Below are 71,714 nucleotides of genomic sequence, written 5' to 3' on the forward strand. Positions count from 1 at the left end.
GTGCCCGCATTTTAATAATGACGTAATATTGTAACGTGTAACTGATGCCCAAGGCAATTCACACTTTATTTACTGGGAAGATAGTGCAGGCCAAAATGGCGATGCTATAGCAAGCGGGAACTCGTCGTCTTCCTTCTCCTCAATGCAGCCACACTGTGGCTGCTATTCCGTATCATCACCCGCGGCAGTAGAAGCACCGTCCCGGTGCTACGCGTCCGCGCTGAAAGGTGTGTGGTATGGCTTTTGTATCGCCACGCGAACGATGTCACTTGCAGCTCACGATGACGCCTAGAGGTCGGCGGGTGTGATTTCATACGTGACATCGGTCACTTGTCGCACCACATGGTATGGCCCAGTGTAGCGCGACAGCAGCTTTGCGGAAAGGCCCACACGGCGGATGGGTGACCAGAGAAGTACCAGAGAAACCAGAGAAAAGTGCACGTCACGTGGTGGTAATCATAGCGGCGTCTCTGGTGCTCCTGTGAGGCCTTGAGGCGGGTGCGGGCGAACTGGTGCGCGTGGTCGGCGTGTGCGATCGCGTCGCGGGCGTATTCAGTGGCTGAACGTGCCGGCGAGGGCAGCAAAGTGTCCAAGGGCAACGCGGGTTCTCGGCCATATCGGAGATAAAATGGTCAATAGCCGGCGGTGTCGTGAGGCGATCAATTATACGCGAACGTCACATATGGTAAATGAAGATCCCAGTCGTGCTGGTCGACCGCAACGTGCTTCAAGAGCATGTCGGTGATGGTCCGGTCGAGGCGCTCCGTGAGGCCGTTGGTATGTGGGTGGTGGGTGTGCTGAACTTGTGCTTTGTCGAGCAGCAACTGAGGTTGTCCTCGACGACGGCCGAGAGGAAGCTACGGCCACGGTCAGTGAGTCGGTGGCGCGGAGCACCGTGCACTAAAATGAAGTCGTAGAGAAGAAAGTCAGTGATGTCAGTAACACAACTTGTCGGGAGGGCCCTGGTGATTGCGTAACGCTTTGCGCAATCAGTAGCGACGGCGACCCATTTATTTCTGGAGCCCAAGAGAGGAAATGGTCTGATAAGGTCTAGACCAAGACGGGAGAAACGGTTCGGGTGGGATGTCGATTGGCTGGAGATATCCAGCTGGAAGTGTGGAGGACTTCTTCCTGCGCTGACAGGGCTCACAAGTGGCAACGTAGCGCCGCACGGAGCGGGAGAGACTTGCGAAAAAAAGCGACGGCGTAGAAGGTCGTATGTGCGCGAGATGCCCAGGTGCCCAGCCAAGGGAGCGTCCTGAAGTTGGCGGAGGACAGTTGAACGCAGGTGTAATGGAATGACGAGTAGAAGGTCAGGGCCATGAGGATTGAAATTGCGGCGATATAATGTTCCCTCCTTGAGGAGAAACATCCGGAGAGAGGCGTCACCAGGCGTTGACTCCAGACGGTCGATCAGGACTCGTAACGAAGGATCGCGGCGATGCTCGTTGCTAATTTGAAGCAACTGAGACACAGAGAAAACGGAAGCGATGTCGTCCGCATCAGCCGGTTCGTCCACGGGGTAGCGGGACAAACAATCTGCTTCCTTGTGCAAGCGTCCCGTTTGACATTCCACGGAGAAGGTATAATCTTGCCGGCGTAAAGCTCAGCGAGCAACTCGTCCCGTAGGGTCTTTGAGCGAGGATAGCCAGCGTGCAGCGAGCGTAGTGATCAGTGATGACACAGAATGGGCGTCCGTACAAGTATGGATGAAACTTCGCAACAGCCCACACAAGAGCGAGGCACTCGCGCTCTATGATTGAATAATTGCGCTCGGCGGGTGAAAGAAGTCGGCTGGCATAGGCTATAACGCGATCATGTCCACGCTGGCGTTGTACTAACATTGCTCCTATGCCGTGACCACTGGCATCGGTTCGACCTTCCGTTGAGGCAGACGGGTCAAAGTGGGCCAGGATTGGAGGCGCGGTAAGGAGAGTAGTGAGCTGCGAAAGAGATGTGGTATGGTCAGGACCCCAAGAAAACAGGGCGTCTTTCTTCAAGAGGTCGGTAAGGGGGCGTGCAATGGTCGCAAAATCCTTTACGAAGCGTCGGAAATAAGAGCAGAGCCCTATGAAACTAGAAACGTCCTTAGTAGACTTCGGCACAGGAAATTTCGTAACGGCGCTAATTTTGGCCGGATCAGGTCGAACGCCTCTGGCATCCACGAGGTGTCTAAGGACGGATATTTGGCGGCGAGCGAAGTGACATTTTGACGAGTTGAACAATAGACCGGCCCAGCGGAACACGTCAAGAATCGTTGAAAGACGGTCTAGATGCGTGTCGAATGTGGGCGAATAAACGATGACGTCGTCCAGATACCACAAACAGGCGGACGACTTGAACCCCTGAAGCAAAGAGTCCATCATTTGTCCGAAGGTGGCGGGCGCGTTACAGAGACCGAAAGGCATCATCTTGAACTGATAAAGACCGTCAGGGGTAACAAATGCAGTCTTCTCTCGGTCCGTGTCGTCGACGAATATCTGCCAGTAGCCGGACCGTAAGTGAATAGAAGAAAAATAGGTGGCACTGTGCAGGCAGTGTAGAGCGTCATCAATGCGTGGCAAAGGGTAAACGTCCTTTTTTGTGATTTTGTTCAGGTGGCGATAATCGACACAAAAGCGCCACGCTCCATCCTTCTTTTTGACAAGTACGACGGTAGAATCCAAGGGACTACACGAAGGCTCGATAATGTGCTTTTCAAGCTTCTTTTGTAGCGTTAGCTACACTGGCCTAGCCAAGCCTGTTTCGCGCGGCACATCAAGAGCCGTGCTGCGCATGCGCAAGGATCAGTGATGTCACACGGCTTGCGCACCGTAGCCACCGGGGCCGGCACCTCTCGCGCACTCCGCCGCCGCCACGCGCGACTTACCGCCGCCGGTCTGCGCATTCCAGAGGAGTGACGTCGAAGCCGTGGTAGACGCACTGGCGCCGGCGCGCGCTCGCTGTGCAGTCGCCGTCTGACACTGCGCTGGAGCCACTGCGCTTCTGACTGGCGTTTGTGTGTGTCATTGCAGCAGCAGTAAGCATGACAATCAAGCTAATCCTTGACAATCTAGACAACCAGGAGAGCTAAGAATAATCATCTGAACCTTTGCTAACGCTACGTAAATCCTGGCATAGCCGAGCTAAGCCACTGCAACATTTTTTTTAACTTTCTGTTGGATAACAGCTCTTTTCGACGCAGAGACACGGTATGGACGTCGGTGTATAGGGTTCGCATCGCCAATATTTATGCGATGGGACACGATGGACGTTTGACTTAAGGGTCGATTGTCAAAGTCAAAGATGCCTCGATAGACTTCAAGAACGCGGCAGAGGGCTTCAGCTTGAGGAGGTGTAAGGTCACAGGAAACCATATTTTCAATGTCGACGTCACTGCCGTGAAATGACGTCATGGTATGGGCTGAGCTGTAGCTATCTTCAACTGTGAATGGCTCCACCTCATCATCCTGCAGAGCGCTAATTATAGCCAATGAGATCCCTTGAGACAGGACTTGCGCAGTTAGCGCGAAATTGACAAGGCGAAGGCAGGTGAGGTTGACAATAATTGTCAGCACAGTGTGCGGTACGGTAACACCATGTGCAAGTATAACGGCCGGAATTTGTGCGACCACTTAAGTGCCGTCAGGTACAGCTGGTGAGGAAAACAAGTCGACGTGTGTCAGAGGGAGGTGGTAGGCGAATAACAACCATGCAGCTCAAATGGCTGGGAGGCGGGTCCACAGGGTCAGCAAGAAGAGGGAAGTCAAGGCGAAGTGAGTTGGCCGAACAGTCAATGAGGGCAGAATGACTGTCGAGGAAATCCAGACCGAGAATGAGTTCATGAGGGCAATGCTCGATGACGGTGAAGAGAACGACAGTGTGTCTCTCAGCAATGCTGGGGCGCTATAACGTAAAATGATTCCAACCTGTTTTGATTCCAAATCCACGAGCGCCGCTCGCTGATTGGCTCATATTTCCGAGGCCGCGCCCACCTCGCCGGTGCGTCAAGCGACGTCACGAAACCGCAAAAACTGACACGTCATAGTGACGTTTACGCACTACTTATGCTAAATTATGCCGATCAAAACAGGAAACATCGCGGAATCACCGGCGAGTGACCCGTTCCGTTTGGAATCAAAAATGGCGGCGTTATTGCTGGTGCTGGCGGCGGCGGCTCGTCAGCTCGGGCGGAGGCGCGGAAGGAGGGAGGCCGAGGACGCGTTTGACATGCCAGACGACGTGTTTCGGCAGCACTTTCGTCTGAGGAAGGAAACTGTGCGGTGGCTGTGCAACGAAGTGGCGGAGGAGCTCGGAGGCGTGCGATCAACAGCGCTGTCGGTGGAGCGACAAGTGTTGTGCGCGTTGCGTTTCTTCGCGACGGGCAGCTTTCAGGGGTCCGTTGGGAGCGAGGAGACGATTGGCGTGACGCAGCCTGCGGTCAGCAAGTGCGTGCGACGCGTGGCGGAGGCAATCGTCCACGCCGGGACTCGGAACAAGTGGGTCCACTACCCGAGGACGTCGGAGGAAAAGGCGGCCGTGAAAGAAGGGTTCCTTCGACGCGGCGGCATTCCCGGCGTCATCGGCTGCGTGGACGGCAGCCTTATTGCCATCATCGCACCGAAGGGCGACAACAAGGCGGCATACATGTGCCGCAAAGGCTTCTATGCCCTTAACAGCATGTTCGTAAGTATCGTCATGTTTGTCTAATTTGCCGTTCATAGCAACGCGTGGCTGATGCTGTGCACGCTTTCGTCAGATTTGCGACGCAGGCATGCGGATTCTGGCCGTCGACGCTCTGCGACCGGGGTCGGATCACGACGCACACGTCTGGAGAACGACGTGGTTGCGCCGTCGTTTCCAGGAGGGACACATTGCCAAGGCCGGCGAGCACCTCTTCGGTGAGCAGAGGGGAAAATTCATACAGTTGCCTAGCAGCACACAGTAAAGTGTACTCCCGCCGTAAGAGTATATGTTGGAAGCCCTAACCGTTTATATTATAGTAGCGTGTTAAGTATAGGTTACATAGGCGGGCTGGTAAATTTTTTTAATGAGTATCTGCTTGCAGCAAAATGACATTTAACTGCTGTATTGCAAGCTAATGTAAATTAGTGTACATTACGAAACAATTAACGTTTGTCTTGCCCCATTATTTTTTACACTGACATTAATTCGAGAATACAGACAACTCGGCCAAACGGCCACCTTGCTGGATGCTAATAATATGAAGTTTACTATTTACCACCAGCTATTGTTATCTGTGCTGATCACAGCAGCATCAAGTGCTCAGCCTGTACATTATTTTATTACAGCCTCTGTGTAGTAGGTGTATGTAACCTGACTCATGCTTCACTAGCTCAACCATGCGCGTTTGATTTGATACCATTTTTATGCTCGTGCAGGTGACAGCGGCTACCCCCTGGAACCATGGCTCCTGACTCCGGTCCCAGGCCATCCTCCCGCTCACACTGCAGAAGGCAGGTACAACACTGCACACGCTTCCATGCGGTCCGTAGTGGAACGCTGCATTGGACTTCTGAAGAGCCGCTTCCGCTGCCTTCAGAGGTACCGTGCCCTCCACTATGAACCAGACCGCGCAGCAAACATCGTTGCAGCGTGTGCAGTGTTGCACAATTTGTGTCTTGATGAAGGTGACAGTGCGTTTGATGAGGTTGATGATGATGACAGCAGCAAAAGCAGCAGTGACGATGCAAACGGTGGCCCCCTCCCACTTGTAGTTCCCCGAGTGAGGGCAGCACGCATAATGTACCTGAAAGGATGTGCTGCCCGTGACAATGTAATTACATTATTCGGAACCACACGACAGCAGCACCAGCACTACCTGCGAAGGGTGCGAAGGCGGCTGCGTCGGCAGCAGCACCGACAGCAGCAGTAAACGTGCCTGCAGTGTCAGGCACATATGCCTAATAAAGAGAAGGAACCAACGTGAAGGCGTATTGGCATGAGTGGATAGCGTGGTGTTTTTTTATAGAATCTGCTAAATTACCACCATTCATTTCACATAGCGTGTACCAATGAGCTGTCGCAACTGGAGATTATTGCATCATTCCACTGTGACACTACTTAGTAGCTGTGGATAGACAACGTTGTGGTCATTAGCAGAATGTCATAGCCACTTCTCTGGGCAGCAGGAGTTTGCTAGTTGAATTGCTGCTGCTGCTATTGCTACTGTCGTCTTGATGCATTTATCTACTGGCATCACCGCCACTGTCACCGCCGTCTGCACTGTGCATGGGAGGATATTGGACTTCGTCTCCTCGCTTCCTGCTTGGGCCGCAGCAAAGCACACTTTTCGCTCCATCATATGTACTGTTCTTGCACACCTTGCAGGCCCCACACAGCTTTGCCACACAGCCTCCGCACAGTTCCTTTTCAACAGGCCAAGTCATGCTGACACAGATCGCCTGGCATGTCAAGCACATGATGCTCCCTTGGATGTACATTCATTTGTACATAGTTGTATAACTGTACATATATGAAACTCGTTCCTTCATGTCCCTACAGTAAACGAACAATTTCAACACATCTTCAGTGTCATGTTTTATTCGAAGTGAATAACAGTCATCATGATACAAATCAATGTACACAGGGTACGATTTCACGGTGCCAAAGTGACAGTACGGTTTCCACTAAATGGGATCTAATACATTGTGAAAGGCTGCTGGCACACATTAAATCACATAAATGTCTGTCATTGACACTGTTTTTCTTTGGGCTCATCCACGATCATTTGCGTTCACCCAGCAACTTCACAGCACAAAAAGGTGTTGCAAGACTTGCGTGTTATGCATCCGTGTTTGTAGCACAAAATAGATGCTATTTGTAATAAATACTGCCACAATAGGGCCACCCGTGTGAAAGTGCAGTCCGGCGCCTTTAAGGAATGACAGACGTGAAAAAGTACCGTGCACTTTGATAATCTGACATATAACAAGGCCAACAAGAACAGCCTGGCAGTGAATGTAGTAAAATAATGACTACATTGGGTGAATAAAAAATTCTCAACATCAATGGGGACTAGATTGCATTGCTATCACCGGTATGGAAACCTGATATATCACAATAACTATTGCAAGTAACACGCACGTGTTGCTAAAATAAATAATATGGCCACTTGTGGGTTCCATAGGGCAAATAAGATTGGAAACAACATAAATATAGTGTGAAAATCATAACAGTGGATTTCAATACCTGTTATCACAGCATTTGTGTGTGAAACACTGTTGTGGCTAAAATAAAAGTGACTACTTAGTCAACATGTTCCTTGAAAAGCAATGAATACATAAATAGCTCATAAACAACAAAACGAAAGCACACACCTAACCAAAAAGATGAAACATTAGACACAGTTCACTCACTGAGACAAACTTGCTCAGCAAGTGGAACATAAGAAAAAACTTGCAATAAATTATGCATCATGAAACATTAAATAATAAACAAATGACATAATGAACAACATATATATAACTACGGCTGAGGCGGCTCGCGGAGGCCACGGGCGAGGGCAGCCACGAGCTGGCGTAAGGTGGCTGCGACGAGGGCAGTCGCCTCCCGCAAACCCCTCGTCTCCACCACCAACTGCTGCTGCACCACGCGAGAGGCCCTCTGCTCCTCCACCAGTTGTTGATGATGCTGCGAAAAAAATGCACTTACTGCAGCTAGAGGAAACGAAATTAAATTGTTCGTTTCATCAGTGTTTGCAAGGGTTACACTTTCAGCACGATTACTCTAGAGGGCAGTGAGAACGTATGCATATGACGTGAGAAGTTGAAGTGCAAACTGTATATGATCTGTTATGTTATAAGCATGTTCAAAGACAGAAAATGCTACCAAGCCACCTTTGTCACTAAGAAAGCAATGTCGGTGATAAGCTGAATTTACCTGCAAAAGATGAGCATGCTGTGCCGGTACATGCAACCACGGAAATGCTTTGTAATTTGCGAAGTAACAGAATGAGAAAGCATCTCACAGAGGATACATAAGTAAACAAACCAATGAACACTTCAGCCCAGTGAATACAGATGCCCTCTTAAAAAATTGCAACCTGGGCAAGTTGTACGTACCTGTCTGTGTTGCTCAAGAAGCATCTGGTGGAAGGCGACAGCCTCCACGTTTGCAGCCTCCGCCAGCTGCCTCTGCCTCGCGCATTCCTCTGCTGCCCTGCAGGCCGCATCCTCTAGCAGCTGCTGCTGCCGAGGTGGTCTTAGGGGCTGCAGCCGAGGTGGTCTTTGGGGCTGCTGCCGAGGTGGTGGTCCTTAAAAATTAAATGGGCAAAGAGGATAACAAATTTGTTGTGCCCTTCTATGTTGAACATTCACTGGTTCATAGGTAGAAACATAGGAAACTATTACCGGCAACAAGCTGTAGGCAATATAAACCTTACAGTTGGATAAATAAATAAAGCGACACCACAGCACTACAATATGCTGCACCAATATTAATTTCTACACGACAACTTGAACGCTACAGAAGCTGCATTACAAGTGGTATGATTAGTCAAACAGAATATAGTTTCGTCTTGCACAGTCAGATTATGGCATGGACTAGCTGTGTTTCTTTGTAGGTGACTATGTGAAATAAATTTTTTTCTGTTTAAAAGTTCACAACAGGCAGTGCTTTCTTCTGAAGGCTTCGCATTTCAATTGCTGTTAAAGTGCCTTACGTGCAGTGCCGCTCGTCCCCGGCTCTGTGCCCACGGATACTTGGGGTGGGGCCGTCGGGAGAGGCACATGGGCGGCAGCGGCCTCTTCCTCGCTGGAGCTTGCCTGCTGCAATAACAAAGCATAGTAGACACACTATGTGAGCATTGCACCTGATGAATATGATTTTAATACTGTTATTGTTGCTTCAGTTCCATGAACTGTTTGCCGAGTCTATTCAAATTTATTCACTCTGTACAGAATATGCTTGATACATCAACTGAATTACTCGTGACTACACATGCTTCACGGAGTAACGAACCATATAATCAATCACAGGACATTTCTGAACAGCATTGGTTTCTTATGTTATTCTAGGGGGGGCCAGATTTTCATTTCTGCAAAGTATGGATATCATGTGCTGGCATGTGTTCTTAATTGCAAGAAAACAGACATAAACACAAAGCAGTAAAACATTCATCAGCTCTGAACAGTGCAACTTCCCCAAACCGGTCCACATAGCAACACAAAACACTACGCACCTCGGCGTCATCAGGAAAAAAATCGACCGGCGCGTAGCCTGCGCCGGTGCGGCTCAAGACGTCCAACACACGGCCCTCCAGCCCGCCCAACCTGCCTCCTCCTGTTTTCCTGCAAAAACATGAACACAGTGAGCTTACGTTCCAAAGTATGTTGAAAGCTGCAGGCTCACCTCCTCTCCGACCCAACTTGCGCGGCAAGTTTTTTTAAGTCGTGCACAATTCGCGCCCAATACTGGCGCCAGCGCCGGGCTGTTTTTACAGCCGGCCCTAGCGCGTTGAGCACCCGCCGCGGTAGCTCAGTCAGCTAAGGCGTTGCGCTGCTGAGCTCGAGATCGCGGGATCGGATCCCGGCCGCGGCGGCCGCATTTCGATGGAGGCGAAATGCAAAAACGCCCGTGTGCTTGCGTTGTAGTGCACGTTAAAGAACCCCAGGTGGTCAAAATTAATCCGGAGCCCTCCACTACGGCGTGCCTCATAATCAGAACTGGTTTTGGCACGTAAAACCCCAGAAAGAAGAAGAAGCGCGTTGAGCGCGGCCGTCAGCTCATTCCACAACGCTTTTTTATGCGCAGCACTCATACTTGGCGAGAGGCTTGTGGCGCCTCTCGCCAAGTACGGGTGCTGCTCCATAAACTCAACAAGCAGAGTGGTTTGAGCTGCCGATACGCGGGGTCCTGGAGGTGCAGCCATTTTTTCGTACTTTCAATTTTCGCCGGACCGCGGCAAATTAATACAAGCAACAAGTCGTATCGTTTCACATATCATTTCACCATGCCGTTAAAAAATAGTGGTTACACTTACTCAATGTTTTGTAACATTATCACAACATAATCACTGTTTTTCTGAAACGTAATAAACTTCACAAACAAACAAAATAACAGATCGTTTTCCCCGGTTAAGTCCACTTACAACATGTAGGGGGGCTTTATCACTGCGCACTTCACCCACACCCGGAGACAGACAGTTCAGATCGTTGTGAAATGAAAAAGTTTGCTTACCAGTATCTGCTGCAGTACATCGTGCTGCTTTCCAACCTTCATAGATTCTTGGCTATCCTGTGCGAATAAAAGCAAATGTGAGCATCCCGCGACCACCGCAGATGTTCAGATGCGACTGTCTAGGCATTAGGCACAAGAGGTCGATGTTGTTTACTCACCTTGCGCTTCGCTTTCACGGTTTCCATGATGTTCACAGCTTCCGAAATTCTTCTCGGGCGAAAGCACACCACGGAGGCCGAGACTCATCTAATCGTGCAGTGTTACGTGCAAAGGTACACTAAATGCGGGACACGCACTGATCAGCTGCTTCTACGTAGCCGCCATCTTACCTGTGCGCAGCAAAATGGCTCGGACTGGCTCGGATGCGGAATCGACGCGTGTGTGACTACGGCTCGAAAAATGCGAATACTTGCTAATAATTGGCAACACGCGTCTACCACTTGCGCGTCAAAACATTACAAAACAGTTTTAATGTCAGCGAAAAACAATGATCTATTTATTAGGCGTTTACATCTAACATGAACTTGCTATACGGCCCCTTTAGGAGTAAAAAACAAGCAAAGCGTGCTTCCGGCAAAGATGGAGGCTGCTGATTGGCCTGTTTGAAAAACGTCGTCGTGTCCCGCCCCCATACGCATGTTCTGCGGCGTCATTTTGACGTCAGGAGTTTGGAATCAAAATAACTTGGAATCATTTTACGTTATAGCGCCCCTGAGTCGGCAAGAGCACATGTCAACAATAACGACATTCCCTCCATCGGCGGCTCGTACAGCTCGGTTCGGGGCAGGCGTCAGAACTTTCTTGAGCCGACGGCGAAGAGCAGCACTCATAATGGACACATTCGCCCCGATGTCAATCAACGTACACACAGGAACATTGTCGACGAGAACATCCAAAAGACTCTTGTTCGTTGGTAAGCTGAAGCAAGGATTTCGTGCTAATGTCCTCATTGCACGTTCACTTCCAGAAGCTTCACTGTCTAGTTCTCCGTCGGGTCGGGGGTGCGGCGAAGTGGTCGGAGGAGCATGGCGTGACGGGGGCGAGCGAGATTGACGGCGGGAGGGCGAAGGCGAGTGGGAGTAACGGAGTCGTGTCAGATGTGTCGCAGGGTCAGATGATGGGTCGGGCATAGAAGGAGCAAAGGAAAAGAACACGCTTAGAGGGACTTGGGTTGTAATCAGAAGAAAAGCGCGTCAGAGAAGTCTAGCGGCTGTGGCAGTGGCGAGCGATATTTCCAATGCGGCGGCAGTTAAAACAGATCGGCTTGTCGTCCACGGTTCGCCAATCGGACGGGTTGCGCTGCCCATTAGAGGAGTAAGAAGAGCGGGGTGGATACGCGTGGTGAGAAAGAGGTTCCGAGCGCACGGAACGGATGGAGTGCAGGCCGACGTTGGACAACTCTTGACGGACGATGGCCTGGATCGAGGAGATCGTCGCCGGAGAATGATCAGGTGACGGGAATGAAGGGGCCGCCGGTTGTGCTGCTTCGACCTCACGACGAATGATGCGGGTTCAGTTGTCACACCGCGAAGGCTGGTGGAAGAGGTCGTCACAACATGAGGTAGCAGCTGTGTTCGGAAATCGCGTGATGTGCTGAGATACCGGGCGGCTTTTAGCATGCTCGAGACGGCGGCACTCCTGGAGGATCGTATCGATGCTGGTGACGTTCGTAAACACCAGTAAATTGAAGGCATCGTCAGCAATGTCTTTGAGGACGTGATTAACCTTATCCTCCTCCGATATGCTCGAGTCAGCCTTGGCACAAAGGGCCAAGACGTCGAGAATGTAGGACAGGTAGGACTTGATCGACGTCTAAACACGTGTGGCAAGGGTCTTCTTGGCATTGAGTTGGCGACCGAATGGATTGTCGGAGCTTCTCTTTGAAGAGATCCCAGCTCGAGATCTCCTCTTGGTGAGTCTGGAACCATGCCCGTGGAGCTCCGTCGAGGTAGAAAAGAACGTTGGCTAGCATAACAGTCGGATCCCACCTGTGACTTGTGCTGACACGTTTGTATCAGCGGAGCCAGTCGTCGACATCAGGACTACCGACTCCGGTGAAAACACCAGGGTCCCGAGGAGGGGAAACGCTGACGTAGGTCGTAGCTGCAGGCGGAGACGCTTGCATAGATGAAGTGCCGGCAGCACGAGCCAATGTTTCAGTGGCGCCGTTGCGACCGCTGCGAAGCTCCATGATTGGTAGGGGGAGCGACCGAACTTCCACCAAATAATGTTACGTGTAACTGAGGCCCAACGCTATTGACACTTTATTTACAGCGAAGATAACTGTGATGTAGAGGTTTCGCTTCCAAAACCCACACATTCCGCACCTAAGGGGCACTGCTTGTAACTACGCCCACCTATATATAAGGAGCTGTCTAAGCTAATAAAGAACTTCTTCGACTCGGTACCCATCTGCGTCTGCTTGAGTTACTCGGGAGTGCCCCCCGCGTTTCCCGCGTGCCCGGCGTGGCATCCATGGCCGCCGTGCCGATACAACAATTGGCGACGAGGATAATCCACATGCATCGCAGCTAAATAAATGTAAGTCGTCGACTGCGAGCTTAGTTCTGTGGCAAACCCATTCACTTTATTTCTGCCTGCCACCATTATTTTATGGCTCCCCCTTCGTCTTCTTCCCCACCCTGCTTGCAACAAGCCTTCTTCGACGTCTTGACTTCGCCTCATCTCCTGCCTTACGTCCTGCCTCGGAATGAACGCCGTTATACCTCCTCCTGCCTTCTTTCAGTGCCCCGGCATGCCGGTAATTCCCTGGCGTGATTGGCATCGCGTCTTGCAGGTGTATATCGACGCCGCCGCCAAGGACGCCATGCTGGTGCACAAGAAAGCACTCCTACTGAACGTCTTAGGAGTGGAGGGCGTCCGGATATACTTCGCCGCTGTTGAAGAGCAGACGCAGGCCGGCGCTGACGGAGGAACCAGCGACGCCGAGGCAGTCGACGTATTCCAGGAGGTGCTAGCGGTACTCGGCAGGTGTTTTGCGCCGGAAGAAGACGAAGTCGTTACACGACTACAATTCAAGAGGAGGACACAAGGTACGGAGGAGTCTACTACGACATTTCCGAAAGACCTCCAGAGGCTTGCAAAAACATGCGGGTTCGGGACAGCAACGGATGCTATGTTCACAGACCATATTTTTGGCGGACTACTGTCAAACCCGCTACGCCGCAGATTTATTCAGATGGGTAACGAGCTTTCATTTCAAAAGTCTTTGGATATTGCAAGGGAAGAAGAACGCACTGACAAATTGATGCAAGAACTCAGCGTTCTTCACGTAGACGCTGTTTTACATCAGCAAGGACCGCAACATGGTCGACGCGATGAGCATCGCCTGCGACGTGACAGGCAAGATGGCGGCCTTCCCCCAGCCGGGTCAAGGGCAAGATGGCGGCAACTGGTCCAGCCTCCCTCCCCAACCGGGTCATTATGGTGGCCAATGCCGCGAGCGTCCCCGACCGAGCCGAGGTCACGATGGCAGACAGCGAGAGCGAGGAGGTGGGCCTCCCCGTCAGGAAACCGGGCGCCTCCTCTCCCTCCGCGTCGTCGTCTACTCGAGCCGACGGCTGCTTCCGTTGCAGGTCGCCACAGCGCTGGGCAAATTTTCCGAGTTGTCCAGTGCGCCGCAGGTTCTGCCAGACTAGCGGAAAGAAGGGTCATCTTTTTCCAAATGTGCCATTCTGATGAAGACACCCAAGAGTCGTTGACGTGGTTGAGAAGCGGGTCAGCGCGGTTACGCATACTGCGACCGTCTTACATATTGAAGACGCTATCGGTGCCCTGGCCCTCTTGCGCGTTCCCGTGCTGGTCAACGACGTGGTGTTGCCACTTATGATTGACACCGGGGCGGTGCTGTCCCTAATGCATCTTGGACACTACCAACAGTATATATATTTCGCGCACATCCTACTTCGACCGTCACATCTGGTTCCATAAAACAACTCAGAGCATGTGGTCAAGATATTGGGACCCTTCAAAGCGGAAGTACGATTTCAGGACAATTCAGCACCTGTCACATTTTACGGGACGGAAAGGGGCTCGTCACTACTTGGGTTCGATGCCATTAAGGCATTGAAGATTATCATTGTCGGCGAAGCCATGTCCTTTACTGAGGTATCGCCCAGCCCACTGGACTCCGGCGTTACGTCGCGTCGGACTTGCGTGAACTTAATTGTACGGCACAGCGGACTTTGCAACTACGCCGCAGGCCAACCCCTGTTCGTTGTCACCGCCAGTGACTGTGAACATGTGCCGAGTGTTAGAGCCTCCTGCTTTTGCGGACTTGCACATTGCAGCGGACCATGCGACTGTACTCCGCCCAATCCTCCGACCCAGGGGGTGCTGTACTCCGACCCAGGGGGTGCTGCATGTAACTACTCCCGCCTATATATAGGAGCTGTCTACGCTAATAAAGGACTTCTAGGCCTCGGTACCCATCTGCGTCTACTTGAGTTGCTCGGCCACCGTCCCGGCGTGCCCCGGCGTTTCCCGCGTGCCCGGCGTGGCATCCGTGGCCGCCAGGTCGATACAACAATAACAGAGGCCAAAATGGCGACACTATATCAAGCGGGACGCGGTCGACTTACTTCTCCTCAGTGCACCCACACTGTGGCGGCGGCTGTTTCGTATCAATATTAACGTCTCCATACCTAACAAGTGTCGTGTTCCCAACCACTGGAGGAAATACGACCCAAAATACAACGTGCGCGTGTTCAGCTTTCCTTGGGATAATCGTCTGTGCAATAAGTGGATGTGCTATACTTACCGCAAGGAGGTTCCATCCCTTCTCAGCACTCCAGAGTGAGTAATGTCAAATCTTTTTTAGTTAGCGTTGGCCCAAACACTCCTTATAACATGTTGTTCGCAGAACATTTAAACGGTACCTAAGAATGACCTCTACCGAATGTGTTATCGTGCCTTGAGCAGAAATCTTACTTACGTGCAGGTAGCATTCTCTACAAACGTACACATCATACCAGACTGAGAAGGAAGGTTATTTGAGGAGGAAGCATCGTTTACACCAAATACAGCACTGAAATGTTCAGCAAAACAATCAGAAGAGCTCGAGACAACCGCGCCATTTTCATAAAGAAGACAGACATCTCGGCGCTCTTTTTGCAACAGTCAGAGCGCACGTACGTAGATCCAGAAATATTTAGGATTGCCTGTCATGCTGGCTTCAACGCATTCATTTTGGTTAAAGTGGTCATTGTTACAATAAAAGTTGGAAAGACGACGACAGCACCTAAATTCAAGCTTCCACTTCTCCAGGGCTGTTTACCCCACTTTTGTGTGTGCAACATGCCAAATTTATTGCCCTTTTTATTTCTTTAAAAATGAGAGAACTTCGCCTTTTTTAACAATTTCGTAGGTATGAATATTCACACGCCATCTTCAATTACTTTCGTAAACCAATAAGCCTGTTAATCCACATCAGGTGCCTCATATACAAACGACCGCTCAATGTTTCAGGATAGTGGTACAAGCTTACGTAGTCTCCGAGAGAAAAGTTCAGACTGAGCTTCGTGTTATCGGAACGGATGCTGCGTTTCCTTGCTACCAGAGTTCAAGAAACACTTTGAGGATGGAACTTGTAATAATAATAATGATAGTAATAATAATAAATTTTTATCCTCTTCTGCCTTTATTTCATCATCATCATGACCATTACCCCGTGAGAACTTAGGCCACAAGTCCCTCTTAGATATGAGCGACGCGAACACATTTCTCTGTATGAGAGGATGTGTGCGTATTTTGCGGCTATACCCCAAAGAATCCTTCAAAAGGAAGGCTGAATCTTGACAGCTTTAGAAGGACTTCGTTTCGCGCAACGCGGCGTCTAATTCCAGCTAACTGTATGCTGCCGTGGATGAGATTCCCTTTCAGTATATTACAGCCCGAGGACATATGCAAAACCATTTGTCTGGCATGGCAACCATGCCACCACGTAGGAGTGTCAAGATTACGTTGTAGCTTTTAAACTTAATAGGGCCTCACTAACTATATTTTCCAGCAAGTTATGGAAAACAAAAAAATGCATCATGACAGTGAGAAAGAAATTAGACTACACGGCACATTCACTTTTGCCCATCACCATCGCCCAGAAAATCCATGTTCAAGGAATGAACTCTGCAACACACTTCGATCACAATCAACTGTATTTGTAACACATATGACAATACTCCATTCAAACATATAAATAGAAATAATTAAAAAAATTACGAAAGAAAAGCGCTGGCGCTCGCCGCATGCGGGGCCACAGTTTTGTTGCATTACCATCGCAGGGGTCGCCGCTCGGAGACAAGCTCGTAGCGCTTGCCGAGGACTTCCACGACACGCCTTGCCCAAGCTGACCACCACTTCAGCGTAGCGGGGCCCTCAAATCGCTCCTATACGCCTAGCGAAAGCATCGTCCCAGTGAAAGGAGCGCCCTTAAATGTCCCTGGTGACGTAGTCGACAGCGCCAGCACCGTCAACTCCTCAACGTAGAAACACACAGCTGAGGTGACAATAAGGCCGCCCGCAGAGCCAGGAACTGTGGTGCCACAATAGCTGGGACAAGGTGCGGCCGAGTAGACGGCAGGCACAAGTGCGGCGCTGCACGAGACGACGGCTGCAGCCTGCTGCCATTGTGCGCCGTTCCGTGCCTACAACGCCGTAGTGCCTGCGCCTCTGGGCGGGGTGAGCCTGCTAGAAGACAAGAAAGATGCGAGTGTCTCTGAATGAGCCACGAAGAGCATCAATGTCGCTAATTGCATGTGTTATCTCTAGCCAGCACAGGAAATATGAAATTCGTTACAGCAGATGAACGCACAATATGGTAATGAACAACTCATTGATGCATGGATTTAGCGTGTCTGAAACTGCCAATGACGTTCTCCGCACAGGTAATGGAATATACTTCAGAATACTGATAATTCTTTCATTGCCTTTCGAAAGAATGATAGGTAGATTTATCTTTTAGACTTCTAGGAAAGAGGGTCTTTCTAGGAAGAAGTTCTGCTAAAGGAATACTTAAATACTGACAAAGCTTTAGAAAGCGTGACTGTAAAAGAAGGGATGATGCTTGGAATGCACTATAGCAGCATACACCAACATGGATGAGTACGCACACTTTTCTAGTTACTTCAAACAATTCTGCATCTAATCGGGCAGGGTGCTTCAAAACGCTATGACTAGTGCTTGACACCATAGCCGTCGAGCAACCACGGTGGGTAAAAGATTCATGAAAGGAAAGACTGTCATTCACCCGAATCATTTGCTTCGAGTTGTCGCTTGATTCGTCTTCGTGCTGCGTTCAGCTAGACTCCTGGTTAGCTCAGATGGAAGAAAGGCCACACAGGAAGGGCGTTGATACTGGCTTCAATTCGTGAACCAGGACGAAGGTTGCTTCAATAGTTCAGCTTTCATTTATATCCAGCTTTTGTGTACAAGTAGCAGCTAGAGTCCCAAACGGCTACGGCGCAAAGCTAGCGCGTTTTCACTGGAACAAACGGGCTTGTGACGAATAACTAAAAGTATACACGGTGAATGTTGAAAAACCAGGTGACAGACACGTTACAGAAAACAAGCCACACGAGACAAATGCAGTAATTAGGCTGTGGAAAGCTTGAATTTTTCACCCACATGGGTTAAAGATCCAGCAATGGAAGTCTATGAAAACGACGAAATGTTTGGCTCGATTTTGGAGGCAAAAACTGTCACTGTAATAAAACTAAGGCGGCTATCGAAATGGTCGGTAAAATGTATGTAGTCCGCATACTAAGCTTTCGATCGATGCCTTTCCAAACTCACCGCAATTGGCGTAACACTGCTCCCAAAAGCGATTTTTGAAACAAGGTGAGCTAACGGTGAAAAAGGTTTAAAATCAGGGACGATTATTTTTCTGTTCTTCGGTCTAATCATGCATAATCAGTGTGTATACGCCATTTACGATGAAGAGTTTTAATGGTTTTCCAGACGTCGCGTCACAGACAAGCGAAGTGGGCGTGGCCCGAAAAATTTTTAAGCAATTGTCGAGTGCTGATTGCAGAAATGGTATAGAAAAGTTTGGTATAGCGTTGCGTTATAGCGCCCTGGGATTTCGGTTACGTCAGGGCCAAACGGGGCGAAATCGACTTACCTAAAGGAATAACGAATTAGTGCTAGGCATTCCTTTCTCAACAGGACTCGTCGTACTTTCAAAACAGACGGCGGTGACCTTAACGAGCAAAACATTATTCTGTCTTACCGCCAAAATTATTTGCCATTTCTTTAGAGATCAACTCCATAACTTCGGACGTAAAAATGGCCTAGTTTAAAGAAGGCGTGGGTATACGAACAACATGCGTGCAAAATATTACAATTGAAACACAAACGGGCGCGTTTGAATTTCTAGAGAAATAGGCGTTCTCGACACCGAAAGCGACAAAAACGCCTCTCACTCGCTGAAATGGCGCACCACTCAAAACACTGATAACCAGCTCGCTTGGCTCTTTGGCAAAATATGAGAGGAAATTCGGAGCCCTTCTCTATGTGAAGATGGAAGACCAGTGAAGCTGCTGTTTTTTTATTATATTTTAACTTTCTTTATATTGGTGGTTACGTTAAATGGTTGAAAAGACACAACACGTAACTTCGTTCCGTCGCCGCGTGCCGTACGCTGTATGTGGAAGTGAAAGCGAGTTTAGGCGACTACATTCACCCCACCTTCCACCATTGGCCGCAGCACGTTGGGCCGCTGCGCGTTTGGCTCCTCGTCGCTTTCGCATCCATTCGCATTGTCTAGCGCGACAGCGCTCCTTGAAGTCGCGCTCTTTATCTTCGGAGAGAGTGACACGGGTCTTACCCATACTGAGTCCAAGGGGCAACTGATGACGTCGTAAGGGAAATGGCTACGTCAAGAGAGAATGAGGCACAGCTATTGGTTGGTAGACTATTACGTTTTATCACTGACATTTCGACACGCATCGTCATGGACTAGCGTTTGGGCAGAAGCGTTCCTCGCTCCAGCGCATTTTGTCTCTTTGGGTCCCACGTGTGACAACGATACGTCAAGGGTGCGTTACAGGCCCCCTAGCCCAGAGGGGTATGTGCCAATGATCTTGGACCCTTCCTGAACAATCACCAGGTTTGGCCCCACATGACAGGGGTAAGTGCCATGCGCCTGATCCCTTTTGCACGATCACCAGGATTGGCCCATTTTTTACTAATTGTTTTTCTACGCGTCGTTTTGTCCGCGGAGGCGATACGCCAGAACCTAGCCATATACAGCTTGACTGTTAAAAAATGTCCTGTTTCTTTTTTTTAATCTCGCGCCGTCTCAGGTTTTCCGGATCCATGCGCGGTGGTGTCCGCTTTGTCCGCCTTGTAGTCTGCTTGTCTACTGTTCCGGCTGCCGTGAAGGATACACGGTAATCAAAGACTCCCCACATTTTGGAATAATAGTTCGTAGTACTGAGGCGTTGTTAACATGACACGTAAAATGAATAACGATGCTTATTCTGAAAATTACGGTAGTTGTGAAATTCGTAGTACAGAAATATTTTTACATTGAAACTATAAGAAGTGAGCAGGGGATTTCCAAAAAGTTCGATAATCTGAAAAGTTCGTTAGTGTGGTGTTTCTAGTAACGAGCTTTTGCTGTATGCTCTGTGGTAGAATAAACTGCATACTACAATATTCCTATGCTGCGTCATTGGTTACGACTAGGAGTGTGCGAATACCCAGTTTACAATTTAGAAACAAATGGAAATAATGAAAACCAAGTAGGAGTTGAATAAGAAAACTATTGGTTCTAAATGAAATGTTTTAACCAGGAGAGGTACGAAAAAATTACGTAATTTTATTGCAGCGCCAATATTTTACAGGAAATTATACTTTTTGGTCAACAAAATTATCTACTACAACACTTTTGCTTGACAGTACCACAACTGCTGTTATTGAATGTCATGAAGGAAGGATACCAGATTTTACTAGTATAACCCGCACCAAAAATTCAAAAAATGAAGTAGTAAAGTCGGGGTGCGCGTTTTATGCAAATTTCGCCTTAAGACATGGCATAAGCAGCGTGGCCACAATGCGTGGCCATTGTATCGTGGCCTAAGTTCAACAATTTAATTGAATTATGTAGATGCGCGTGCTAAAACCATAATCATAATGTCAGGCATGTCGTAATGGTGGACTCCGGATTAATTTTGACCCTCTGGGGTTCTTTATTGGGCACCTAAATCTAAGCACACGAGCGTTCCTTTATTTCGCCCCCGTGGAAATGCAGCTGCCGCAGTCGTGATCGAAACCGCGACCTCGAGAAACGCCATAGCCTCCTGGTTAGCACAGACAGCAGAGCAACCGTCCTGGACAGGTGTTTGTCCCGGGTCCGATACCATGGCCAGGACACATTTTTCAGTTACGGAGCGTTCTTTCTTAAAAAATGCAGTATCGGTTTTCTTTGCAGCTTCATTCTACAGTCAAGTAGAATGACAATTTTCTCTTTTTTAACAGCTCTTTGGACAGAATGGCTACAACTCGCAACTTTCAAAAGGCGAAAACAATAAAAGGAGAAAAACTATCGTGTACTTCGATTTAGGAGCACGTTAATGTACCCCATGCAGTAAAAATTATTTCAAAGTCCCACACATGCGCTGCCTCATAATCATATCATTGTTTTGCCACATAAAACCCTAGAATTTTGACCTTTACAAAGTGGAACTATTTCGCTAAGACCATCCTTGATCTGTATATAATCAAGTGACGGAACTCAAGCAAGCCATGCAAGTCTTCGGGCTCGCGAGGAAAAAAGTCGCTATATTGAGTCGCTATAGAGAACGAACAAGGTTCTCTGTAGCTTGTTAAGTTGGAATACTAGTTTCATTTATTGGGTATTCTTAATAGTTCATAGTAGTTCTGTGCCTATGTTATTTTTTCTTTGCCCTCTTATACTCTTTTATCTGTATCCATGTAATTATAGAGCATCTATCCCCTCCCTTCTATGACTGCAGTTATTTTGTGTCCTTTCCATCACTGCGTACTTCAGGTGTGCATAGAAAAGTGAAACCGTTAAGAAGCCTACGGTCTTTTCCTTTCCTTTGCGCCGTCGTATTTACGATAAGTTAGCGGTGTACTGTCTCCATTATACGACCCAATATAGGCAGGTTATAGAAATGTGTCGTTTTTCGTATATGACTCAGTACAGAGTTGTAAACTTGATGCGGCATTTTTTTCTTTTCTCTTAAATTTCCAACCAGATGTTTGCTCTTTTGGTACCTGTAGATGTATACACAACATTCTCTTACCAGCTTTTGCTGTAAAGTCAAAGTACCCAGGGATTGGACCCTATAACGCAGCCTAAAACGCCCTCCGCTAGTCTCAACTTTGGTATTGAATTTGAGGAAACATACAGAGCCTCTGTGTTGAAATAAAAGCACCCTCCGACGTACCTGTCTTACCGTGACGCATTCGGAGTACGAATAAGTACTTGGACTCAATAAATACGGGCCGAAACGATCGATATTACGATGCTAAAGTTAGGATTTGCCAGATAATTCGAATTTCACCAGTAAGCACGCATGCACCTTAATCCTATGGTAACTACAATAACGACCCCTTTAGTGTCAGTGGCAGTTTCAGCGGAGCTTAGGGTACAGTGCGTGCGTTGAACACACAATTAACTCTCATAGAAAACGCCTATTTTCTGCCCAGCCTAGGAAGATTTTAAAGCAATAACGGTACTTCACCATCGCTGATTACGGTATTTACCTGATTCTAATGCGTGCCTATTGTTTTTATAGGAAGTTGGGCCAAGAATTGCCTGCGCGCTACAAATGGATACGGAACGTTCTCGACGTTCGGTCACGTTACCGCATAACAAGACTGTCATGCGGCAAAGCTTTCATCAAAAACCGTTAGACGAAGCTCACTTTAGGAAACCGGTTGCCAGTTTAAAAAATCGAGTGCACGTTAAATTTCTGCGGCGTTTGGGAGATCTAATGTAAGATCTACGTTAGTTTTCTACTTTGTATACATATAAAGTGGGTGCACGTTTGATTAGTGGGCGTTTTAGATTCGGGGCAAATACTGCAAATTGAACCAGCGTTTTCGTGTTCTCCAGCATCTTGTTTAATTCGACCAGTCGGATAATTAGGTCAATTTTGTCGGTCACGTCAGGGTCGCTTAAATGAAAGTCGGCTGTATGTCATAATGCATACACCTTTTACGTACCGAAAACGGAACCGATTCACACAAGTTTTACAGCAAATTATTTAGGCAGTTATGACGCTTGCCAATATTTTTGCACAATTTAAAAAGTTCGGACCTTCATTCAACATACACAAAATACCAACATCTTGTCCGCGGTACACCAATGCATTTAGAACCACAGTATAACGAAGTTTGCTTATTCACGAGTTCGATATAACGAAATTTCAGTGCCGCCTCGAAGTAATACCGACACAACAAATGGAAACTTCCGTAATGTCAAGTTTCAGGGACTTCAAGAAGACACTGACGAAGCATTCACTTCTAGCTGCCAGCGCTTTTCGTGATAGCGTCGTCCCACTGTGGGGGACACTACCAGCCGTGGGGGTGGAGTGGACGCAAAAGCGTGGCTGGTTTCGCTTTGTACTGCTCAGGTGGTGCTATGATCGACACAGCAAGAAAATTTATTTTTTGTCGCCAACTAATAAATTAAGCAAAATAACTTTTTTTCATTCACTGTCCTTTTCTGGCTTCACTGTCACTGTCACATTCACTGTCATTCACTGGCCTTTTCGGATTGCCCCAGAATTCGGAACATTTTGCGGCCTCTTCCATGCAAGAATCCATCAGCTACTGTAATCACTTGCATGAAAGATGGAATTTGAATATAAAGAAAAGAAATTGCTGATTGGACCGATTTGTTATATCGAGGTTTAACTGTATAAGCTATAGGCATGTATTCGTCCAACTCTGATAGGGACAAGACACATTTTAAGATTTACTTCATTATGTCGATAATTCATTATATGAGTTTAACTCTACTCACACACATATTCGATTGTAGCAACTCTACTATAGGCTTCACGTACATAAATAGGATGGTATCCGTGTTGATTATATGTAATATTTAGTGTACTGACTTGTATTCATTCATAGAAACTCTCACACATGAAGGGATGATATTTCAGTTTTACTTTGTTATATAAAATAATTTGCTATATACCGATACAACCACACGAATATTTTTCGATATTGTAAGATCTTCGCCATAAGCTTCTCAGACATAAAAGGATGACACTCTGCATGTGCTAAGTTTTGAAAGCATGATATTTTTTTATAATAGAGCTGGTTATTTCATAAACATCATTACATCATGATGAAGCTGCAGCTCGAAGAAACGGAGATCGAATCCCGGCCATGGCGGCCCCACTACGGCGTGCCTCATAATGAGATCGTGGTTTTGGCACGTGAAAGCACCTAATTTAATTTTGAAGAAATGAAGCGAGCCAATGTATCATAATGTCATGATGCCTACACCTTTTAGGTGCCGAAAGTGGAACAGATTCGCGCAAATAAGTATTACAGCAAATTATTTAGGCAGTTACGACGCTTGCTAATACTTTCTCCACAAGTTAAAAAGACCAGACCTTCATCTAACGTACAAATAAAGTACCAACTTGATAATTTCACGTCAACAGTGCTTTACAGGGACATTGCAATGAAATGTTGGACCACATAAAATAACCTAGGAAATAGCATTAGGAAGATGCGTCACAGAAAGCTAGCAAGAATTTATACCAGAAGTGAAAAGGAATGCTACCATTAGCACACACTAGAAATAGCGCAGAATCCGAAGTGTCGAGAACCAGGGCCTGTCTGGGTGTCCAGGCCCGACAGCAAAATGAGCGTGCGCGCACGGTTATGAAATCTGCAGCTTAGTTTCTGGCCACTGCATGCTCACATTGCAAGCTAAGGTGTTATTTAGATGAAGAATTGGGTAACTGCTAGCCCTTACAACTTTGACAATCTTATTTCGATTGAGCCGTACTGCTTATCTACAACAAATTTAGCTAATGTAAAACTTTGTCGCAGTAGGTCCTTTCAGGAAGAAGACAATTTTAGGTTCCATGTTGGCCCAGGATATGCGTGGCGCTACCGGTTTCTCACCTGCGTGCAAATATTGGAAGCTGTAGTCTTGCACGCTGGTAGTACTTCCATGACTTCTCAACCTTCGCCATGAGCTCACGGTCTATCCGAAGGTTGGACTTGCTGGACACTGTGAGCTGCCGTCCTGTCATGATGTCGTAAATAGTTCTTTTGGCGCCGGCGTTGTCGGGCACCACGTCACTGCCAGATGCCTCCTCTTCGATTTCGTCATCGGGCAGGTGTGATGCATTGGCTACAATTGTCTAAAGAAAGCAACAATTTTCTTTAAAGCTGTGATGCTGCCTAGTTGGCAATGTATGCAACGTGGTAGCTTTTTAAGAAGCAGCATACGACACAAAACAGCTCTAGTTGCATACAATATTTGCCATAAGAAAATACAGAATCACTGAATCCGACATCGTTAAAACATATAAAGAATCATCATGAACGCAATATTTCTGAAAGAAAATAGCTTTTGAACACCATCATACGACGACATCGGAACAACTTGACTGCTTTCAGGTGATCAAAGTTAAAACGTCAAATGAAACTTGATACTGTTATCAGCGATAAGCATTTTAAATTTACTTCAGTATATCAGAGCATTCGTTATATCCATTTCTGGGCGTAATAATGCTACATCCGTGCCTGACTGTAGTGGGTGACAACTAAACAATACGATGCAGCAGCAACTACAGGTCAGCCAGACTCCAAGACAATTTGTACAGATGTGCAAGCCAACTGACTTCTTATTTCTGGGATGTCAAAGTGGAGGCGAACTTGTTTCAACGTCGGCATCTCTGTGGGACTACACTTCGGACCGTAGAGGCACACAACACCAGTGCAACAGTTTTATAAATGGAGCTAGTAGAGAATTCTTAGGCTGTCACCAAGCACAGTTGCTGATTTTCATGTATTGTTTTGGAGAACTAACAAAGTGTTGATCATGTTCCCCATTTAGGGCTGGGCTCCTTCTACGAAGCGGGAAATGTGAACAGCGATTTTTTCCAACCGAAGGAGCGCACTTCAACATGGAGTGCATACGAGCCTACTTATATTTGATTCAAACTCACAGGAAATGCAAATTTTTTACTAAATTAGCACATCCTTAAATTATCCCAAACAAAGTTGTGTGTTTGAATTGATATGCACACCAGGTCATGTACAAACAGCCATACAACCTGGTCTACCGGAGGAGTAAAAAAAGAAAGTGCGATACCTACAAGTTACCTGGTTGTCAGTGCCATTTTATAGCAGCAGTAGCCAACATGCACCACATTCAAATAATCAAATGTTGCTCTTTCGTGTCTTGTAAAGGTTCTCTAAACAGCCAACTTTCCGATGTTGCTCTGTCTAGGAATGCCAAAACGTTCTAGTTACCTAAGTACTGGTTCGAATTGGGCACTTTTTCAAAAACCACTGAACACACGGTGGACAAAATAAAAGTTTCTTTTTCAGTAATAATTGAATTTGATCATCGCGAGCAAACTGCATTGTAAATGCACGACTTAAGGAAAAAACTTTTGAGCGCCTGTGTCATACAATAACATGTGGGTGCAAAACATGTAAAGGAGGAAAGAGGAAAATAGGAAAAGAGGCAAAGTAAAAACAGGGAAATAAAGAATAAAATCACGGTTATGAAAGCCCTACGTAGAAGGTTCGCAGTGTAGCAAAAGGTATCTGCTTGGAGCGCCCGCTACAACAACGGTTACAGCGAAGCAAATGTTTGTTCGCTCACAACTTGAAGTATGTAATCTAGCAGCAAATTGTAAGAGCAACTTGACACATTCTTGACACAATGGCACACTTTAAGAGGATGACTAAGTGAACTAGACTAATCGAATTAAAAGGATGAGTAAGGAAATGCCAATTAAGAGGATGAGTAAGTGAAATAAGAGGATGAGCAAGCACATTAAGAGGGTTGACTAAGCGAATTAAGGGGGTGTGTAGGTCATGCGTCCATCTTTAATGCGTCGGCACTTGGGCTTTCGGCTTCAAGACGTCTTAGGAATAAAATAACAGACCCTGTGAATTTTGATCACATGTTGTATATAAGCCTAGTTGTGCCACCCATGTGCACTTTCTCATCCTATATTTTTCTAGTAATGTTCACCGTCCTGTCTATAGCATTCTAGCAGTGGCACTAATGATGAATTGTTCTAACTTCGAAGAAGTGAGTGAAGCTGCACTTACTTTAAGGTCGAGGACCACCGTTGTTAGGTCGGTGGTCTGTATCTCGGGGCGCTTGAACTGGTCCCAGGAGAGGAACTCATTTTCCGTGATTAGGTGGCATGACTCTCCAGATCGTACACGACCTGCGCGACCCGCTCGCTGCTGGACACTAGCCATCGACGCGGGGAGCGTACCGAGCAGGCTTACACCCGTGGATGGGTTGAAGCGCTGATCTCGGTGAAGACCAGTGCATACAACGTACACCACGTCGTCGACAGTGACGGATGTCTCAGCAAGGTTGGTGGACAGGATCACCTTGCGCACATCTGCAGGCAGAAAGAGTGCAGGAAATGTGATGAAAGATGGGTTTCTAAGTTGGTTTCCAGCCAGTGAAAGAGCTTTGCAGGCATGCTAATCATCGTGTTTTTGCCGTAGCTGTGACTCGTGGCAACGCTGTTCCGTTTCAGTAGAATCTGCGTTTTGAGTGGCATCGTCTACGTCCGCTTTGAATTTATTGTGTATGAAACGAATCAATCAAACAATCAATCACTCTTTATTGGCGATAAGAGCAGGAGTGATTCATAGGGAAATAACAATGGGTCCGCAATATATTCACTCAAAAGAGATGTCAGCTACGCTTCCTTGCGGAATGTACAACTAACCGAGAGACCTTTTGCGTTTTCGAAGTTGAGCGGCGCTCTGCTCCTGCCGATGACGAACAGCACCAGTTTGCACCAGCCATCCATATGCGCAGCGAGCAAAACTGAGAGCAGCCCGCTCATTTTTCCGCCATGGCATGTATTACCCATCAAATTATTCGCTTCTTTGACAGCGTCTGCCAAAACAGTGCATTTCAATTTTGTCGGCATTACATATTTCGGACAACGCAAAAAGTGATCGCGTCCCCATTAGAAATGTACTTGCAGGAGCACGGCGTGGCACAGCGTTCGATATATCGAGTGTGGCGGTGAACAGGAGTTCAATGTACGCGTAGTACATCGCTATACTTGTGCAAAGGATTTAAAAGGTAATTTTACAACTATTCTATATAGAGAATAATTTCGTTTATCTGAGTTCAATATATCCGGGATTGACCGTATGCAGAAGGTCCCAAGGTTATAAACCGCATAAAAGTAAAGCCTGCTAACATGATGCAGTCGACTTCTATTAATACGACCCTGAGGAAACAATTATTCGGCGAGTCGGGTTAAGGTACGTTGCTACCTTTTTGGAAATCTTTTTAGATTTTCACCCTAAACTGATTGCTTTGTGTCTGCCTTCAGAAAGGCTGCTAAAAAAGACCCTTCGAGTGTCTAAGGTAAAAAAACCTAAACTAATAAAACTAATTGCCATTTAATAACAAAAATTAGCCGAAATATGTCCGTCACCCCAGCAGTCATAAGTACCGATACTACCGCATGAAAAGATGTATGCAATATAAACCTACATTGGCTGCAATGTAGGTTTATATGTAGGCTGTGCAATGAACCCTGATATTTGTGCTGTCATCAGTATTAAGTGTGTTAAAGCAGAAACAAAATTGTGTCGTTTCAGGTGGTTGCATTTCAATTGAAATCCTATAACCTCAAAAGTTATTCATGGCTTTCAAGTTCATTGTACAGCTTATGTTTAGGAAAGAAGCATGAAACGTTTCACTGAACAATATTAGTTTATTCAAAAGTTACGAGCTCTTGCGCAACAAAAACAACTGAAAAAAAGATTTCGAGAAGAACAAGAATAAAAGTTTTCGAAACATTTAATATACATCAATGGAAGGTTGTGAAAGGCTAAAATTCACGACGCTCATAGGTGAGTCCCTCTTTAGCTTCCACGAGCTCACCTTTACATCGTTTTGCTTGGCGACATACCTTAAAGAGGCAGAAAAAACTTTCAAACCCACCGCTGATTCACGTGGCAGTATTGGTCTGATTTTAACATGTCCCTGAATCGAACGCACATCCACATTTTATGGATTCAAAGCAGAAAGCTAACATAAAAATGACAGCTCTTATGTAAAGTAGAAATCGAATGTGCACCGAATATTTTAGCAACAAAAATATAGCATGTCTCTGTTTATGGCGAAGTCTATCGTCGTTACTCTCGGAGCACCTTAAGACTGTGTATGAAGAACTTCTACGCGCTCTCCGTTCGGTTCATAGTGCGTCTGATATTCCGAATCTATCAAACGACTCCACAAAAATCGCAAATGGGATGGTGGCCCACAACGAAGACTAACCACTTTAATAGCTCATCCTGCAACGCATGCGATTTTTCAAATGCCTAGAACATGTGACGCAACTTGTAGCTGATAGATCGACATGTAAAATAGGTTATCTTTTGAATGTGCTCACGTAATCATACTGAATGAAGCCCGTCGTCATCGTCATGTTATGTGATAAATTGTTCTGTTGCCATTAGATGTCGCCATCTTGTGATTGCAATGGTGATGACGCTGGCTAGGCTGGGTCTGACGGTAGGCTCTTGCGAATGCTATGAACTCGGTTTTGGTCTTGGTTTTATATCGGATTGCGCTATACCGGGAACCTTAGGCCGAATTTTCTTGGACAAAAAGGTGTGCGATTAAATCGAGTAAATGCTGTAATAAATCATTGTGAGCAATCGTTTTCGCCTGAATATCTTCTTGGGGGAGGCCAAAAATAGGCGTTTTTGACCGGAGATGGCATTTGTCTGACGCAATCACTGTGCCCAAAGTGTGGCCAGAACAGACACTGCACTATTGGATTCATTACTAACGTCATCATTGGGGTCAGGTGTGTGGATGCTGACCAGCCAAGTTTGAATCATGAAGTGAGAGCCAATTTTAGGATCAAAATACCAAAACTTTCGGTCCATAGCTGGATGCCGGCTTAGTATGGATGCTGGCTGAGACTTCAGTCTGGATTGAGTTAACCAAAAAAATTATTTACGGGAGTGCAATTACCTGAAATCTACTGTATTAAACTAAACTGGCTGCAAAGCACTACCACTCTGCAAAATTTGACAAGCCAGCGGTTTTTCAATGAGGGATGAGCGCAGAGTGGTAGTATATATCTGGCGCTGATGTTTAGGGAGCGTTCAGTACAAACAATAAAGAACAGATAAAGCAAAATAAACATATCTATACAAAGTCAGGCACATTGCAGTAAAAACATGTAGTATTTGATAAATGTTTAATGCCATCGGCCCTGGGAAGCTTCAAAAAAGCGATGTCGAATTTGCTGTGAATATTAAACTGTATAAAATCAAGTAAATAGGCAAATCGATTTGTACCGCCAACCAATAATCTGTCCGACCAATAAACAAACCAACCTGCTGGAGGATTTTCAAAGATCTTTTGCTCTTCCTGGTATCGGAGACGCGAGTGCAGCGGCAGAATCCAGTCGTCAGACTTCGCTGGAGCTCGCTCGGAAAGCTCTGCTCGCACTTTGTTGATTTCGTTCCACCCGGGCAGGAAACAGAAAATCGCTTCGGAACGCTTCATCTCCACGATGTGCATGAAAACGTCGGGAACAATCCGGACCGCGTCAGAACCACACTGCAGAGGACAAATTGAGAGCTGTGACAATTGCAGTCCAACTTCGATATAACAAACACAGATATAACGAGTTGTAAGCTATGACAAAGTAAACATAGGAAGGCTCATCACTAATATCAGCATGTAACGAATACGTGATCCTCATTAAGTCGCACTCTGATATTTCGAAATATCTGTCAAGTGGAAATTTTTTTCCAGCAGTGATGTCATTTCATGTTTTTTTTTCACCCCTTATCTTGAAAAAGTTCTTCCGGCAAACTCCGGATATCTCTAAATCCCAACTTCGTAAATACCAGGGAAAAGGCAATGGGGCAGCGTCACTTGCAATCGCTTTTCAAACGGTGGCGGCGTGCTAGCTGAGCCAGATGCTGCGCCAGGCCGCACTCCCCCGCTTTTCTTTCCCCTTCTTTCTGTCCATTACCGCTCGAGGCCACTTGCTCAGCTGGTCGTTGCCACTTTGTTGTGGGCTCACACAGCACCTGTGAGCTGAAGTATTTATCTCCCTCTCGTTTAAGATGTTGTCAGTGACAACATCTTAATTTGTGACCTTGAACAAGATGATCAGGGCTTTTGAGCGGGTGCGATCAGCCCACATGCTACCAAATAGGCACAGTTGTACGAGTCATAGATAGGCAGGGTGCTAGATTATGATATGCGAACATCTAACTAGCTCAAACAGGCTGGGTGACTGTTGCGACCCTAATTTAAAGGGAATGCCCTTAGAAATCGTTATTATCATCACACAGAGGGAAAAGGGGAAGAAGGGGCAATGACACTATTTTAGTTATTCTAGGGACTGAAGCTATGCATAGCAGACATGGAAGGCGGCAACCGGATGAAGTTGTGCATGGCGCGGCAGTTGAGAACAGACCCAGTAATCGGAAGCGTTTCACACAGCCAGAACTTCTAGACAGCCGTTTGTGCCGTTACCTTTCGAAACACTTCTGCGGTCACAACTTTTTCTAAAACGAGGTCGTCCACAAAGAACTGAGTGACTGGGTGTGCCTTGCCCCGAATCATGATGACAGGCGCAGTAAAGTGCAGGTTCTTCTTGGTCCCACTCCTCTACTCTGGCGTCCGAGACGCACCGCCAGAGACGATGTACGCGAGTGAGGAGTTCTGCCACTACGAATAGCGGCGACGGGTTCGCTGAGTTGAAATAGACTCCGATGACGATTGAAAAAAAACACTTATATTCACAACTATTTACAAGAATTTACAAATACAAATACAAAACACATACAATACGGAACTGGTACACATAGGGCGACCCTATATCGACATAGTCGATGGTGCATAGCACCGAAGTTTGTCCAGAACGCTTGGACGGGGCAACGGGGCCACGTTTTCAACCCTTCGGTGCCCCGCCCCAAGCATTTACCACCCAATTGCCACCGAGTGGCTGTGAGTGGTCCGCCGACGCACCAATCACGAATCCTGTGCTAGGATAGTCTTGTTCGCCGGCGCTTCCAGTATTGCGCTTCTTCCAAGCGCCCTTTCCTCTACCACCTTTTACGGTATCTTTCTCCCTATCCCTCAAAACAACATACAAATAACCACGTTCCAAGAAAGGGGGGGGGGGGTGACAGATGCATAGCATGCGTGCTCCCGCGCAACGCCACAGCGCCCAGCACAATGGGCTCAATGAAATCCTAACAAGCAGGCAGCACCTGCAAGCCAAAGTGCTTGACCTTTGGTCTGACCCCTTCCCCGCTCGCACTTACTAGAAAAACTGATCGCGCAGTCGCTGCGGGCATACGTCAATGAAACCTGGCGACCGACACTTTGGGCTCACGTACCCCTATTCAGTAAATGCTTGCTCAGAGAAGCTCTTTACAATGGTCAATTGGCCACGGTCTCCGAAACGGGTTGTCAAAGGCGGTTACCGTGCAAAATGTGCTCGTGGTGAAGAATGCACACTGCATTCACGCTCTCTGTGCCCATTGCCCGACCGGCACTCGCACATCAGGGGCCAGCGACCCTCACGGACATCGAAGCTTTTGCTGTCAGGTCGCCTGCACGCGATGTACGTGACGAATCACCGATATTCCCCCTTCTTTAGGTCGCTTTGTGTACTCTCGGGTGCCATTGGCTTCGGTACGCACCTTCCACGTTTGCTCAGTGCCAGCCGGCTCTACTCACCTCACCACGTGTCAGGTATAATGGCATGTCATGAGCTGCGCCTCTGCCTAATCTCGGCACCGTCGCCGCGATGGGCGCCCACCACTGGCCCCTACTCCTCCCATTGTATCTCTCTGGTCAAGCGACGATCATTGACAAAATGCGCTAGCTGTCTCTTCCCTTTCTTCGCAGCAGTTTCACTTGGCGAGACCAGGTTCAAGGAAAACTCCCATCTTAAGCCCTCCGAGCAGCAATTAAATTAGCTAGCGCTTCTAGCAGCAGGCTTACAGGCGCGTCGTCGAAGCACTCCGAAAACTTCTCAGTGTTGATTGTCGCACTCATCAGAATCACCTGGCGGATGAAAAAAAAGCACGCAATACACCGCTATAAAATTTCTTCAGCAATCCATTTATACCTATAACACATTCAGAGCCTTTCAATATAACTTAAAGAGGAGAAAGGTTTACAGGGCATTTGACATAAATTACAGAAAAAATTTCAGGAGCAAATGTTAAAATACACAATACTTTGACAGGAACACATTAGGTACCAAACCAGAAAGAACAAGTAAACAATCACAGTGAAACGGCACTCTAGTCTGAATGTTGACCAACGCATCACGAAACAAGAAACTATCACTGATAGAAACAATGGTTACAAAAAGGTCGTTTCACTTCAGTGAAGTCCGAGGTATGATATGACAGAGAGAATGTATTTGAGTTCTGCAAGAAGGGACATGAACCTTATAAGTAGGAGTGTGCGAATGCTCTAAAATTTCGAATGTAATCTATTATATGAAACGAAAAATTTATCATCCATCCGTATGCAGCATGAAGCTACAACTTTTCCTTTTATGAACCTTCCTGTACCTCGGCGAATTCTGCAGAATTGATTTGCCGTTGATTATATGTTTAATATTCGTATTTATTTCGAGAACTAGGCAATAAAAACAACTCGAATATATTCCTGGTTGTGCGGGAGAAATAATGGTTCTTAGCGTTTATTTCTCTCTTAGCTAATAATATGTGTTTGATTTTGCGCAAAATTTTGTGGTCATTTTGTGCCGCTGGCGAAATTTCGCCTGTAAAGCACGCTCAGCCGCTGGATGTATACGCATTGCTATAAAACCAGCCTCACAGTAGCAAGGAGCATGGGTTCGCGGAAAGCAAGGGTGGACTCTTTTGCAGCGGCAACCCCAGTCCGAGCTTATCGCTTGACAAGAAATGCGATGAGTAAGGGGCTGGCGCAGGGTCACGTGCCTCTGAGATTCGACGTTGCATGATAAGGCACAGGTTTTCCTGTGGAAATTACTAGATTACCACGGACCCTTATCAGCAATCGGCAACGCGTAAACGAAGCGCCGCCAAACCGTGATCTCCTGATAACGGTGTAGTACTCGCTGATTCTTTGCAACATTGCGTGGCAGCAGCGCATGGTGCAGCGCTCTCACCATTTTGGGCTGCGTTGACAGGAACGCTTGAGCGGCCGTTGTTCCCATGGTGGATAGACAGGAGGTCGTTCCAAATCGTTGAAACCACTGACCTACCTATCGTGCTGATCAGTGGTTCAAACAGGCGTAATGCACGTGGTGATGCACGCGGAATTACGCAAAAATGAGAGTGACGCGATCGTTGGATCCGATATCACACCGGTGCACGCCCCGCGCTATGCTACTTATGCTGTACGCCTCCTCCATAGAGGCGTGCCTTGAAAACGCGTGACCATGCGTGAGCTTCCGCGCGGCTTCCGAAATCCGCCCGCATGTTGAAGGCCGTTTCATCATTGTGGTTACACTGAAGTGGGGTGTGCGCTGCCGTGTGCCATGTTTGTTCGCACTTACCTGCTTTGGTTTTTCACTCGTGTGCGCTCTTTTTACCATCACTGCGTTGCAAGCGTTTGTTCTAAGAGTAAATATATTGACGCGTGCTCTATGTAGACATTTAGACTACTATGACGATATCTGCTTTAACGTGATCCGTGTAGTGTGACAGGGGGAACTTGAAGACGAAGAAGACGTCTGTTGTTCTGGTGGTCTTTTCGAACAGGCTGTTCCGCTGTGGTCTTGCTCCGCCGTTGATGTCTATTGTTCGCGTTGAACCGCGACACATGGTGGAGGTTCTGGGTACACAACCCTGCCTGATGCTCCGGACTCCTCCTGGGAGCCGTTCATCCAGCCCATCTGCAATTACAACTCCTGTGCATCGCTTCAGTCGGCGGTTGCTAGGCCTTTCCCCCGAGCTCAACCCCCTACAAGAACGCTCGTCCGAGCCCTGTCTACCTCTGCCAATGGCAACCGCCAGCCTCCCACAGGTTCCACGAGTTCCACAAGACAACCCTTCTGCAACCACTGTTTCCCGATCGCTTTCATGGTGGCGCACATGAAGATGTTGAAGACTGGCTTGACCAGTACGAACGTGTTGCCAAGGTCAATGGGTGGGCTGCTCAACAAAAGCTCTCCCACGCGTATTTCGCCCTTGACGGTAGTGCTCGCACGTGGTTTGAAAACCGCGAAGCCAGTTTCGCTACATGGAATGATTTTCAACACCAGCTAATTCAAACATTTGCGAGAGTCGATCGACGGGACCGTGCCCAGCAACTAATTGAGCTGCGCTTTCAGAAAGCCAACGAAACTGTAGCGATGTTTGCCGAGGACATGGCCCGCCTGTGTCGTAGAGCTGACCCTCACATGCCCGAGGAAAAGAAATTACGCTACCTTATGCGTGGCATAAAAGAAGAACTGTTCGCCGGACTTGTGCGCAATCCACCGAGTACCGTGGCGGATTTTATAAAGGAAGCCGCTGCTATTGAACGCGCACTCCATCTAATGTGCAGGCAGTACGATCGCTTGCCCACCAGCACTCCTATCAACGCCACCGCAATGACCGTTAGCAATCAGAACTCCCTTCGTGATCTAATTAGGCATATTCTTCGCGAAGAACTCTTCAGAAGATCCGGATACCAGCAATGGGCACACCCATGGCGTCAGTCGCTGAAGTCGTACGTGAGGAAATTAGGCAAGCGTTCTCCGCAGGCGATCCTGGTTACGAGCAGCGTCCCCTAAGTTATGCCAACGCTGTCCGACGTCAACCAGCTGTTATGCCCATGCGGTCGCAACATCAGCCGCCGAGACCCACACTTTGGTCATCACCACCAGAGGAACCTCTCAGACACCCACCCGTTGTGCCGATCCCGTCCTACCGCCAGCCGTCATCCGCTGAATTTTGGTCACCGCCACAAGACGAGGCTTCGAGGCGCCCGCAAATTCGAAAAACGGACGCATGGCGCACGGTTGATAGCCCCCCCCCCCCCTCTGTTATCACTGCGGAGGCATCGGCCATATTTCCCGCCATTGCTGGTACCACGACGCCTCATTTCGACCTCTTCAGTCCTGGTCTGACGGTCGACGCACCAGTGACTACATTCCACGCCGCGACAACGCTGCTTTTCAAGGTCCTCCGGTGGCGCGCACTCTGAACGATGACTCTCCGCCTAACCACCAGACCAATTTTGGCCGACGGTCACGCTCTCCGTCCCCTGCTCATTCATCTTCACTGAATGGACGTGCCTTTGCTGACCTCCGGGGAAGGAGGTCGCCCAGACCACGCCGGGGAAACTAACGGCGGCGACCTCTGGGGGTAAGGTTGCGGGCCGGCAACAAGACGATGAAAAACCCGCAATAATCCCGCCTCAAGACGCAGTGAAACCGACACACTCTGATACCGACGAAATTGTGAGCGCAGATCTTATTGTTTGCGTTGACGGAAAGCAAGTGCGAGCGCTAGTCGACACTGGTGCCCATTATTCGATAATAAGGGAAAGCCTAGCCGTTCGCCTTAAGAAAGTAAAAACGCCCTGGATGGGACCCCACATAAGGACTGCGGGTGGCCAACTGCTCACGCCTGCTGGAAGCTGTACGGCGAGAATCACCATAGGAGATTCTTCCTTCGTGGCAACTTTCGTCGTTCTTCCAACTTGCTGTAAAGATCTGATCATAGGCATGGATTTTTTACGGGAATACGGCGCCATAATCAACATCCCGGATCGCTTGGTTACGTTCCACAAAAGCCCTGATTTATTTCCCTGCTTAACGCCGCAACACAACTCCTTTCGTCTAACCGAAAACGACGTGGTCGTCCCACCTCGGTCATGTATCCTTGTTTCGGTGGCATGTGACGTACTGTTTTATTGTGAAGGAGTTGCAGACCAAGAAACCCCCTTGTTATTTACTCACGGTATCTCCGTTGCTCGAGGCAACGTAAATATCACAGATGGGCGCACGAACCTGTTAACAAATTTTAGCACCGAGCGACGGCACCTACAAAAGGCCACGGCTGTGGCTTACTTTGACGATGTCGCTGATGTTCGTGGGTGCTTTTCTGTACTAGAAGAAGCCCATGCGCAAGACCCAGCACCTGTGCTTCACGTAAACACTACTTTAACGCAGCTCGAGCGAGAACGACTTCTTGCGCTACTGGCTGAGTTCCACGACTGCTTTGCGTCGACGTCAAGAGTCGGTCGGACGCCCCTAACCAAGCACCGCATAATCACAGAGGATGAAGTGAGAGCGATTCACCAAAACCCTTATCGTGTGGCCTCAAAACAACGTGAAGCGATACAAGAGGAGGTAAACCAAATGATTGAAGACGATGTGATTCAGCCTTCCAAGAGCCCCTGGCCATCGCCTGTAGTTTTGGTCAAGAAGAAGGACGGCAGCTTGCGTTTTTGTGTGGATTATCGAAAGCTAAATCAGGTTACAAAAAAAGACGTGTATCCGCTTCCCCGCATAGACGATTCACTTGATAGGCTTCGAAACGCTCGTTATTTTTCTTCCGTGGACTTAAAGAACGGGTATTGACAAATTGAAGTAGACCCGAGAGACCATGAGAAAACCGCTTTTGTCACGCCAGATGGACTATACGAATTTAAAGTATGCCTTTCGGCTTGTGCTCTGCACCTGCTACTTTTCAACGGCTTATGGATACCGTGCTTTCGGGGATGAAGTGGAAAACCTGCTTAGTCTATCTCGACGGCGTCATAGTGTTTTCCGCGACGTTTGAAGAGCACCTTGAACGGCTTGAAGCGGTTCTGGAGTCTATACGGTCCGCCGGCCTTACCCTAAAGCCGGAGAAATGCCACTTTTACTTTGCGGAGCTAGAGTTTCTTGGCCATGTCGTCAGCCACCCGGGAGTCCGCCCGGATCCTAAAAAAATTGCCGCTGTCACACAGTTCCCTGTTCCTTCTGATAAAAAGGCTGTCAGACACTTTCTGGGCCTCTGCGCCTATTATCGGCGGTTTATTGCAGACTTTGCTTGCATTGCGTCACCGTTAACTGGCTTCACGAGAGATGACGTTGCGTTTGTATGGGGCGACGAACAGCAAGCTGCATTTAACGATTTGCGGAACCGTTTACAAACGCCCCCTGTGCTGGCCCACTTTGACGAGACAGCTCTGACAATGCTTCACACTGATGCCAGCAATGTTGGTCTCTGAGCTGTTCTTGTGCAGTGCCAGGAGGACACAGAAAGAGTGATCGCCTATGCAAGCAGAACGCTCTCACGCGCAGAAGAAAATTACTCTACAACCGAGAAAGAATGCCTCGCCTTTGTATGGGTGGTTACAAAATTTCGCCCTTATTTGTATGGTCGCCACTTCAAAGTTATCAGCGACCATCATTCACTCTGCTGGCTCACAAATCTCAAAGATCCTTCCGGGCGATTAGCACGTTGGAGCCTGAGACTGCAAGAGTTTGATATGACGGTCCTGCACAAGTCGGGGAAACGGCATACCGACGCTGACTGCCCGTCTCGGTCACCCATAGAATCAGCTCCTTCGACCGATGAAGAGGAAACAGCATTCCTCGGCCTTCTCGACACGTCTACCATTGCACAACAACAACGTGACGACCCTGAGTTGCTTGGCCTGATTAATTTCTTGGACGGACGAACTCAGACAGCACCTAAGCCTTTCGCAAGAGGATTACCATCATTTTGCTTAAGGAACAAAGTTCTATACCAAATGAACTTCCGATCGAGCGAATCAAGCTATTTTCTCGTCGTTCCTACTGCTCTTCGTAGGGAAGTACTGGAAGCATGCCACAACGAGGTCACTTCTGGGCATCTAGGATATACGCGAACACTGAACAGAGTGCGACAAAGATATTATTGACCAGGACAGCCCGTTGCCGTGAAACATCACGTTCGGACCTGGTTAGATTGTCAGCGGCGCAAGTCACCTCCAACGAAACCAGCCGGTTTGCTCCAACCCGTTCAAGTACCGCAAACGCCATTTGACCAGATCGGAATGGACCTCTTGGGTCCACTTCCTACCTCTATTATTGGTAACCGCTGGGTTATTGTAGCAACTGACTATCTTACTCGCTACGCCGAAACAAAAGCTATCCAGAGAGCTCAGTAGCAGAGGTTGCCCGATTTTTCGTAGAGAATGTTGTGCTGAGACATGGCGCACCAACCATCGTCATAACAGACCGAGGCACCGCATTCACAGCCGCGCTTTTAGATCACGTCCTGATGCTCAGTGGCACAACTCATCGAAAGACAACAGCCTACCATCCACAAACAAACGGACTAACAGAGCGCCTGAACAAAACACTCGAAGACATGCTTTCCATGTACGTGAATATAGAGCACAAAGATTGGGACGAGATTCTGCCTTATATCACGTTTGAGTATAACGCGGCTAAACAAGAAACTACATGGATGACTCCATTCAGCCTTGTCCACGGACGCGAAGTAAGGACGATGCTCGACGCCATGCTACCACACGAACCTGACGACATTGACACGGATGCCGATGCGTTTACGCAACGTGCAGAAGAAGCCAGGCAGCTCGCACGCGTGCGAATACACCTGCAGCAAGAATACGATGCAGGTCACTATAATGCCCGTCATAGGCCTGTAACGTACGACACCCGTGACAGAGTATGGGTCTGGATGCCTATGCGAAAACGGGGACTACCCGAGAAGCTGCTGAGGCGATATTTCGGACCTTATAAAGTGCTCCGTCGGCTAAGTGACGTCACATACGAGGTTGTTCCAGATAGCCCTTACTGCACAAGGCGCCGCCAACACCGTTCTGAACTTGTGCATGTAGTGCGCATGAAGCCCTACGTCAGCGAGTGACTGTACGAAGGACTTTCGTTTTCACCAAGCGAACTTATTGTTTAGCATCGGGGCGATGCTCTTTTCGAGGGAGAGCAAATGACGCGTGCTATATGTAGCCATTTAGACTACGATGACGATGTGTGCTTTAATGTGCTCCGTGTAGTGGGACAGCGGGAACTTGAAGATGAAGAAGACGTCTGTTGTTCTGGTGGTCTTTTTGAACAGACTGTTCCGCTGCCGTCTTGCTCCGCCGTTGTTGTCTCTCCTTCGCGTCGAACCGCGACAATATTTTAAAAAATTCGTTGTATCTGGAAGCAGTTTTACCATGCAGAGACGGAAAATGGTAAGTGCTCTGAAATGTGGTCGTTATAACCAATAGCTTGTTATATCTGGGATCGTTATAAATGGGTGCGACTGTATTCGTGCCACGAAAGGTGCTTGTTCAGGGCGAACTTCTTGAAAATGCATGCTAGAGTTACTAAAAGTGGAACTGAAACTAGAGGGACTAAAGGATAAGTTAACTCTGGCCCAACTTATTCAGCGTCAACATTGACTTCGGAACAAGCAGACGATCGTCGCTGCAGCAATTTGAGGGTGCGACGATTACTCGAGGAAAAGAATTCCAATTATTGTTGGCCAACGTGGGCGGTGTGAGCATAAAGTGAGGGAAATGGGCGACAATCGTAAATATGCATAAACATTAGGAAAAGTTCGGGGAGAGTTGGAAGGCATGTCGCTACAAGAATGAAGAAAAGCCCACCTTGAATGTACGGTGCATGGAGAGCACCTCTCGAAGGAGCACAAGCAGGAAGTTGGTACAGACATCGTGTTCATGGGCCTCGTCAACGATGACGTGCGACAATCCTTGCAGTTCGACGTTCTGCTGCCAGTGCCGCAGCTGCATGCCCCCTGTACAGAAGAGTTTGCCTCCGCGGCTCGTCAGCAGCTGCTTCGTGAGACGGACATGGAAGCCGACGGTGTCGCTCAGCTGCAGGAATGAAAATTACCTCATGCAATACATTGACATCTGCATTGCAATGTTACACCAAGGACAAAATTAGGACAAACTTATAAAACTGATTAGGACCAAGGACAAACTTATAAAACTGCGCTTCCAACATACCAAAAGTCACTGCAAAGTGTCTTGCTGACCTTTACAGTTTGGCATATGATGCATAAAAAGGAAATACAGTTATCAGCCTTTTGCTGCATAGTTTTAAAAAACAGATTCTTGAAAGAATGCTCTATGAGTCAATACTGATTCCCCGTTTCAAGATAATGAATTGCATACGATCGCACTACAGTTGATATAAAATTGCAACATTAGTTACAGGCATGACTATACTACCTGTGCAAAACGCTAGATTGGGTGGCCTTCCGTGAAGCCGAGCCGCAGTAAAAAGTATAAACTTGTGCATGACCATCACCTAGCTTAAACACTGTATACATGATGCAGAGCTGCCCACAATGTCCCACCAGCCACTTCATCAGCAACTGGCAAATTTTAATCGCAAGCATTCTGCCAAGGTCACTAGTTCTAACCAGTGCTCCTTGCATGGCAGTCGGCAGCCAGAGTCGCAGTTTGCTATGTGGCGGCAACTATATTCACACCTGCCATGTTTGCATCAGAACGAAAGCGGATTGTGTCTGAAAAACTGAATGGCACATTGTCCGCCATCCATTGTTTCGGGTGGCCATTGTTATAGGGGTAGGTGACGGAGTCCGAGTAAGCGTGCAGGTGCGAAAAAACAGGCGTCTAAAAAAATTGATTGGAGATGGTATTTGCAAGTTTTTGTCAGCAGAGTAAGTATAATTTGAGCTACTTCAGGGTTCCACGGGAGGCGGAAGGGTAAATGCCACCCACCACTCCGGTTGACCTCCGAACACCTTGGAAAGGACTCGGCAATTCGAGCAGTTAATTTCTGTTTAAGTTAGTTAAGACCTGTTTAAGTTAGTTAAACAGTAGAAACGTACCGTACCTTTATCTAAAATTTATCCAGTTTGTCGGCAACTCCTGTCGTGTGTAGTAGTGGCGTTTCTTTGCCTTCTTACGTCGCCTTTTCCCTCTGCCGCCCTCCCCCCATGCATGTGGGCTGTGAGCGAAGAGTAGCAAGGTTGCTGTTCACTCATTTCATGGCTGCGTCGGTTCTACCACATGCTCTGCTCGCTCGCTCTCCCTACCTCCTGTCTACCATTCTATCTACCTCCACTCTGGACTGTTGTAATGTAATGTAGTACAAATGTAAGCACTGAAACTTCTGCAATGCTTTTGCGGGGGGTAACGGATAATTACACCAGGCAAGAGTCATAGTGACAATGCAATGCAAAGGCTGAAATGAATTTCTCATGTCGCATTTCCCCTCTGCCGCGCTCCTGCTATGAAGCACCAACCAACGTGGTGTGCAAGACAGCGACAGCAGCAGCAGTGCAAACGTCAAAGGAAGAGGCGAAGAAAGGTTTACTTAAATTTATTTACCAACCTCTTCGTGCCGCTTGAGAGCCGCCCGCTTTGCCATGGAGATTGCTGCAATCCTCTTGCGCTGGGTGACCACGATACTGCATCTAGAGCCTTGGCCTCCACGAATGTAGTCCTCAAAGATGAACTGCGCAGCCTGCGTGGTCTTCCCAGATCCAGTCTCGCCACAGATCACAACCACACGGTTACGGTTGATGACACTTACAATGTCCTCCCTGCAGCGTGGAATGTAGGTCAAGTGCTTTTTGAGCTTTTTAGTTTTCGTAAACATTTCCATGCTCTTTGAAATTCCGCTCAAAGTACAGCTGAAATTTCTTATAATAACAACGAAATCCCATGTAACAAAAATACCTTCATTGTACAGTTAAACCTTCATATAACGAACATCAATATAATGAAATTCTCAATATAACGAAGTATGCAAATTTCTATACCTTTTTGTCCATAGAACACCATTTCGAACCTCAATATAACGAAGTGTGTTTATGCCCCCAGTTATATATCGATATAAAGAACTTCAATACTGTCAATTTCTGTTAATTTGACTCCGTTTAATTTCATTTTTCGGTTAATTCAATCGTGAGCGAAGGCCCCGGCCGGTGCCCATGCATTTATAATGTCTGTTTCGACAACAGTTGGAGAAGCAGTAATTTTAATGAATGAGGCTGCTGCAGGCCTTCGGTGTTTTTCCTGGGAACACAGACGGTCTTACTAGGCGTGTTGCCTCCAGTCTTACCTCGCGTGTTGCCTGTCGCTGTTGCTCTCAGGATTGATGCAGTTCAGCATCATCAACACACACGTCAGCGTGTCACGAGAGTGGATGTGCGGGTTGCCGGCCAAGACGCCGAGGCTGTACTCGGGAGAAACCACTGCGCCACACTCGGCGACCAGGCGAATCATGCTCGCGGCAGCTTCTGCTCCAGGCGAACTTTGCTTCTCTGAACTGCGTTGACAACGCATGACGATATTTACCACTGCTTTTGAAACGCGCATTCGTCATACAAGGCTTCGCGGAACGCTGCAGCTCTTCCGAGGAAAGGTTTTCTGCTATATTATAAGTGAACTGCGCCTTCCGAATCAGAACAATGACGATTTCATCATCCATTCGGAAAATACGAGAGATAGATTCTGGCAATCCCGTTGTTGTGGTGTTCGATTGTTGTGCTTTCTTACCACCCAAGTCTACTGCCGTTGTCTTATCATTGTGCGAAATATGCGTAGTAATCTTGGTTCTGCAAATGCCCAGCTGCCATGTAGCAAGTTCTAACCTAATTTATCCTATAACGAGACTGACACTTGGTGTTAACCATGACCATAAAGTGATTAAAGTGCGGTAGTATAGGTTAGGATTTTCTTTACGTTTTATTTATTCAAGCATGACATCATTCCTACTAATAAAGGAAGGCACAAATAATAGGAAAGGTATCTTAACACAATACGTCCCCATTGCACTATATCGTATGCCACCGGCTTTCTTCTACTTCCTCGTGCTGCAGTTTCCAGAATCTCGGTTGTGTGTTCAATACTGGCATTCTTTTATGAACGGGCGGAAGCCTGGAATTTATTTTTTGATTCCTCGCTGTTGTTTATGGGACTCAGTGGTGTTGGAAAAGGTATCGAATACGACAAAAACAGGCTCAATTCCCGTTGTTTGCCTGATTTCTTCCTACACCATTTATATGGCAGCAGAAATCAGCAGCATCGTATACACAAAGGAGCGAGATTTGCGCCAGTACTAGAAATATTATTATTATTATTATTATTATTATTATTATTATTATTATTATTATTATTATTATTATTATTATTATTATTATTATTATTATTTCCTATGGAGCCGTACTAAGTTATGTAAACATTTTTCTGATACCTAGGCTCGTACTTCAATGTATATAAATGCAATAACTCTAAAGCGTAGGTTGGAACCCTTCCTGAAGCATTACCATTGAACAAACTCATGTGGTCTATACTCGAGAACAACTTTCTGTGGCAATGAAGTGAAACAGCACATGTGTTACCATGGGCTACACATGGGCTACAGCACATGTGTAGCCCATGGTAACACATGTGACACATGAGCTAACACACGGTAACACATGGGCTACAGCACATGTGTTACCGCGCCACGTAGTCCGGCAGCGTTTGACAGTGCTTTTGGTTGATCGGAACAGACGCTGAATCGGCGCAGCTTCCACATGCGACGGTTGTGCATTTTCTCAGACGCGGAAGGGAAAAGCCACAAGATAAGCAAACTTCTACACTCAGTGGTGTGTTCTGTGTTATTTAACTGTTGCTAATAAGGTGTTTATGTTTTCTCTTCTCCAGCCTAAACTACCGTGGATTTAAACGCGGGACACTTTTCAGAAGCGCTCTCTGCCTACGTAGCTTTCGCTTCATTGCCACAGAAAGTTGTCCGCGAGTTTAGCTGTCGTGAGACTTGAAATATGCTGTAAAGTCAGTGCTTAACCAACACTACCAGTCACGTAGGGACTAACACATATTCTTGGCGCTATATTCAAGCGTCGGTGATGCAAGCCTCCCAATTTGAGGGTGGGTTCTCTTTGGCACTTATCACGTTCTTCTTATCTCCTTCTCTGGGCTTTTTTTGTAAACGGTCAAAAATAATTCCATTATCGGTGGGCGTTATCTTCCTTGCGCCACACTAGTGCCAATACGAGATATTACCGAACTCGCACAAGTTCACTCGAAGCGCTCAATCATAACTACCTGCTTTGCCTTGGGGCATGAGGATCAAGTGATGAAATTTGTTGTTTCTACGACAGATAGCTGAATTCTACCAATTTGGGGAGCCCTAATGTTTATACGAGGCGTAAACTTCTTCAAAAACTACTTGAAATTGGTGCATTAAAACCTTTAACGTTGAAGTTAACGAATTTTTACTCGGCAACAAAAACAGCTGTTGCATTCATTGATCACCTTGCTTCGGACATTTTTTTCCATTTATGATAACACCCGATTTAAATTTGCCTTAGCTAACATTCTATAATTAGGAACTACCATGCCTTACCATGCTTTGTTACATTATTGTTAAGTATGATTATTGTCTACCCACTCCCCTCTGGAATGTTTTATTCATGAGGGTTAATAAATAAATAAATAAATAAATAATAAATAAATATACTGCTTCTATTAGTGCATGTGTCCAAAACAGACAAGATTGCTGTGTGAATTTATAGCCTATAGCAAACTGTTCAAATATTTGCGATGATCTTGCAGTAGTAAACCCGCAAATGCTTGTGTTTTACAGAGTGGTGCACAAAATATCAATTTTGCCGAATTTAGGTGTCTCAGTAGCTACAGTTTACACAGTTGCGCTATCGCTTTTATTTCTGAGTTGCGGTTGTAAGCGATTTTCTGCAATTTGACATGAATTACTAAAATCAAGAATCCGCTGAAAAGCAGTGTGGAGATTCTAACGCTATCATTGTATCTGCAGCAAGCAATAAATTCGGTTCATTAGATACAAAGCAAAATAATTTCTCCCGTCTCATTTATTGAGACAGAATCTTCGGAGGTTAAAGAATCCTTTTACGAAACGGGGGATTTCAGCAGAGCCACAGCGCGGACTCCTGCAAGCAAATAAATCTGGGTAGCATGAAGCAGCTGCATATCTTCGTGAATTTGGCGAGGCCGATGACTCTCAACCAGGAGCAAAGCTTCGACGACAACACGCACATCAAGGTTAACGTTAAAAGCCATTAGGCGTGGCAAAATCACAGCATGCGCGGAAGTTGCGTGTACTCCCTCCTAACATTATAATCATGCATGCAGAGTTTGAGAGGCTTGTTAACAGCAGATGGGCGCAGCGACTAATAATGCGCGATACTAATTTAAAGGGAGAATATCAGGAATTGGCTTAACATTGTTGTCGGTATTGAATATCACGCCCAGGTTGAATATAAACGAAACTGCGCAATGTGTAGTTAGTACCGAATCATTTATTTTTAATTTCAATGAGCGAATAACCACTGTTATCATCAATGATCAATAAAAGTACATTTTATCGAACCATACAAAAATATTTCAAGGTAAAATAAATTAAAAACATTTTTCAAGCTTATTATGATGCGATGTGAGGACGCTCGGCCATATCAATCATGCTACCATGCAAGCGCAGCAGAATAATGCTCCTTATGGCTGTTAATTGGTATTGCTACAGCAATTCCTCCTTTGTTGGCCTCTGCAAAAAAAAATAAATAGACGCTATTATTTTTTTCATCACGAAACGAAACAAGCCGTAAAGTTGATTTTCCAAATTGAATAATTTAGGGCTTTTACTCAGTTACCCGCCACGCTGGCTTAGCGGCTATGGTGTCGCGTTGCTAAAGGCAAGGTCGCGGGTTCAAATCCCGGTCACGGCGGCCGCACCACGATGGGGGCGAAAAGCAAGAACGCCCGTGTACTGTGCTTGGGAGGCACGTTAAGGATGCCCTGGTGGTCAAAATTAATCCGGAGCCACCACTACGGCGTGCCTCATAATCAAATCGTTGTGAAGAAAAGCCCCAGAATTCAATTCTACAGAAATCCGGCACGGTTAAATTCCCCCCGCCCTTCCCTCCCTCTACACAGAAGAACGAAATCAAATACCTGTGTATCATGAGCAAGCGTCCGGTGCCCCTAGATACGACCACCGTCTGGTGCCAGCCTCCTTGGACGGTACATGGAGCTTGCATGGTGTTGCAGTGGGACACGCTGTCCTTGACGCCAACCACGAGCAGGTCACAATCGGCCCTCGGGAATAGTTTCCTTCGGCGTCCTACGCAGCTGTCGCAGGCGCGTTCGTTGGCCTTGTTCCGCAGCTTGAGCAGAAGATCACGATTGTCTGAGCGAACGTGGTGAATGGCCAAGTTGATGGACACGTAGGACACGTCGTCTATTGCCCCCTCTGGACGTATGACGAGTGAATCGAGGACGGCTGGGATGCTGACACTTCCGAGAATGTCGATGCGCAGCAGCGAAGAAGACGCTTAACGGCGGTGTCACTGTTCGAACGCGCGAGCAAGGTTTTTTCTATGCCACGGGTGCTTCTCGTGCCAGCGCGTGAGAGCGTGGCCACAGTGCTGTTCTTCTTTTTCCTCTCTTCCATTGTAAACTCAGTACAGCTACCGGCTCTCTGCTTTCTCCTCGGGTCTTACGCTAAAACGCTTTGACGCTAGCAAGACAGCTGGAGAATGAAGCACCGCAAAGACAGAGAGAGATGGTCAACTATTTTGATCTACCAACCGGTGTCTTAGGGCTCAAGTACGGGCCAGATATAGGATAGCACAGTCATCTAGGATATTACACGGAGACAAGGATTTTAACGCGATAGCATTAAGGGCCCCGTGTCGCAGAAAATCCGGCGTCGGTGTCGGCGTTAGGAAAGACAATCAACTTTAAAAAAACACGTTATGTCTGTTTATTGACCAAAATATCTTATATCTAACGGCGGCAGCGAAGGATGGAAACATGTTAGTATTGGACGAAACGAGCCAGCTGCTTTTGTACAAAAATAAAGTCTAGAGAGAAAACAAAGACCGAATAAGAAAGTTACCAGAATTGAGCCCCCCAGCCACAAGTTAAGAAAAACAAACGAGGTTGAAATTTGCGAATTCGTGCTGAGATTATGAACGATTTTGACCTCAGGGTGCTAAGAACACTCGGGTACCGCCTCCACCCGCGGCAGCGGACGTGGCCAGGCTTATCGCGCAAAATTCCAGCAAGGCATAAAATTTTTAAAATTAAATTTTGGATTTGTGCACCAAAATCGCGATTTGATTACGAGGCTCGCTATAGTCAGGTACTGCGTAATAATTTTACCACATGGGATTTTTTAACGCGCACCCAATGCATCGTGCACCAGCAGGTTTGCATTCCACACCCGTCAAATATTGGTCCCCGCGGACAGGATCGCACCGGCGACCCCGATCTCAGCAGCGCAACGCCACAGCCCTACCGCGTTATAAAAATTTCGATGTTTGCATGGCTTTTCTACCATTTCGTGAGATGACGCCACCGGTAAAGTTGACAAATACCGGGGAACATTTCAATCGAAGCAGTAAGTTCTTCGCCAATCGTTTTTGTTTTATTTGGGGGGGGGGGGGCACAAGAAAGGTCTTCAAATTTCAACCGATTCCATAGTCTTCCACACTTCTAATTTTCACCGCAACTTGGAACGTGCTTTCGACCTAAGAAGTTGAACCATGTACATGTGATCTGGGGCTAGCCTTCTTGAGCTTATTTCTTCGGGACATTTTAGAAAGTTAAACTCTATGATTAGTTATTAGATAAAAGCTGTTTTTGCAGAGGAAGTACAGCCACCCTGAAAAGGAAGTTACGCAAATAATGGCAGCATAATCGTACAAGGAACGAAATTCGCTGTTAAGATTGCAAGCACTCCCAAAGAGCCACTAAAAATTTAATATTCGTTCAATTAGATCACTCTGTCACAAGTATTACAAATAATGGAATGCGTAGCGCCGTGTCCTTTCGTATTTTGGCGTCGAAGGACACAGCGATTGCATTTTCGTCATCTACAGATTACAAAGAGGTTTAAGGATGAAAAATTTCTTAGAGAGCATATTTGAATCAAGTGCATAGAAATCAGTGCTGAAACAACGGAATCAATATAGTTACGTAACAAAAATATTCATTCAAGTTATCACTTTATTAATTCTTCCAATAGCTGAGACGTAGCCATTCTCTTCGCACTTTCTGTTCGAAGATGAAAAGAACGTCCCAAGGCGATGATATTTCTATTTCTCAACACTTATATTGCCTCGTATTCCTTCACATAATCTTCTTTATTTATTTTAAATGTACCAGCCGCTTATTGGCCTATCCTCCGTCGGGGGTATGCGCCATATTAGGGAAATAATTATCATCCTGATCATCGCTGATTCGACAGCATCATGTCGGGAAACGGTGCCGTCGCGGACATCATTCCTCTGCCAGCGCTTGACAAGGGGCGCCGTTTAAGTTGTCAACTTGGTCAGCCCTCACTGCCACAACACCTGATAAGCAGTAGGGCCCAAGCCCGTTCTATTCGTGCCTTGGAAGACGGGCCACTCGTGCCAGTAGCCATTCGCCTTCGCCAGCGCGGACGTTGCCGCTCCGGAGCAGAACGTTGTTCAGCTGAACGCCAAGGGGCGCCACAGCTGCTGCATGGTGTACGTCTTGCCAGAAGGCGGCGTGCGGATGGTGGGACTGACATCGTCACCCGCATCGGCTGCGAATTCAATGCGAGCGACTACAGCAGCGTCGTCGTCGTCAACGAGTGAGCAAGGACGTCGCAAGTGAAAGCTGCCGCTGACTGCGGCTGTGGCGGTCGGCAGTTTATGTTCTTCTCCACACCGAAGGGCCACTTGCCCAAGCCGTTGAAGGACAGCGTCGCTGGCACCTTGAACCATGCGTCGGTACCGCGTACGCCTGCCCAAGGAGGAGCGCTTGTGGCCTCGCCTAGTATGCTGAACTCTAAATCTAGCGATATTGAAGTTTTGGTGTTGTCGGCACTAACAACCAAATCATTCTGCGCGGCTATATGTCAACTATGTTTTATATTACTGTGTGTTTCTTTCATTTGATTGTCCGAAAGATGTATTTTTTTGAAGGCATAAAAACGTGATATTCGATGGAAACAGCGTGTCGTTAACTGGAATCAATTTTCTCTAAGGGATATATTTTAGCTTCGCTCGTCGCGGTTTCGATCCTGGCTGCGGCGCTCGCATTCCGATGAAGGTGGAATGCAAAAACGCTCATGTACTGTGCATTTGGGCGCACGTTAAAGAATCGCACGGGGTCAAAATTATTACGGAAAACCCCATTACGGCGCGACAATCGGCAAACCGTGGTCAATTGGCAAGCAAAACCTGACTGATTGACTGAATAAACTTTATGAAAACCAGCAAGAAGTGGTGGCTAGGCCTAGGCCTCCCACGTGGGGACGTCGAGGTGTTGCTTCTTCGCCGCCTCGCAGGCTTGCTGGGTCGCCCAGTGTTGGTCGTCGAGGTTGGAGCTACGCATATGGCAGTGTGCCATCTGGACGAGAAGGTAAACACTGAAAATGATTATGAGCACAAAAAGAAAAATTCCGAGGTTTTGCGTGTAATACCCCGACACGCAAAACCCCGGAATTTTCTTTGTGCTCCTAATCATTTTCAGTGTTTCTAACTTTATTATCATTTTGGAGGTGACTATAATAACAAATATGCCCTCCTTCATTATTCACAAGTTCGATGCGCTCCAGTCAACAGGCATAAACAAACAAAGCATAGGAGTTGACTGTCATATTAGTTTTAATAGTGCCTGTCATGGACAATATTTAGAGAGAGAGACAGAGCGAGAGAATAAACTTTATGCAATAGTTGACACGTGTGTAGGTAGCTCGTCCGCTCTGCAGTGGCTGGTCCCCTCAGTCCAGGAGTCCAGCGGCCTTAGCTGTCCTCGCTCGGTTGCCCAGGTCGAGCTGGGCCATCGAGTCGGGAGCTGCACAGCGCTGCCTCCCGTTGCCGTGTGGTGGGGTGTGCTATGGGTGATAGATGTGGTGTGCATTCGCAAGCCCATACCATGTGGTAAAGCGTTGCGCATTGATTGCAGTGTGGGCATTTATAGGAATACAGCGCAGGGTGTAGGACGTGGTAGAGCCTGAAATGGGGATATGAGTTTGGAGTTTACGCCATATTACGGCTTCCTCTCGTGTCAGAGCTTTATGAGGCTGCGGTAGTGTTCTTCGTGAAAGACGATAGTGTTGTAGGATGTGCGAGTAGTATGCTTGACTAATCGTATGTTGTATTTCTTTCCACAGTACACATGCACCAAGTACCCATCGACTAGTGCATCAACATAACAAGTAGCCTTTTTCGATGCTGGCCTGTGAAATGGAGGAGAAATAAATGTATGAATTCCTTGATCAAAAAGAATTCATATGGTTTTTTTTACTACCGAATTAAATGTTCATTTGCCGTAGCAATACAGGGAAATTGATCTTGCCATAAAAGACTACAAAAGGTAGCTTGAGTGCAATGTTTGCAAATGTCAAAATTCACTGATTTACCATTGTACTCCACGTTAAAATCCATAATTTGCGTGTTGCATTTGACCTAACATATGTAAAATACAATGTTTATTCCACGCGAATCTCATATGAAATCAACGCAATAACAGGTAAATAAAGTTACAATGGTTCCACGGTGGCCACTTTTCAATAATGATCAACCAGTCTAAAATGATCGGTCCATAATATTTCAACTAAGGTTTTGTTGATTGAGCAAAAAGACATCAAGGGAATGCCTACTAGAATTCAACAACCATTTTCGTAAGGGCAATGCTTTCGACCTCCGCGTAGACGGGCAGGAGCTGACGGTGGTCGAGTCCAGCATTGATGTGCATGCACCTTCTTCAAGTTTTCTTCATTCGGCAGCGCCCTAATAAATGTGCCCACTCTGACGGGCGGAACATCTTCAAGGGAAAGCTGACTTCTTCCAATGTGTAGTCTTGAGTGAGTCCAGGGAGCCAGCAGCCGTATACAGAAAACAGTCAAACCGCAGGATCAGCTCCGATAGAAATACTCAAGTTGCGAATCACGCTGTTCTCCCTGATCACTGCAGCAGCTACTATTCCCGGGCTTTGTTCATTTTCAATGAACCCGCCGATGAGGAGCTTCTCGATACTTCTGTGTTTCAAAACGCTTTCGAGAATAGCCTTCTGCCCCACTTCGTTCGTCATGTCGATAGCCAAATGATTGATAGCCGTAATCATACCAAGGTACTCGTTTAGGGCTTTTGGATAAGATTCGCATAATAGTTCGCAGTCTAGCAAATAGAACTCTTTCAGCTTGTATTTGTTTATTAGCAAATGCATGAAATACATGTCTGCCACCGGTCCTCTTAGCCGTAAGAAACTTTGCTATAGACTCTTCAGAGACGATGAAGCCTGCAGAAGCGCCGCCAACGAGGCTAAAAAGCCCCCTCGGGGAGCCTCGTGTTTGATGAAGGCTGCGCAGCGAAGCTCTTCGATTTTCGTCACGCAGGGTGTGACCTTAAAAGCAACGTTGCATATTCTAGAAACTTAGGATCACTGTCTTGGTCCCAGAGCGTCAAGTACCGAGAGGCTTGCAATTTTGACGGCGGACAGTTTAGGATACACGCATGTAATGCAGCGATGTGTTCTCAGTAGCCATCCAATAAGCTCCGGGTACTATGGCATCTGCAGTGCAACAAAAATTTCAATCGTTGATAAAACGCCGGTAGAATTTTAAAGAAAAGTTGGCCAGTCGTGTCCGGCATTTCAGGCAGTTCAAATTGGGAACCCAGAAGGAGCTTGTTCTAGGTGGATAGCTTGACGACAATCTGACACGTTTAATCTTCACCTGCTGTGCAGGGTACGAAGTGGTCAGTGGCTCCATGTCCCTGGACTTCCATCTCGTCGCATACCGTATCACGTAGCTCCTAGGTAGGGGTTTCGTTGCTGTGGCATACACTTGGGAGCTCGGCTGAGCACCTGCATAACAAGAGGGTTAGAAATTGCTGGGTGTCGAACAATTTTGACATTCAGAAATTGTTTTCGTTCTTGTTTAGTCGCGTTATTCAATATTCAATTGTCGACACTTCGACAGCAGTCCCCCACAACATTGTAAAACAGGCATCCCAAACTCTCAAGCTTGCACGTATCACAGTATTTGTTCCGACATGCAGGAATTTGGAAGAACACGCAGAACTGGGCATGCCCTATTGCATTAAAATTACACAGACCGCCTCATTGATGACGTCATAATACCTGATAGCTGCCTAAACAGGAATAACATAATCAAGGAAACGAAATCTGCGCCCCAAGCTACCTCCGACAGCAACCTGATACTAACGCATTCCTCGCCATTGATGCGGTTTAAGATAATTTTTTCCGGGTATTTTCATATAATACTAAAAGGGGCTGACCAAGCTCTATCTTCATAGAGCTGTAGAAATTTTATACCTATTTTCATAGAAACAATGTATGACACCTTTAACGAAAGCAATCAACAACGAATGTCAAAACGTTGCATAGCCCGCGACAGTAATGAAGCTGCGAGCTCGAAGCTTGACAAACACATAAAGAGGTTGTGTAGACATTCTAGTTAGGGAAGAACCAGCCAGATGTTCCTTCACAGAAACTGAATTTTGCCGGCTTTCGCAGAAACAAAGTCTTTGAAGGTCTTTGTAAAGTTTATTTCAGCCGCAAGCTATTTTATTGATAGTAATAAGAGACATTGCGGAGCGGATGTACTGTTTATAATTTTCAGCTTCGAGGAACTTGTTTATCCGGATGCGAGAGCACGATGGCGGCATTAAGAGCAAAGACCTGTTTCACAAGGTACACAAGTACATCGATCACGGAAATGCCTTGTTAAATAATTGCAGAAAGTGCTGTGAGTTCGTATAGGATTCGTTCGTGGATTCGTGCTACAGTCGGGAGGATAACAACTTTCTCGTTCGTTCGAAGCTTTGAGAACAGTATGACAGTGACGTAACTTTGACAAGGCGATTCCTTTTACATAAGACGACCCTTAACCACCATTTGGTCACGCGACTGGGCTCACGGAAGATTATGGGCTTTCGAGGCGAAAGTCGCTGTCGCACATTTTAACAATAGGGGATGGAGCGTGTCCAGCGCGCACCAACACGGTTTCTCTATAGCTTCATTGATACGTTGTCATCCTTGTTTTTTTTGTAAATATTTGCATAGTAGTTGTGTGTTTATCGTATTTCTCTTTATCTTCATGTATTGTTTTATCTATTACCACGTTCTTTGGCGTTAACTTTTCTCTCGCATCTATTACTTCAGTTTTTCTGTGTCTTTTCCATGGCTGTGGGATAGTTCAAGAGTCTATAGAAAAGTGAAACAGTCAAGATAACCCGCGGCCTCTTGCTTTCATTTCCGTCTTCAAATTTCAAATAAGTTACCTATGTTACTGTCCGTATTATGTGACCTAATACTTGCAGCCTTAAGAAGTATGTCGTTTCTGTGTTACTCAATCCAACAGTTGTAAACTTCACACGGATTTTTTTTTCATTTTTTTAAGTTTCATTTCGTATGAAACTAAAAGAAAACATGGAATATCCGAACCAGTAATTTGCTATTTAGAGTTGGTATATTTATACATCCTTTCTCGTAACAGTTTTGCTGTAAATCGTTTGCGGTAAAGTATTAGCTCACATTGAAGGACTACGCTAAAGGATCAGTTCACAGCGGCCTCGGCGGCACATCGGGACGTTTCGCTGACACGGGGAAACAGCTGGCCTACAATCACAGTGTCTCTTATGAAATAAGTTGGCCAAAATGGAATGGTAATAAAACAGACCATTAGTTACAATAAACAGACCATTAGTCTTACTGCGGTGTTTTAGCTTGACTGGTGTTTGACTTACCTGCCGTGTAGCCTCCAAAGGCAGCTGCTTGGAGTTGACACGCCGTTACTGTCGTCAACATTGTCAACACACACGGGAGCGTGTCACGCGGGTGGATGTGCATTTTGCAGCCGAAGACGCTGAGGCTGTACTCGTGAGAAGCCACTGCGCAACACTCGACGACCAGATGAGTCATGCTCACACCAGCTTCTGCTCCACGGGCACTCGGTTCCTCCGAACTGCGTTGACAATACCTGACAATTATGAGCGCTGCTTATATGAAAGTCACTGCCCTTAAGCAACCAAGTTGCCGAACACTGTAGCTCTTCCAACGAAACGCTTCCTACTTTATACCGAGCAAACAGTGCCTTCCGAATAAATAAATAGATAAATAAAAAAGCAATCTCATCATCCATTCAGGAAAAAGGGATCCCCGATTCTGCCTGCTCATTTGTTGTCCGGCGCAATTGTTTTGTTTTCTTACCACCCGAATAAGTTAGGAAATGACGAAGTGCGGAATACACGTAGTAATCTTGGTTCTACAAATGCAGTTGCCGTGTAGTGAGCCTTAGCCTAATTTATCCGAACTTATGCTAACGACATTGAATATGTTTGTAGATTACCAAAACATTCTTATCTGTGTGCCAAAAAGTGGTATTTTCCATTCTGATTGAAACATGATGCTACTCCGTGACGTTAAAATGCTTAAGGAGCTGCATCATACGTTATTATTTTTTCGCGACTTTATTCATTCAAGCATCACTTTATTCCAACAAATAAAGAAAGGTACAAAAAATAGAAAAGTATCCTAACACATTTCGTACCCAGTGTACCGGGATCCCAATATCGTATGCCACGCGTTTCTTTTCGCACTTTCTTGTGCTACCGTTTCGAGCACCTCGGTTATGTGTTCAATTTTGGCGTTCTTTCATAAAGGGACAAGAGCCTGAGCTTCATCCTTTCATATGCCGCTGTTGTCTATGTGACTTAGTGCGGTGTAGGAAAATAGGCCCTTTGTTACAAAAAAAGAGTCTCAATATCCGTTTCGCAGTACAATATCGCAGTACAAACGAGCGGCATCATATACACAAAGGAGATCGAACTGCTCACGTACTAAAAGGTTCGCACACCTTCGAGGCAAAAAACTGAAGCATAAAACTAAAGCATAGGATTGAACCCTTCCTTAAGCATTACCAGCCAGGAAACTCATGTGGTCTACCGTTCATGAGACTTGAAATCAGCTGGGGAGTCAATGCTTACCCAACACTACCAAGGCACCAATGGCCGATTAGAAACTCTCGGCGCTATTCACGCGTAGATGATACAAGCCTGCATATTTGCGGACGGGTCCTCTTTGGCGCATATCACGTTATTTTTCTCTCTATCTCTAGGCTTAGGAATAAATACAATTGCGTTTTCGTCAATCTTTATCTTCTTTCAGCCAAACCGGTGCCCGTACGAGACATTGGCGAATTCGCATAAGTTCACTCGAAGTGCTGGGTCATCACGGCCTGCTCTGCCTTGCGGCGTGAGGATTGATTACTTAAATTAACAACGATTACTTAAATCAAGAATCTCCCCCAGGGGGTCTAGAAATTCTAACGTTTTCATTGAAATGAAACAAACATCAAATTCGGTTGATCAACATGAAAACTAAATCCTGCACTTTTACGTGCCAAAACCCCGATCTGACTCCGGATTAATTTCGACCACCTGCACTTCTTTGACGCACACCCAATGCAAAGTACTCGGGCGTTTTTGCATTTCGCCCTCATCTAAATGCGGCCACCATGGACGCTATTCGATTCCACTACCTCTTGCTTAGAAGCATAACGACAAATCCACTAAGCAACCACCGAGAGTGCAAGCGTCGAGGATAAGACGCACATCAAAGTTACGGTTAAAAAGCAATACACGTGGCAAAACCGCAACATATACTGAAGCTGCGTACTCTCCCTCCGATCATCATAACGTACAACGCAGAGTTTCAGATGCTGGATAACTGCACATCGAGGCGTCGGCTAATCATGCGAGAAACTAATTTAAAGTGGCATATAAGGTATTCGCTAATCAAGCATGCCAGTGTTTAAAAATTGCGGTGCGTTGGAATGTGGTCCCGGGTTCGAGTCCCGGACCAGGACGAATTTTTCTTCAACTGCGAGGCTTTCTTTCGAGGAACCCGGTTGGGTTTCCATTGTAGCAAATTGCTACATTTGGGTGGAAGTCTCAGTTTCCCTTTAATTACTTATCTCCACCTAGCGGATTTCCGCTGAACTATTACATCAAACACTTGCCTTTGCCTCGAGTTGTCGACAAATTCGACTTCGCCCTGCCATCTGCTAGCCGCCTGGTTAGCTCAGATGGTAGAGCGGCTGCCCCGGAAAGGCGGTGGTCCCGGGTTCGAGTCCCGGACCAGGACGAATTTTTCTTCAACTGCGAGGCTTTCTTTCGAGGAACCGGGTTGGGTTTCCATTGTAGCAAATTGCTACATTTGGGTGGAAGTCTCAGTTTCCCTTTAATGAACGCAAGTGTGGAACGTCTACTCTTGCCGATGGATTTGTTTAATTTAAAAATCGTAAATGTTGAAGTAATCAGCGTACTGTTATAAAAGTCAATTTATTCCAATCATGCCAGTACCATCTTATACGTTAACGCGTTACAACGTTTACAAACTCACCCATAAATGGTGTTATAACTGAAACTCCGTTGAATAATGCGCTACATGACTATAATTGCCATAACTGCAGGTATTCTTTATTCTTACTACTCGAAAAAAATTCACGTTTTTTCTTTGCGAGACAAAATAATCCATAAATGGGATTTTCTCAATAGTATACGATAGAATTAAATTGGTCAATCCACTGAACATGTTAGGAGCGGTCCTGAGATATGATACTGCAAGCACCGAATTTATTTTTACCTGCATGTTAGTAGGCGTCCGGTGACCCTGGATGCTACCACAGTCTGGTTCCAGGCTCCTTTCACGGTGCATTTTGCTTGCATACTGCTGCACTGAGGGACGGCATCCTTGTCCCCCATTTCGACGAGCGGGTCCCACTCGGCCCTCGCGAAAAGTCTCCAGGGATGTTCTATGCCACTGCCGCAAGCGCTTTCATCCGTCTTGTTCCACGGCTTGAGCACAGGGTCCCCATTGTCTGGGTGGACGTCCTCGGTGGCTAAGTTGCTGAACGCGTAGGAGACGTCATTTTGGCCCCTTGGACCTACGACGAGTAACATCGAGGAAGGCGTCTTGTGGGGTGGTGACTCTTCCGCGAAGGTGGATAAGCAGCCTTGGAGGAGGCAGTGAATTTCGATGCAGCGGGGTACACGGATGCCAATGAATGCTATTAGCTCGTTGCCGTTCCTTTCCGCAATGGTCCGAAGTGCGTCTGCCACGTACGATTAGATGTACCACCTAAGGTTACCTGCGCATTCGAACGCGCGAGCAAGATTCTTCTTTGTCACGTTGGCCTCGCGTGCCAGCGCGCGCGGGTTTGGCCTCAGTGTCGCTCTTCTTTTTCCACTCTTCCATGTTTAAACCTTGTGTAGCGAGTTGGGCTGCTAAGATGGAAGGCCCGAGTCTGGCCCACTCGCGAGCTCTGGCGAGCTCCTAAAATGGCAGTCAGTGAAAGTGAATAAAAAAAGGCTACAAGAACGCGCACGTGGCACCACAAATGCATCATAAAGCCGTAGCTGGGGCACATTCTGATTTTCTTATTGAAAGACATGTAAAACGCAGAAATGCAAAGTTTGTTGCATTTAATATATAAAGTTAGCTGGCAGCTGCTTCAGGAAGCACAATGTCAATTTATGACTTTCCATTTTCCTAAAAATAATTGACGAAAGCGGGTAAGTTTAACAAATATACAACACGAATATTACAAACCTATAACTCTGCAGCAAAAAGGCATAGCACAATTAAGTAAAGTGCATCTTTTGGATCATTTAAAGCAGACAAATTTAATATATGAAATCATAGTGTACGTTAAACGGTTACCATGTTTACAAGTGTTTTTCAGAAGTTATAGTAAACAAAGAATTATATAGTTCAAAAAGATGTATAATAGATCACATTCCTTCGCTTTAGATGTATTAGTAGGTGCATAGTTTGGAGCTTTCTGATATCCTTCTTGATTGCTGAATTACAGAGTTAAAAGCATGACAATTGACTTTCTCTTTTATTTTGAAATTTCCGAATATCTTCATAAAAGTACTGCCGGGATAATTGAGAAATGTAGTTGCTATATACTTGCTAGACATACACTTGCTGGACACAGTGCACACTGCTTTGTGTAGTAGCGCGCGCTACGTCGTCAGCTGATGTCGCGTCCATTATGTTCCCAAACGACAGAAACGTTATTTTCATTCATTACAAGTTAATAGTAAACACATTTGCTCTTCATTAAAAGAATTTAAAATATGTTTGTAGAAAGCTGGTAATAGAAATTACACAAAATATTTCTTGTTAATATTCTTGCACTACATATCGACTCGGTGGAACGATCAGCAAATGAAGTTTAACCACGTGACCCGTCTTCGTCGTCCGCCCATGACGTCAGGTGGATGTGATGTTAGCAAATATAACTTGAGGCGTATCCCAGTAGTTGAGTTCGTGTCTTCGTACGGTTAGTTCATTTATGAGAGGGCGTCGCCAGAGCTCACGAAAATCACGAGCTTCGCCGAACTTGAGGCCTTCTTGCATAGCGCCCCTGCTCTTTGATGTTCCCTCGGGTCTTATTCTAGCACTTTCATACAAGTTGGCGCTCTTTCTCTCCCTTCTTCATTCCACTTAGTTTTCCTGTGCCAGAACCCCCTTTCAAGCATGAACCAGCTAGCCCAATATCGCATTCTGCTGACTACGACGGCATGACGCCGTAGTATGGCCACGAGTGTATCACGATGATGGCATGACCGCGGCTGCATGATGACGATCATCCCGCAGGGGCGTCTGCGTCAGCAGGCGTTTGGTGTGTTGCGACACCACGGACCCGAGCACATGGGGGTCGGACCCTCCCGCGTAATAGTACGTGGCTTAGCCGTGTCCGGGGAAAAGAGGATCCTGGGGGTTGAGCCAATGCCGGGTGTTCGGACCTTTATGGCCCCTCGGCGGAGGCAACACACCTCTTTGGCCTCGGCTTCACGTAGACGGCACCCCCGGACTGACCCACCCGGGGGAAATCGGTAGTTGCCTTTTCCTGTCTCTCTCTCCCTGCAACCTTCGTCTTTCTTACTTTCACTCTTTCCTGTCTTCTCTTTATTTTCCTTTCACTTCCGACTTCGCGGGCAGCAAGGGTTAACCTTGTGCATTATATCCTGCCTTGGGTATATGTATTTGGTTATAGTGGTGGCGTACAGTTGGCGTTTGCAGGACCTGTCCCTTACAGACTCTGCAGCGTCCCCTTGTTGGGCTCCATGGTGGGTGGCTGGCGCCACCGCCGAAACTCATCCCACATATATGGATAGCTCCTTTCCTGCACTTGCTGATCGCCGCCCGAAACGGGGGCGCACCGAAGAGATATTCCAATTTTTTGGCCGACAAATTGAGAACTTTCCACGATACCACGTGGTACATAGTGAAAAAACTGACAAGTCCGTGAGAATGATCTCACCCTTTATTGTTGCAAAGACTCTGACAGAGACTATAGGACCAGGTTACAAGGCGACGAAGTTGGCCAGCGGTGATCTCCTTCTGGAACTCCGCGATAAGAAACAACATGATAAACTACAGAATCTAGTTTCGTTTGGAAATTTTCCTGTGACTGTGACCCCGCACCGCACCATGAACACCTCCCGCGGTGTTATTTCTGATGACGACATGTTGGAGCTCACTGAAGATGAACTTCTGGAAGGATTTAAGGAACAAAATGTTTTGGCTGTAAAACGAATCAAGATGAGGCGCGATGGTAAGGAGATTCAGACAAAACACATAATTCTTACTTTTGGTTCAAGTGTTCTACCCGAGACCATTGAGGCCGGATACGTCAAACTACGTGTCAGGCCATACGTGCCAAACCCGCTCCGATGCTTCAAGTGCCAAAGATTCGGCCACAGCTCGCAGAACTGCCGAGGCCGACTGACATGTGCTAAATGTAGTGCCTTGGAACACACATCTGAATCGTGTGAAAACTCTGTCCGCTGTGTGAACTGTGATGGGGAGCACGCCGCATACTCGCGGTCCTGCCCGTCCTGGAGGAAAGAAAAGGAAATTGTAACTATAAAAGTGAAAGAGAATATTTCATTTAAAGAGGCACGAAGGCGGGTGGCCTACCTGTCTAAAACCAGCTTTGCCGATGTGGCGCGTCAGGGGGCAGCGTCACAACGGTCTCCGGCTACTGTCCGGCTCACACGTAGTGAGCCGGCGGTGACGCCATCCGCCCCCTCGGCGGCTGCGGCTACCACTGCTCCGCCATCTCACAAGAAGGGGCCATCGACCTCCGGGCTCGTGGCCTCAAAGGTCTCGTCCATCGAGACGAGGCCCTCACGTCAAACACTGCGCTCGCAAGAGCGCGTGTCCAGCGCCTCGCAAGAGCCGATGGACACAACAACCGGTCAGACGGCGCCGCCAGCGCCTAAGGAGCTCCGCGAATCTCGCGATCGCTCCAAAAAAGAAAAACCCCGAATCACAGGGCCCGACAAGGGCTCTGTAAGCTAATTTAGAGTCCCTTCACACACAGCGCAAACCTCTTTCTCAATATGGACACGCAAATATTGCAATGGAACGTTAGGGGACTTCTCCATAACCTCGATGACGTTAAAGAGCTCCTTCATAAATATAGTCCGAGGGTGCTGTGTGTCCAGGAGACGCATCTGAAATCAGGAAACACAAACTTTTTAAGGCAATACGCCGTTTTTCGCAAAGACCGTGACGACGCTACCGCCTCGTCGGGCGGTGTCGCTATAATTGTCGATAAAGGTGTTGCCTGTCAACAATTAAACCTCCGAACTTCCCTTAAAGCAGTTGCTGCCCGAGCAGTACTGTTTGGTAAACTAGTCGCGGTTAGTTCGATTTACATCCCCCCTTGCTATCAACTTTCCAAGACACAGTTTCAAAATTACATAGATGAACTTCCGCCGCCATATATAGTTGTCGGAGATTTAAATGCACATAACACTTTGTGGGGAGACTCTCGTTGCGATGCGAGAGGGCGCCTAATTGAAAACTTTCTGTTTTCTTCAGGTGCATCTATACTTAACCAGAAAGAGCCAACATATTTCAGCACTACACATAACACTTACTCATCCATTGACTTAAGTATAGTATCGAGTACACTAATACCGTACCTGAAGTGGTCTGTTCTCAAGAACCCCTTAGGGAGCGACCACTTCCCTATTATGTTAAACTCAACAAAACAAGATGGATGCTTGCCAAGTTTTCCTCGATGGAACGTGGACTCGGCCAACTGGCAACTGTTCCGAGAGCTTACATGTTTATGTGGCGATGACATTGCTGATTTTAATGTAGACGATGCTGTGGCTTATCTAACATGTTTTATTATTGACGCTGCTACGAGATCTATTACGCAAACTAACGGATTGACCAAGAAGCGCCGCATCCCATGGTGGAACGATGAATGCAGAAAAGCACGCAAAAACCAAAACAAAGCTTGGGGATTGCTTCGAAATTCTCCAACCACCGAAAACCTCATTAATTTCAAGCAGGTTAAGTCACAAGGCAGAAGAACCCGTCGACGTGCAAAAAGAGAGAGTTGGGAGAGGTGTAAATTCTGGCATAAATTCTGGCATAAATTCTTACACAGATGAGGCGAAAGTATGGCATAGGGTGAATAAATTGAAAGGCCGGGAGTCGAACCCTCTGCCCTTAGTAAGTACCCAAGGAGATAGCCTGGAAGATCAGGCAGATTGTCTGGGCGAACTCTTTGAATATGTATCCAGTGCATCTCATTACACAGAAACATTCATGAGGTTCAAAGAACGTGCAGAGCGACAGCCCGTTAATCGGAAATGTGCTCGAAATGAAGATTACAACCGCCCGTTTAGTTTAGCTGAATTTAAAACTGCCCTCGCTTGTTGCAACACCTCAGCACCAGGTGCTGACCGTATCATGTATGAAATGATCAAGCACCTACACCCTGAAACACAAAAGACCCTCCTCTCTCTTTTTAATGTCATGTGGGCAGCTGGGTACATTCCATCTTCTTGGAAAGAAGCTATAATAATCCCTATACTTAAACAAGGCAAGGACCCGTCCTTGCCTAGTAGTTACAGACCCATTGCCTTGACAAGCTGTCTGTGTAAGCTCTTCGAAAAGATGATTAACCGGCGCCTTGTCTATCTCCTAGAAAGCAACGGAGTACTAGATCCGTACCAGTGTGGCTTCCGAGAAGGTAGGTCGACTACAGACCACCTTGTCCGTATTGAGGGGATTATAAGGGATGCCTTCATACACAAACAGTTTTTTCTATCTGTATTTCTTGACTTAGAGAAAGCGTATGACACCACATGGCGCTTCGGTATTATCCGAGACCTATCCACTATGGGTGTGCGCGGCAATATGTTGAGTACCATCGAAAGCTACATTTCTAACCGTACCTTTCGTGTAAGGGTGGGCCGGGCATTGTCGAGGTCTTTCACCCAGGAAACTGTTGTCCCGCAAGGCGGTGTGCTTAGCTGCACACTGTTTATTGTTAAAATTAACTCTCTACGCACGGCTATTCCACGAACGATGTTCTACTCTGTATATGTAGATGATGTCCAGATTGGTTTTAAATCGTGCAACTTTGCTGTCTGCGAACGACATGTCCAGCATGGCTTAAATAAAGTGGCTAAATGGGCTGATGAAAACGGTTTTAGGTTGAGCCCACAAAAAAGCACATGCGTCCTTTTCACTAATAAGAGAGGAATAGTACCAGACCCTTCTATTGAGCTCTCTGGTACCACATTACCTGTAAGCAAAGAGCACAAGTTTCTCGGCATCATACTGGACTCGAAACTCACATTTGTTCCGCACATCAAATATTTGAAGGCTAAGTGCCTGAAAACAATGAACTTATTGAAGCTGCTGTCACGTACAACATGGGGCAGTGACAGGAAATGCATATTAAACTTGTATAGGTGCCTTGTCGGCTCACGACTTGACTACGGCGCGATAGTCTTTCAGTCTGCTGCACCCAGTGCTTTAAATATGTTGGATCCAGTTCACCATTTAGGAATCCGCCTCGCGACTGGAGCCTTCAGGACAAGCCCCGTACAAAGCCTTTATGTGGAAGCAAACGTGTGGTCGCTCTACCTTCAGAGGACTTATGCCAGTTTTACATATTTCCTTAAAACAAATTCAAACCGTACACATCCTACCTATTTTACCATAAACGATACCACATGTGCCACACTATTTAATAATCGACCAACAGCGAAGCAGCCCTTTTCGCTACGCGTGTGAAAGCTCAGTGAAGAAATGGGTGCTTCATTACTTGAACATTGCCTAATGCCTCCAGCGAAGCTGCTACCGCCGTGGCAGTGGCTGCTGGTTGAATGTGACACATCGTTTATCGAAGTCACAAAACACGCGCCAGATGCACACATTCAAATGCACTTTTTAGAACTAAAGTCGAAGTACTCTTGCCCTGAATTTTACACAGATGCATCAAAGTCACATGCTGGCGTTTCCTATGCGGCAGTCGGTCCGTCCTTCTCAGAATCCGATGTACTTTATCCCCAAGCAAGTATCTTTACAGCCGAAGCCTATGCAGTACTATCGGCAGTGAAACACATTGATAGATTGAAACTCCAAAAGGCTGTAATATTTACCGACTCTTTAAGCGTTGTTAAAGCGTTAATGATGCCGCAAAAACATAAACACCCTGTAATTATCAACCTCTACTCACTGATCGGCTCTGCTTATGCATCTAAACAACAAATCATAATATGCTGGGTGCCTGGCCATAGAGACATTGAGGGTAATGTTCTTGCCGACCAAATGGCCACATCAATAACATCGCACGCTATTAATCCTACAGCTGCTGTCCCTGTAACAGATTTGAAACCTTTCTTGCGTAAGAAACTGCGAAGCCACTGGCAACGCTTGTGGGATGCGGAAACAAATAATAAGCTTCACTTGATAAAGCCACAGTTAGGTTTCTGGCCCTCTGCATCGAAAACACGGCGAACTGATGTCCTATTCTGTCGTCTCAGAATAGGACATACATATGGTACTCACAACTTTCTATTGAGTGGTAATGATCCTCCAACCTGTGGTAGATGTGGCGAGAGGCTCACCGTCCTCCACGTCCTCTTGGAGTGTCGGGAAGCCGAAAGAGAAAGAAAGAAACATTTTCCGCTAGCATATCGCTATTGTATCCCTCTCCATCCTGCTATGTTTCTCGGTAAAGAACCGCTTTTTGACACCAACGCAGTCCTCGCATTCCTGAAAGATGTTGTGCTACATGTTATTAGCCCAATAAGTTCATAGCGCATCCTCTATCGAGAGGATGTTGCTGTGATAGTTTTTATAGCACATGCCTCCAGGCCCTTGTGTTTCAAGAGCTCTGTTTAGGTACTTGTGCTTCTGGCTAATTTTCACATCTTTAATATTTTGTAAGTCGTATCATTCCTTAGGCATGTTCATAGTTCAATGAACATGTTCAATGTTCGTATCATTCCTTAGGCAAAAGTTGCTTAGGCATGTCCATAGTACACATAATTAGTCATTGCCATAATCTTATTACGTATAGATTTTACGCACTTTACAGCGACTGTTTTAGGCCCATTTACAGCCATGTCACATCTAATGTTCATATAGTCCACTATTCATGTACCACTAACAAGCCATTACTATCGTCTTGGCGCTCTTTGGCCACATCTGGCCCTTGCGTCAAAAAATCACAATAATCAATCAATCAATCAATGATGACGATCACATGATGTCGGCGTGACGAGGCTTGTATGACAATGATTTTATGACGAAGATCACCAGAAGATGGTGGTTTGACGTCGAATGTATGACAAGAATCGGATGACGACGGTGGCTTGAATGTGATGGCGTGACGATCACGGCGAACGACGATGGCGTGACGGCAATGGCACATACCCATGGTAACTGTAGACTGCACTATCGCCGAAAAATGCCCCCTTGTGCACATAGTGGCAACGACCCAAAACTGAGAAACGAGCTAAGAAAACCTAACACTACAAAAACAACTTGCTGATGGATGCAGCCCAACCCACAACCTCCGCGGAGAGCGTGGGTGCTGCTCCTACTGGCTCCTAGTCACCATTGTCTTTATTTCACACTACTCTCACTATAATAATGACTAAGAACTGAGACAGTGGGGAACTTGTCTTACGCATCAATTATATAAATGAGCGAATATTCAAAACATTCGAATAACATTCGAATATTGTCCTATTGCATGGAATTCTCGAATTGAGTAGTCACGTACCATTCGAAAATCCGAATGTTTTTGTTTTTATTATGGAGTACTTTACGTCGTCGACTGTACACAATCACAGCCTCAAAATGGGGCCAATAATATAGCTTCACCCCGTCCACAGTGAAAATAACGTACAAGAGCGAGCTACGTGACTGAGACTTCCCGGCTAAACGCAATCACTCACAATAAAATGTTGCTTAGGCATGGCATTCAGCAGTGAACGTTGTTTAATACTGTTTATAGAGGACGCACCCATGTTTTGTCATCGTAATTAATCAGAATACGTTTCATTGTAACATACTTATTAAAATCCGAGTTGCTTGCTTGCCCTCGTGCAGCGTCTCGTGCAGCATCGAACGCAGAAGGGCACGTAATCTTCGGCTTTACTCGCACGTAATCCTTGCACACACGCGACGGGCATCGCTCTTGATAATTTTCGACTACTAGTATAGAATGTGTTTATTGCTACAAGCAACCGCACTGAGGCACTAGAGTTCTCCGCACATACCTTGGACAAACTTCTCACCTTCGCGAACCCTCTACAATCACTGAGTTTAGACATAACGCAGCCGGATGCTGAGTAATAGCTCTATAAGGTGGAGAAACTGCTTCACTAATATGGCTTCTTTCCTCCGCATTGTGTCAACAAAGGCACGCAGATGGCATTTTTGTCGCAGAATTCACAAGCGCTTCTGCGATTTCAGCTTTCATGAGAAAGAAAAGAAAAGGAAAAAAAAGAAAGCTGTGCTAAAGAGGAAATAAAAAAGGAACCCATAAAGAAATGAGAGGAGATCCAAGGAACGTAATACAGGGCGGAGCTCTTATGATTCTCTGCGCCTCTGATGCCGATTCAATATGACCCTACGCTAAAAACCTTAGTAATCATACAATCACGTCACTCCATTATTAGAAGAGCAATGATACTTGCAGAGCAGATTCACATCGTTTCAAAATACTGTCGAGTGTGTCTCAAGCGCGCCAGCTTCAGGTTTACCATGCTTGGAATCACAGGAGTATTTACCAGGAGCGGGGCACTTGCGTTTCCACTATCAAAAGTCGGGGAGAGGCGCCAAAGCATGCTAACTGCCCCCCCCCCTCCCCCGTTCATAAAGCGGGCGCTTTCGGCTGCACGCTGGAAAGTCCTCCAAAACTGCAGCTGAAGCTACATTTTCATTCTTAATTGAGTGGTCACGTAAGTATTACTTTTCTTTACTACATATCCCCTGCTTAGGCAGGGAGCATTCTCTATAAGTCTTCTCGGGACGCGCTGTAGCGGATGACTCTCGGTATTCGCCATACACGCTCGCATTGCGGAGACGGCCTTGCGCTGAGCAGTTCCCGCCCTACCAAATACCAGCTTACACTACTTGCATCATGCCCTGTTTTCGTAACAGCTGTATCCGTGTTTAAAAACACAATCAGCTTGCTATATTCAACCTGCGGGCGAGAAGAAAGTCCGGATAAAGTACTCTAATCAGCCGTGTCCAACAACTGGTGTGCCTTATGGCATGAAATCATAGGATTATCAAATGCTGAAACTATTGAACTAGATAGCCCACAAAGCGTTGCAGTCTCAGTATTTCATCACCTTCTAAAATCTAATCAAACCACTTTAGGTATGGCTGTCGAATTTCATTGTGCCATCACGACTTATTGATGACATTTTTGTGAAAATGACATTGTTGAACGTGCAGAACCATTTCAATAGCAATAAAACACCGACTTGAATTTTATCTAAAGGAATGTGTCACTTCTGACTTTGTCGATCTAATTTTCAGATTGTGTCCATATAAGAGATAGACAATTATCTGTTTCCCGGCAGGAGCAAAAATAACAGGTATTTCCAACTTTGAAGAAATGAGGACCACTTTTTGATGACGCGTTCAGAAAAGTGGACGTGTGCAGGTTGCTCATGTGCTCGGAAAGCACCTACTGAATACTCGCTTTCTCGCTATTTTTAAGCGTATACACCCGATTTAGTTGTTTTCCCTCAGTATCCTCGCTAAATTATGCGGGGCACGGTGTTTGTATTCATTCAAAGTAGGTCGACAAAATTTTCACTTTCCTGCTTTAAATGCAAGTGTTGCAGATAATTACTAAACCCTCGCTCCTTCACGTGTTTTCGTGCACCATACAAGATTCGTAGTTTGTTTCTCCGGTGTCCTAGGTGAGCTAAACAAGGCGTCGTGTTTTTATGTGGGGACAATTAGGGGCATGGTAGAGGTAATGTGTAGGCAAAGTTCCAAATGGGTAGGTTAAACGTGCATTTTCCAGTAAAATACGTATGCAAGTGGTCTATAACGTTATTAGTATGTTTTACGAGCAGTGCAAAACTTGCGGCTGCGCTGGCACAATTACAACTACAGCTTAGGTCATATTTAGCTAACATAGGGGAAATTACCCCAAATTTGTGTGCGATAGGAAATTCGTCTTAATCATAAACATTCGGCGGCCAAGATTGTTGATGCCTCTCTGTTCCGCACCACACGCTGTTGCCGAAAAGTAAGTTAGGCATGGCCCAACCATGGTGAGCGCGCACAAGAGTTGCATGCCTCGCGCGGGGCGTGACCTATGAATTTGATTGACAGGGGAACTCGTGCCAAACTCGTACATTGCAAAATAAACCTCGAGTTGCCCTCGCGAACATGGTGGTGGCAGCAGCAGCCTGTGTCATCGCATCCAGCGGCAGCAAGTGTTAATATGCCCGTCTGGACCCGTTCAGCTACATGACCAACGAAGAGTTTCAGCGTCATTTGTGCCTTTCCAAAACGTCGGTGCGCTGGCTGCGTGACGGGTTAGGCGAAGGCCCTCGTCTGCGGAGACAGCGTGGCGAGCGAATTATGCTTTCCGAGCAAAGAGTGGTGTGACTAGGCTGCGGAGGAAAAGTTTGTGCGATCGCTTCGGCTCTCTCTGGCTTCAAGCGCTGTTCGTCCAGCGCGCCCGAGCTCCAGGTCAGGTCCGGCGGACTCATCGGAGTACTGGGGCACCTGCGAGCACCCGGGGTTCCACACGGACCAACCAACCTGCGAAGACTTAGAATGGACGCCCCAGGAAGACTCAGAATGGACGCCGGGCTGCCTTCCGGTGCAACTGGTGCCGAAAGCAGTTTTCACATTTACAAGGTACCGCTGCACTGCACGGGAAGAGAGGCGACAGAAGTGACTTCGACAACATGGACCGCCTCGGCCGTCCCAACGACCTCCTCTCCAGGCAGCAAATGATTTCGCTCACGGACTGTGTGTGCAAAAGCGTAGACATATGGCTGTTGAAAGAGATGACCGGCGACTTGTTTCCTGTATCGGAGCACGCCATTGCCGACAGGAGCAAATACCCCCGTGAGGCCGCGAGGGACGAGCTGCTGGCGCGAACTCCACTCTGTGGCCCCGGGAAGATATCGTAAATTGACGAGTGCCTTCTTCGCGGTGAGCAAAAGTACAGTCGAGGCCTCCTAATGACGGGCCACAACGTTCCGCCGAGCTACCAAAATTACGGCGGTCTTAAAGATGGTGGCCCATGGGCTTTCGGCATGGTCTGCGCGACCAGAGGGGTGCTGCGACTTTACAACGTCGACCGACGAAAGGCGGCGATGCTAGGCGTCATTATTGCAGCCAATGTTCAACCGGGGACCATGATTCTTTGTGACGAATTGACCGCATACAACTGTATCCCAAATTTAGTGGATGCTAACGGGGCTATGCCTCAATCCGCATTGGTAGACAGTCAACCAAAGCGTGAACTTTGTGGACCCCATCACGGGCGTTCACACGCAAAAAAAAAGAAAATTATTGTCAAAAAGTGAAGCGCTCCCTCGTCAGCGATGGGTACAGGGTAACTGCACCGATGCTGGAGTCCCACCTGGGATGCATGTGGTAGCAGTCAACATCCACGTGCGCTGCAAAGACCCTTTCGTGCGTTTGTTAGAAGCCACGGATCGCTCGGGCTAGCCACTACAAAGACTCTTTCCTGCGGTTGTTAGAAGCCATCGCTTGACGCTTGCCAGTATGGAGGTGTATCGCAAAGTAAAAGAAAATAAAGCGTAGTTTTCTGACCCTTGTATGTGTGCTTTCCGGCATTCCTGCGTGCTTACACGGTAAGCGCGCGGCAAACCACTTATGCGCTAGCCGACGCTCACTTCGTCTTGTAGCTAGATTCGCGCGCTACTCGCAGCTTTTCTTTAGCGCGAGCAACGAGCGATCTGTTAAACGCCCAGTGTGAAAACCAGGCGCACACCAATTTCTGCTCGGAAATGGGAGCGCAATCACGTAGCGAGCCGCACCAATCCAATCTAGAGCAAAGGAGCAAGGAGTGATCTGTTGGAAACCCAGTGAGATCGCATACAACTGTATCCCAAATTTAGTGGATGCTAACGGGGCTATGCCTCAGTCTGCATTGGTGAGTCAACCGTAGCGTGAACTTTGTGGACCCAATCACGGGCGTTCACACGCAAAAAAATAGAAAGTTATTGCCAAAAAGAAGCGCCACCTCGTCAGCGGTGGGTACAGGGCAACTGCACCGATACTGGAGTCCCACCTGGGATGAATGTGGCATTCAACGGCCACGTGCGCTGCAAAGACCCTTTCTTGCATTTGTTAGACGGGGATGCGCGACTGTAACGTGTCCCCTGACGTTGTTTTCCCCGCATGCCTTCAATCTCCTGTAATCCGGCTTCTCCGCGAGGCTAAGCACCGGCGGCGGTCGGCGTGAGGGTTGCGCTGCTAACGCCACCTGACAGCGAGGGGTTACGTGGGCGCAAAGGGGAGAAGGTTGTGCCTCTTGGACGCGGGATCGGTGGGCGATGCGGACGTTCCGCGCGCGCGCCGATCCACGCTTCACGAGACCGCCTCGCGAGGCCAGGAGCAGGACACCGGAATGGACGAACACCTATCGTTCGAACCCGCCACCGTTTGCGTGACCGTACACGTGAACGACTAGGTGATTGGTGTCTAGCATGCGAGCGAACATATTCGCTCGCTATCCGGTCGCACTGAAATGGGCTTACTCGATTTGTCGCGCGCCCATTTGAATGTTCTATGAGTATAGTAATTCGGCTAGCGTGCATTAATGTATGAAAGGTGCAATAAATGCCCTTTCGGTTGTTTACACTACTGCGTTGTCGTTTCTCTGTCCCAAGAGCACGTGTGAGACCCCACATCTAGCGCCCAATTCGGGGATTCTTGGGGCATCGGACGATAATTTTGACAGTTTTGAACCTTTGTTTCAACAGAAGCGTAGTCCTAGCGTGGATTTTGATCGCTAGCGTCTGCGGCATGCTTTCTTGAGCGAGGCGACAGTTGCTGTAGCGTGTTCGAACTTTTCAACATGCTAAGTCTTTTCGCGAGTGTTTTGAAGTACACTCGTCGGTACGAGAGCCACGTGGTCTGCATCCTGGAAGAGAGAGGCCTGGCGCTCGCGGAGCATTGGCAAGCCTGAAGCGAGTGAGTACGGAAGCCTCGTGCGTGGTCCGAATTTCTTATGTAAATAGCTTCTTCTATCTCTGACTTCGGAAGGCGCGGCTCTGGGAGCCGGGTTTCCGCGGGCCACGGGTGCCGCTACGGGCTGTATGGTATTGGAGCCTGGAACCGGGTGCTCCAACACCGTCTGGGACGGCGGGCTCCGTCAACTCGGATGCTGTGTGCACCGAGCGGGGTAGAACCACCTCACAGAGCTAACGTCTCGTCGTGGCTGCCTCTTCTTGCGCCTATTTTATGTTGTGGTTTTGGATGCCGGTTGTTGTCAGGGTAGCAACGCATTAGGCCTAAGGCTTTACGAAGCCGCCTGTCGCACGTGGAGGGACACAACCTGGTGGACCATGGTAGGTGTTGCACTGTGCTTCCCTCATTCTAGTTCGCCTCGCACGAATAGAAATTATTCGTTCGACTCAAGATAGCAAGCTTTGTTCACGTGAACTTAGCGTCTGAGTTACCGCCCTAAATTTTGCTAGCCGAATTGAACATTGTACCACGTGGGCGATGCGCATGTGAGACCCCACAGTTAGAAGCCAGGAATCGCTCGGGCTACTGAGTATAAAGGCTCTTTCCTGCGGTTGTTAGAAGCCATCGCTCGGCGATAGCCAGTATGGATGTGCATCACAAAGTAAAAGGAAATAAATCGTAGTTTGTGACCCTAGTATGAGGGCTTTCCGGCATTCCTGAGTGCTTACACGGTAAGCACGCGGAAAACCACTTCTTTGCTAGCTGACGCTCACTTTGTCTCGCAGCCTTAATTTAG

General features: G+C 47.0%; 4 protein-coding genes across 4 annotated transcripts in view; 1 reads left to right on the forward strand and 3 right to left on the reverse strand.

Moving 5' to 3' along the window:
• The first annotated feature begins 3,884 nt into the window (after positions 1–3,884).
• LOC119452969 (putative nuclease HARBI1) lies at positions 3,885–5,648 on the forward strand. The gene is made up of 2 exons (XM_049660386.1): positions 3,885–4,665; positions 4,739–5,648. Exons 1-2 carry the CDS (start codon positions 4,057–4,059, stop codon positions 4,925–4,927), a joined length of 798 nt encoding a protein of 265 aa, XP_049516343.1. The 5' UTR covers positions 3,885–4,056; the 3' UTR covers positions 4,928–5,648.
• Positions 5,649–7,467: 1,819 nt separating this feature from the next.
• On the reverse strand, positions 7,468–10,870 carry LOC119441815 (uncharacterized). Its single transcript, XM_049661229.1, has 6 exons — positions 10,338–10,870; positions 10,180–10,236; positions 9,182–9,290; positions 8,663–8,768; positions 8,064–8,254; positions 7,468–7,632 (listed from the first exon to the last, which is right to left on the reverse strand). Exons 2-6 carry the CDS (start codon positions 10,197–10,199, stop codon positions 7,468–7,470), a joined length of 591 nt encoding a protein of 196 aa, XP_049517186.1. The 5' UTR covers positions 10,200–10,236; positions 10,338–10,870.
• Positions 10,871–24,311: 13,441 nt separating this feature from the next.
• On the reverse strand, positions 24,312–33,620 carry LOC125942954 (ATP-dependent RNA helicase DHX30-like). The gene is made up of 5 exons (XM_049661235.1): positions 33,573–33,620; positions 32,411–32,473; positions 29,776–30,001; positions 26,488–26,792; positions 24,312–24,557 (listed from the first exon to the last, which is right to left on the reverse strand). The coding sequence occupies exons 1-5, from the start codon at positions 33,618–33,620 to the stop codon at positions 24,312–24,314; spliced, it is 888 nt and encodes a 295-aa protein (XP_049517192.1).
• Positions 33,621–39,952: 6,332 nt separating this feature from the next.
• LOC125942958 (uncharacterized) overlaps positions 39,953–71,714 on the reverse strand; it is a 773,958-nt gene continuing 742,196 nt past the window's right edge. Inside the window, exon 5 of the mRNA XM_049661239.1 lies at positions 39,953–40,231. Coding sequence (XP_049517196.1) covers positions 39,980–40,231 — 252 coding nt within the window. The 3' untranslated portion in view covers positions 39,953–39,979. The remainder of the gene's footprint in view (positions 40,232–71,714) is intronic.

The sequence above is a fragment of the Dermacentor silvarum genome, chromosome 1 (assembly GCF_013339745.2).
Source record: "Dermacentor silvarum isolate Dsil-2018 chromosome 1, BIME_Dsil_1.4, whole genome shotgun sequence".
Taxonomy (NCBI): domain Eukaryota; kingdom Metazoa; phylum Arthropoda; class Arachnida; order Ixodida; family Ixodidae; genus Dermacentor; species Dermacentor silvarum.

Excerpts from the sequence above, each read along its gene's own strand:
- LOC119452969 (XM_049660386.1), top strand. The coding sequence starts at position 4,057 with ATGCCGATCAAAACAGGAAACATCGCGGAATCACCGGCGAGTGACCCG. Across the intron at positions 4,666-4,738 it reads ATGCCCTTAACAGCATGTTC|ATTTGCGACGCAGGCATGCG; the intron begins GTAAGTATCGTC and ends CGCTTTCGTCAG.
- LOC119441815 (XM_049661229.1), bottom strand. The coding sequence starts at position 10,199 with ATGTACTGCAGCAGATACTG. Across the intron at positions 9,291-10,179 it reads ATGTACTGCAGCAGATACTG|GAAAACAGGAGGAGGCAGGT; the intron begins GTAAGCAAACTT and ends ATGTTTTTGCAG. Across the intron at positions 8,769-9,181 it reads TTTTTCCTGATGACGCCGAG|CAGGCAAGCTCCAGCGAGGA; the intron begins GTGCGTAGTGTT and ends TTGTTATTGCAG.
- LOC125942954 (XM_049661235.1), bottom strand. The coding sequence starts at position 33,620 with ATGGGAACAACGGCCGCTCAAGCGTTCCTGTCAACGCAGCCCAAAATG. Across the intron at positions 26,793-29,775 it reads CTTTGAAAATCCTCCAGCAG|ATGTGCGCAAGGTGATCCTG; the intron begins GTTGGTTTGTTT and ends TTCTGCCTGCAG. Across the intron at positions 24,558-26,487 it reads CGGTGGTCCTCGACCTTAAA|ACAATTGTAGCCAATGCATC; the intron begins GTAAGTGCAGCT and ends TGCTTTCTTTAG.